Genomic DNA, 68,952 nt, shown 5'->3' with positions numbered 1-68,952 from the left:
GGATCTCTGGACTGTGAACCCAGCAGACATCTGTGAATACTGCAGAGCCCTGGGTGCAGGGCAGGACATTTCTCCACAGCAGGACCACGTAGTGGGCCTGAAACCCTTTCAACACTATGAAAATGGTAACACCCTTGGCATCCAGAGAGAAGGCAGCAAGCTGTTCCACAGGCAGAGGCTTTGGAGAGCCTCGGGGAGGAGCTGGCAGGGATGAGGTCCAGATGTGGCACACAGCCCACACTGCCTGCTCCCCACCACACCGTGTGCTCTGGGGGCCCCACGAGCTGAGATCACACAGCCTCTGTTGCAAGGGCTACCCCTTCCTTGCAAGTGCCCCCTTCCCTGCACAGCTGACGCAGGGGGGCAGGGAGTCTTGGCTTCTGCCCCCATTCTCTTCCCATGTGTGTTCTTCCATATTCCTCATTCTCAGTGGGTAGGTCTTTCAGACGAAAAGCTTTTTCCAGGATTAACCAAGGATAGATTGTCTTTTCTCCCCCTTTCTATATCAGTGGTTGGATTAAGGCCTTAGTTCATGTAAACAGAGGGCAGAGCAGAGGCAAGCCCTCGTCATGGCCAGAGCCCGAAACACATAATCAAAGAATTAAATCTCTGTGAAGTGGGGGAAGGAAGTACTGTCCTAGAGCAAAATATTTAGATTCTCTGGAATATTGTCCAATTACAATATTTTTCTTCAAATAAAACATTTATAAGAACACTGAAATAAATATTTGAGAACACTATATACCAAAGCCCTGAGTCATTCCTTATGCAAAACCGTTCCCTCATTTTTCAGGCAGCTTCCCCATGTACGGTTTGGAGCTGGGATGACTTCTGGCGGCACTGAAGTGCACTGACAGGTCTGGTGGCACATGTCCCTGCTGCCTAGAATAGAGCAGGGTCACCTTCTGGTCCTGGCAACATCACCTCCCAGTTTGAACCAAATGCCCGGGTGTGTTGGAGTGTGAGATGTGTTGCCTTGATTTCAAAGACTCTGCAAGAAGCAGCCTGGAGAAGGGCCTGTGGGCAGCTCTTCCTGGGAGGAGGGAGGGGGCACTTTGTGACATTCCTCCTTCTTTTAGCCCTTCTGTGTGGAGGACTGCAGAGGGATGTGGACACAAATGAGATTCCTTAGAAGGCCTTTTCTGAGATTCTGATGAACTGAGATGCTAATTTAAGGCACACTCACTGCTATCATGTCAGAGGACTTGTTCTGTGGTGCCGGGGGCCGCATCCCACCACCCTGGCTGCAGAAGCAAGGCATATCCACTCATATGGCCACAACAGACTTGATGTCCTACTCCTGACTGCACCCAAGTTGATGCCCACCCTGGCCCCAAACAGCCCCAATCCCATGCTTTGCCCTCTATTTTGTTGCCATTTCCCCTACCATACGAACAACCTACCCCAGTTATTTCCCTCTCAGGCTCGAGTTTTGTGGATTTGGCATCCTTGTTCAGTGATTACAGCCTTGGTGAGTGATTCCAGTCAGACAGCACTGCCGACACTACCTCTCACCCTTTTGTCTGACTGTTTCTTGCTGTTTGCTCAGCCCTGGGTCAGGGCTAGCCCTGCTTTGGCCTGGCAGTCATCCCCCCATTTAACCTCAGCCCTGGGCCAGACACCTGCCTGCAATTTTGCACTATTGTCATTAATGCTAGTATTTCCTACATTTCAGCCACTGACGCGGCTGCTGCAACATCGAAACTGACTTTCAGCACAAGCTGGAGTCTCTCTTCACTGGCTTTCACATACCCACGATCCCACATGCCTGTAGGAAACGTGTCACCACCACATCCCTTGTGAGCCTATGAATACTTTGCTCTTCCTTAAGTCAGGTTAGGTGGGGAGGGGGCGGAGAAATAGTTTGGGAGAGGCACACAGGCAAAGCCACCTTTACAGAACAAAGCTCTTTGTCTTCTTAAAATATTTAGGCTCATGTGAGAAAAGAACATGTATTACGTGGATCACCAGTGCAAGACAAAGAAGGGGAGGTCAGGATGTATTGAGCAAGCATGATGACATCTCCACACATCCTCCAAACTGGACACTGATGGGATTACAGAATTTATGAGGACTGATCAAACCACAAGATGATCCAACTGTGCTGATAAAACCTTTTCTGATTTTGTTTCTCTTAATGAAAATAACCACGTTTGGATTAAAGATCTGAATGATGAGAAGAAATAACTTGAGGGTGAAGTTGCTGAAAAAAATGCCACTGCCCCACATATGCATTTTCTTTGGCCTTCGAAGAACCTCCAGGCTTCCTGACACACTCAGCTCAGGCTAGGTACAGTCTCTGGAGCTGTGTACTGACAGAGTGTTGACAGCTTTTTGCTATGGTACTTTTGCTCCTCACACCACCTGCTTACTACTAGCCTGACCAGCTTCCTGCAAACCACCACATGCCAGGGAAGATGTTATGCATCTGTGAAGTTCCCCTCATTCTCCCTCATCAAGGCAGTTAAGCCTTTGCATTACCAGCTTCCTGTAAGGCAGAAGGGCAGTCCAGGGTTCTGGTGCACCTTGTACCTGCCTAGTGCTAAAGACAGAGGAGATGAACACCTTCGGAGATGACAAAAGACATTTGACACATGGTGGCATTTCCAGCACATGATGGAGGAGCAGTTACCTATTGTCAGTCACCGCTGTTGATGTTTCGATGGGAAGGACCTGCAGAGCCTTGCTCCCACCCTACCACTCGCCAAGCGTGCTCTGCACCAGACGTGGTGATACAGCTGTTCATTCTCTTCATTCGTACCACAGATCAATCGACTTGGATGCTGCTTCCCTGAGGCACCCAGGAGGTTTCCGTAAGTTTTTCACTACAGGAGCATGTTTTTGGTTGCTTGCAAGTTGCTAGACTGAAATTACTGTTATCAGGCACATCCATCAGGCTGGGTTAAACAGACAGTCTGAACTGGACCAAACCCACAGGTAACACAGTCCACACATTTAAAATAATGAGACAGGGAAAATTATTTATTAATGAAAAGAATTAATTGTACTAGTTAGTCACCTTATTAAGAAGCCTGCACACCTTCTTATGTTGGTCGAAGCCACTAAAAATGTCATGCAGTCACAGTTCAGAGCAAGAAGCTTCTGGGCTTGGGTCCTTTTCAGCATCCCCATGGAAAACCATCCAACCTAGACCAAACTGTCAATCTCTGACAAATGATGAGTTCGTGCCATCCATAACTCTTTCAAGTTTGTCAGTTAAATTCTTGCAAGACACCACCATCGCTCCTTTTCTACCATCTTCTCATGCGTTCTTCTGCCCGTCATTCTTGCAAAGGATAGAGTGTTTTCTGCAGTAGGCCTGAGGTGGTGACTTAATGCTATAACATCTGCGACATTTTTTTCCTGTTGTTAATTCATTAATCGAACTTGGACTCAGGACAGCGGGAGCCCAACTGGCAGCAGAGGATTCTCCCCTTTCACCTTTCCACTGAAAATTTCCTGGTTCTCACTGTCTCCCTGCTCTCATGTACTCTTACACTTTCCACTCTTCTGCAAACTCATTTACAAAGTAATTTCTGACATCAAGTGTCTCATTGAGAATGGTACCTAGACTGAAACAGTGAATTTAAATCCATGGTGTGACTTTCCCTGAAGATAAAGCAGCAAGAGGCCGAGACTTGGCACTACAGAAAAGGCCTCCGAACTGTTATGCCAGTACCTACCACACGTCTTGCCTTTGAACACCTTGGTCTGCATGTCTTGTGAGGACTGACACACCAACTGCTCATTCAATTACTGTTCCAGAGAAGAAGAATGGCAGGATTTAGATCTCCCAACATAGAAAAAAAGACACTTCCATGCAGAGAGGTCTAACTTCATGACTCTACTACATTTATTCGGCAAACTGCTCTGCTACTTGACATGAATGATGGAGAGGCTGGGCAGACATGCTACGTGGCTATGAACACAAGAAACAGGGCTGTCCCAGGTCACATAGGGAATAACTTCTTACTAAGAGAAGCCAGGAGAAAAACACTTCCTTCTAAATCCTTGACTTCAGGGTTGTGTTCCTGCATTGTATTGAGTTGACAGAGAGATGCAACTCATGCCCAAAAAAAGGCAGAATGCTTTGATGAATAACGCAGGTTCTTCTCTGTGAGTGAGACCACCATGCTCCATTTAAAGAACACTTCATGCTGTTTGAAGGCAGTGATGTATTTCATGGAGTAAGTTCCCATCCTGTACAGGTAGATAATTAGGACTCATCATACAGCAGAGCCGGCATGAAGGAACGAACCGAAAAGCTGCAAGGCAACGTGATGATTCACAGCCCGTTAAAGGAAGGTGCTTTGAAATTCTTCTATAAACTCAGGGCAATGGAAAAACTCAGTTACTGGGGCCTGTGATTGCATCCAAACTTCTCAAGAGAGGTACCAAGGTGAACGCTCAGTAGAGCAGCACCGACCTAGAACTTCAGCAGCTTCTGTCATGACACATACAGAGGACCTTGCACCCAAAGGCAGTGCCATTTTTTCCTTCCAGAAAAATGAAGGATAAAGGAAGGACCAGTAAGCCCCTGAGGATTACTCGTGATCTCTCAGATTTATTTTTCACTGCCTGCAGATTATTTCACTCTGACAGTGAAAACCTCATTTCTACAATGCAAAGGTTTACATTTCTTCATGTGCATAAACACAGAATAATGCCACAAATGGTTAATTTGGGAGACCTCATGAGAGTGTGGAAAAGATACTTTGCTGCACTCACGGCACTTGTCTGGTGCAGAATCTAGTACTCGCCATAGCGACTCATGCATTAAATACTGGCTTGGAAATCTGGTTTCTTAAAATATAGGGGAGACAAAGAACAATCGTTAACTCAAGGCTCACACAGGTGTAGAAGCAGTTACCTTCAACTTGCAGAACAATGGCCACATAAACAAACTATTCAACAATCTCAGGCTATGGCCTGGACTTAGTGGAAAGAGGCTTAGCAAAATGCCATGCCAGGGTAAGGACCCAGCAAACACCACATGGGACTGCACAGGAACTCTCACACCACAGTCTAGAAACACAGACTTTGACCAGTGTGGAATCAAGACTAGTTTTACAAGGGGATTTGGGGATTATTTCAGAGTAAGAAACTCAGCCTTAAGGTTAAAGAAGAGCAGTACAGTTTGCCCTAAGCTCAACATGTACAGGCTGGACAAACAACCAACCCGCAGGTCATTTATCATGAAAGTTATGTGCACCAGAGCAAACTGCTGCTTTCTACTGCATTGAGAGCCTTCAAGGGTGGGGGGGGTACTGCCTATGACACCTGAGCAGCCAGACTTGTTTTGCCCATTATTGTAAGAGATTTTGCAAAGATATTGCTAATACAATATATATATACACGTAAGAGATATTGCAGAGATCCTGGTGCTGAACAGAAAGTCACGGAAATGGTTCCGGTAGCAGAAGGAAAAACAAAAAGGAAGTTGCCTGTCATAACCAGTATATCTGAAAGATCTACAACTATTTAAACAAAGTTTGGGGAGAGAGTTTCCAACATAAAAGTGCTGCCCCAAAAGAGGATAAATGTGAATTTGCAGTAGGAAGACTTCCATCTCCAAAATACTGAGGAATTCAGCAGTTTGCAGCAGCAGCAGCACATAGGCCAAACAAGCCTATTATCTCTCCATCCCCAGACAGAGAGGTTCCTACCAAAGCATAGCTCTGCCATGGCCAAGGCAGAGCTTTGGTGTGATCCAAATGCTGCTTTGCAAAATGTAAATTCATTTCACTACATCGTGGAACAAAATCTGGCAGCTCAGAGAGCCAGGTAACAAAGATACAATCCTTTCCAGACTTGGGCAAAAGAGATCAAAGAGCAGAAGTCAGTAGCATGCCTGAAACCTACTGCAGAACAGCTATGGAAAGTGTAAGAATTTAATTTTCATTTCACTTTTGTCAAGAAAATAAAAAAGACGTGGAATTCACCACCACCAAACGGCGGAATGAAAATGAGCAATTTCCTGCCTGGGACTGGCAAAATGAAATGGAACTGCCAAGTACTGGTCTTCTCCCAAGGGACAGATGAAAAGGACTGGCATCCAGCCAGCCCTCCCTTGGAACAGGTCAGATCTCACAGGAGCAGCAAGAAGGTGCCCAACTGCTCTGTTCCACAGCACTGCAGTACCAGGACGATGTCGTCAACCTCTCCAGTGTCAGGAAAGGAACACTAGTTCCTCCCTGAAGGTAAGATGATGCTAGGAACAGAGATGCTTAGAGCACCTAAGAGGACAAGGCTGATGAGATGCATAAGTTCAGGTTCATGTTCCTCAGGAACATGTATCTAGGTAACTACTTTGCCCTTACACTGATGGGATTTACATTGCTTTTGAACATCTGCTGCTTATATTGACTGCAATGTGACAGAATAAAAGCTGAGCACAACAGATGATGCTACTACAATCCTTAAAAGACTCATGTCATAAACCTAATGACACGTAAGTACAGTTCTTGCCAGTAATTTTCCCAATTCTTTCATGCAGCTTTGATGTCCTGCTGCGTGCAGCTTTCCAGAGATAAGGCCTAAAAGAGCCACTGCATGCACGTACGCAGTGATTTTTTTGATGCTTACACAAGAACATACAGAGAAATTCCTGTCAGCAGGAAGGACATAACTTCCTGGCCTGAAGGAATCTTTAGATGTGAATGGGCTAAACTGAGAATGAACAGAACTAAATGCTGCACTGAGAAGTGAAGTTCTCAGGCCAAAGCTGCAGACTTGGCAGCGCAGGCTCACACTCCACTGGGGATGAGGGGCAAAAACCTCAAATATGAAACTCAGGTTTTAGTCATTCACCAATCATGATTAACAGATTTAAATTTGACTTTTCACCAGATAGCTCGGATACCACAGAATCATGGACTGGGTTGGAAGGGACCTTAAAACTCATCTCATTCCACCCCCCTGCCCTGGGCAGGGACACCTTCCACTAGACCAGGTTGCTCCAAGCCTCATCCAACATGGCCTTGGACACTTCCGGGGATGGGGCAGCCACAGCTTCTCTGGGCGACCTGTGCCAGAGCCTCACCACCCTCACAGGGGACTATGTCTTCCTAATATTTAATCTAACCTACCCTCCTCCAGTTTAAAGCCATTCCCCTTGTCCAAAGTCCCTCTCCAGCTCCATTGGTGTCCCTGCAAATACTGAAAGGCTGAACTAATGTCATCTCATATCCTTCTCTTCCCCAGGTTGAATAATCCCAACACCCATATTTTTTTTCTTTCCTAATGGATTAGATTTTATTGCTGGAAAATCCCCAGATAAAATTAAAGTGCTTTTTTCTTTTATGAAACCTTTACCTTTCCCCTGCGATGTCCTACAAATAATCAAATAATGTTTATTCTTTTAAAACCTGCAATCTTACATGTTTCATTCTTGCTGGACGTTCTTCAAGAAGGAATACGCCACATCAGTTTCTGCACAGACTGCATTCCTTCAGATTTTGTATCTTTAGTTCAGATTCCTATTATCCAAGACACGGGAGATGCAGCCATCCTGTTTCAGTGTCCATTTCAGAAGGAAAGTGGGGTGTGTTATTCCATGGCACAACTCAAGTGTTCAGCAAAGTACTCCTGGCCTTCAGGGCTTCTGGGTTTGGGCTGTGGTTTGGGGGCACAAGGTGTGTGCAGGGCACAGGGAAGACAGCTCTTGAGCTCAATCCCTTGGCGTTTCAAGATGAACGAAAGACACAGGATTGAAGCAAGAATGATTTTATATAGCGTCTATATTAATGTTTTTCCTAAGTACGGGCACGTTCAGGCGCTTCTCCTCGGTGACTTCTCGGAGCCTTCACCAACACCGCAGGGTCGGCACCCGCCGAGCTCCGTGCGGAGACTCCGGAGGAGTTCAGCGGCGGGATCCTCCCGTCCAGCTGCGTTCCGGAGCCGCTCCCACCGTCTGGGGCCGAGGGGCCTACCCCGCTCCGCTGCGGCACTCTACAGTCACCGTCAGCTGGTGCACCCCCCTCTCCTCGTCGGCCCCGCGGCGCTGGGGCCGCCCCGCTCCGGCGCGTTCGCCCAGGGCCGGACGTGATTCACGCTACCGGGCGGCCACTCCGCGCGGCCTCCGGCCTGGCCGTCCTGGGGAAGCCGCAGCGGCCGCTCCCGCGGCGCTGAGGCGCTCGGCGGCTGCCGTCGGGGCGGAGCCTGGGGAAGGAGTCCCCCTGGGGTCCCGGGGGGATGTTACGGGGCGGGGGGGAGCTCCACGGGGGTCCCGAGGCGGCCGCGCTCACCGTTCGCTCACCGCGCGCTCACCGCGCACTCACCGCGCACTCACCACCGCCGCCGCTCCCTCCCGGCCGCGCGCGCCCGTCACGCGGCGGCGCAGAGCCCGCATTGGCCGCGCTGGGACCCTCCCGTCACGTGCCGCGGCCCGGCCAATGGGTAGCCGCCGCGTGGCCCCGCCCCCGCGGGGGCCGTTGCGGCAGCGCCGGGTGCGATCGCGGCGCGGCGGAGACAAAGCGGGGCCGGCCCGGGGCCGGGGGCGCGCGGGAGCAGCGGCGGGGGCAGCGCGGGGCGGCACAACGCGGCACAGCGCAGCGCCAGCCGCCCTGCGGGGGCTGTGACCGGCAGGGGGCGGGGAGGCCTCGAGGCGCGCGCGGCCGCCGGCGCACGCGGCGCGGGCCCGAGCCTGGCCCCGGTGACGGCCGCCGTCATGTCCCTGGGCAATTACAGCAGCCTGAACCGAGCCCAGCTCACCTTCGAGTACCTGCACACCAACTCGTGAGTAGCGGCTGCGGCGGGGCGGGCCCACGACACCTGGCCTGCTTGGGGCGACGGGTCAGCGCGGGGCGCCCGGCCGAAGCCACGCGGGCCGACGGGGAGAGTGGTCTCCCTGCCCCAGGCCTGGCTGTCGCACCGCAGGCGGGTCCGTGGGTCATGGAGAGCCGGTGTGTGGGGACGGTAGGCTCGGGGGGAACGGAGGGGGCACTCGGACCCCCGTGGCCGCGCCTCTGCAGAGCAGCGCGTGCGCCGCTGTGCTGCCCGCCATTCTGCTTTGGCGTCTGGCTTCGTGCGTGCCCACTTGTGTTGTGCAGGTTTATTTTCAACAGGAATATGACAGTCTTCTTCCAATCAGATTTTTGCATGTCATCAGTGAATCCCTCAAAAATAACACATCCTGAGAAGAGGCAAAGCCCTTGTTTAAAATGAGGTTCTTCTGAGTACCTGCCTAGAAAATGGGAAGCATCACCAGCAAACAGTGCTTAGTGGGGTCAGGCACCTGTTGAAACCTGCCTGCCCCTCCTAAGCCTTGCAGTTGCCACGTACAGAAGAGATGAAAGAAAATGCTTGTTCTTCCTGAACTGGCCCGGAAGAACAGTGTCGAACCATATTTGGCATTACTTCATTTTGATTAGTTGGTCACCGGCCTAAGATTGTCCGCTGATGTTCTGCAGAAGAGCTGACTCTTAGTGTTATCCATCGATAGAAGAAGTGGAGCGCAAGTTTATCTTTTTGCTTCCCTTTTCAATGCGTGAAGGACCACAGCAGTTTGCAGCAGTCTAAAGATGGCACGGAGACACAAGCGACTTGATTTCAAAGTAGATCTCTCTGGTTCTGTTGGTAAACAAGATACATCTGCAAGAGCAGCCAAGACTAATCTCCCTTATGTATGCCAAGAGCATATGATCCATTTCTTTTCATAATCAGAAAAGCAAAGGGCTGTTGCACAGGAGAATAAACCTAGTAACAGCTCCATGTCACCCTTGACTCTGTGTCCTGTGGCCTTGCTCTCTGGCCCAGCTGGTGGAGAGTGAACACTTTGGTGCCTGAAGGTGGACAATACTGAGTCATGCTCTAGTGCTGTTGTTGATTTGTGAAATTCTGGTGCCCAGCTGCAGAAGACAGTCTTTTTTATGGATTAGAAGACCGCATGGCAGAACTCAGTCAGCAGTTTGTTTGCCTTCAGAACTCCGGAACTATGTCTTTTTAAGAAGATAACATCTGTGCTGCAGAAAAGACTGAGGTGTTGATGCTGTCCTCAAGTATATTAAAGCTACTTCATGTTGCCACCGTGCTTATGCTGCCTGGTCTGCTTGCGGTGTGCTGCATGTCTACAGTGATACCCGCATGACCAAATTGTTGGGAGGAGCTGGGAGCTGAGTCTTGGATAAGACAAAGCTGGGGCTTCTTGTCCATCATGAGCAAAGAGCCTTCTGAGATTATGGGAATCAGTGCATAAACCAAATGCTTCCCTAAGAATGGGAATGGAAACAATGGAAGTAATTTAAAACCAAAACTCCAAACCAAGCCATGGCAAACAACCTTTGTGCTCTTCCAATAAAACAATGACCAAAAAAAAAAAAACAGTCATACCTCAAAACAGCCCAAAACCAGCATAGGACTTTTCATAGAAGAGACTGGTCTTTTGGACTGTTCTCTCTTGCCAAGGAAGACCATCCCATCTCATATAAATTCTCAGTGCTAAAAGTGTTCTAATAGTCAAGGAGACAGAAGTTCTTTAAATTGGAGTTAAAGACCAGCTGTCTAGCTGCTAGGGTGCAGAGGGAAACCATGACTTTTTTTTTTTCTCCATTTGTAAGACCTTTAGGAAAGGTTTTGTTAAGTCTAACCCAGAACACTCAGTCTGAAGTGCTTTATAGGAGACTGTTGATCTGGTCTCTGAGCTTGAGGACTTGCAGCAGATCTTTCCAATAGCTGTTTAATGCTTCCATGTCTGATGGCAAGGTTCACAGCATGTATATGAATCACTTCAGTTGCCTTTTTTTTTTTTAAATAGAAGCACCACTATGGTTTTCCAGGTGCTTTATTTGATGAATAGGTGAATGGGGACAGACTTTTTAGAAGGTCCTGTAGCAACAGGACAGAGGGTAGCAGTTTTAAACTAGAAGAGTGTAGATTTAGACTAGATACCAGGAAGAAGTTCTTCCCTGTGATGATGGTGAGGCCCTGGCACGGATTGGCCGGATAAGCTGTGGCTGCCCCATCCCTGGAAGCGTCCAAGGCCAGGTTTGATGGGGCTTGGAGCAACCTGGTCTAGTGGAAGGTGTCTCTGCTTATGGCAGGGATGTTGGACTGGATGACCTTTAAAGGTCTTTTCCAACCCTTATGATTCTGTGTGAAAGTCCTTTTGGATCCTAGAAAGAAAACTACTGTACATAAGCACGTGAAAATTACCCATGCGTTATGTTTACGACTTCCCAGAGCCATCTGCTCGCCTTCACATTGGTTTTCCTTAAGAATTAAATGCTTTTACTTTAAGATCCATCCAAAGTAATTCATTGAGATGATCCCAAAACCACACCTGAGCCCAAACAACTTATGTCTGTATAGTTTGAATATTTGTTATAAACATTTGAAGGTGTTCGTTAAAAGTCAAACATTGAAATTGTCTTCTAGCAGTAGGTAGCCTTTAGCTTGTGATGGAACTTAGTGGTTTCCTGTAACTAGACTTGTCCCATTGAGTACAAATAGACAGACTTCAAGATGACTGAATGGTGGACTTGAAGAAAACTGGTAATAATAGACTACAAACATTTCCCCACCCTCCAAACTCTATTTCTTCTTGTGCTTGTTTTCCGTTCTGGCCTGAAAAGGAGTGCAGAGTACTAAGAGGATAGCTCTTTTTCCCAACACACATGCCAAAACCCCCCCACGTTTTCCCAGATGTGACCACCTTTAGAACAAAATTGAAGTCTTACGTCTGTCATTAGTAATTAGGTACTTGTCTGATTATGCAGGGTCCGGAGTCGAACTGGGTTCAAAAAGGGATGATCCTGTAGGAACCGCTCACAAAACAAGCTTAGATTCCCTCGGCACGTTACTCCAAATGATTGTTTGTAGAGATGTTCAAAGCTGGTCATGTTCTAGAACAGTCTGACTTGACCTTTTGTAACCTATGTTTCAGTAAATCAGCAGCGTTGGACTACCTGTTTGTTCCTTGTCAAGCCTGTGCTCCTGAGTGAAACTGACTCAAACAGAAGTTTTGGGAAAGTCCGAGCCAGTCTGCCTGCCAAAGATGAGCTGTTGCTGAGACTCTGGATTTTGATAACACTTCCCTCTCTTCCATGTGTTGTTTCATCTGTTGTATGACCAGTAATAGTTGTATTTCAAATGCTCTGATGCTGGTTGCTGTTGCCTCTGATGATGCATGTCTACTTATGCTCAGATATTTCCAAGTTACTTGATAAGACTTCATTTTGCCAACAGCTTGCCTTGTGTTTTTTAAACTTGTGTCGCAAGCTAAGCAATCCCAAAGTTTTTCTGGGAGGTGGGAGAAATTATCATTAGTCGATCATGCTGGGTATGAAGTATTTGAGGCACTCTTGACTATAAGACAAGACCATGGGGTTTGTTAAAGATTAGTTGATTGAACCAGGCCAAAGCACTTCATGTGACTTTAGTTAGATACTGACAAGTGTGTTGAGATTCACAAGCTGAACAGAATATTTTTATACTATATATTCATTTTTATTAGTGATAAATAACTGGAGTGAATTTCACTTGCTTGTAGCATTGTTTCCCTTCGTCAGCAGGAGAGGTTGCAGTTTTGGAAGATTTTCAAGTTCAGTACGGTGTCAGGCTACATGGAGATGTTTTCTTGCCTCTCTTACCACCTACAGCTGTGTTCCGCTGTTTTGTTCCAGCATCTTTCTTTGGAAATCCTTACTTGTATCTTATTTGCATCTGAGACTGGATGTGGCACTTAGTGCCATGGTCTAGTAACCACGGCGGTAGTGGACCAAGGGTTAGACTTGATGATCTCAGAAGTCCCTTCCAACCCAGCTGATTCTATGGTTCTATGATTTACTTACTTTGAAGTATTCTTTAAGTTGTGGACTAGAGGCTGCTAATGAAGCGTAGTTACTAATGCTAAAGCATCCGCTTGCTTATGGGTTACTTCCTAAATAAACTTCTGGGATGTTGATTTGTGGAGCTGAATAGGTGCTTGTAAACTCGAGAGTGCTTGAAATCTGTGATTGTCCCACACACCTTCTCTTTCACCACCCCAGTGGAACGGGGAGGTGAATTAGAAAAAGGTTAAAACCCATGAGCTAACCTAAGAACAGTTCAAAAATTGAAGTAAAGTAAGATATGGTAATAATAAGAAAGAGGAATAAAGTTCAAGAAGGTCAAGTGATGCCCAATACAATTGCTCAGCCTCCACTGACCTGTGCCCAGCCTGTCTCCCAGCAGTGATTGGCCTCTCCTGGCCAACTTCCCCCGGTTTATACACTGAACAGGACATTCTGTGGTATGGAATATTCCTCTGTCTGTTTTGGGTCAGCTTGCACAGCTGACTAGCAGAGCTTGGGACACTGAAAAGTCTTTGACTTACGGTACTCATGGCTTGGCACCGGTCAAAACATCAGTATGTTATTCTCGCGCTACATCCAAAACACAGCACTGTAACAGCTACTGAGAAGAAAATTAACTCTACCCTGCTGAAACCAGGACAGCAGGAAATCTTGCTCAAAGGAAAAAACAGCAGGATTGCATTTCTGTAGAAGCTTTCTGATTGGATAGATAGTCTTCTAAACACTATTCCCATCTGTCTTGTCTCTGCATGGGCAAGTGGGAGCTTGCAAAGATGGAAATCTCCATTCCCATGGTCCTAGTGATAACTTTGAAGGCTGATATGTTTTACCTCTGACTGGAGCTTGAGTTGGTAGGTTTGGTGTCATGACACTGAAGATGGATACGAAAGCTTCTTTTGTGGTTATTAGCAGTGTGGACTGCTATATATATATTTTATATGTGGGAAGTACCTATCTGTCTGTTCTTGGAAAGCTGAAAATAGGAATAGGTGTCTTCTGTTTAGTCACCTGTTGGCCTTTTTGGGTAGTGGTGAGAACAGGTTGTGAGGGTTTTGTGCAAACTGAAACACATTGATAAAACCAGTTTCTGAGGCCTTGATCTCTCCATCAAACATCTTAGAGGAGCAACAAATCCCAGCAGCTGTTTTTCCAGGTCTTACAGCTGCTGTTAATATTGTGGTCAATAAGGCTCATCTACATTTGAAATAATGTTGGATTTTGAAGCCAAGTTGCCAGTTTGGGCACTAAGTGGAGATACAGCATTTATGTTGGCAGACAATATATTGTAATGATTTTTATTAGCTCCTTAAGGTTTCTCACCATGTATCTTCCTTCAGTGTTGAGGCACATAACTAATGGCTTCCAAATAGGTGCTGCTTCTAAGAGATGGCAGTTAAGAGGCTGGAAACTAAACATGGCTCTTGAGATTGTGCTGAAGTGGTAGCTGGGTTCGTGATTTTAGCATGGAGTTGGGAAGGCGTTGTGGTACAGTGGTGTTAGAAGACTCCTTGTCTGGATTAGCAGCAGTTGCAGCTATTGAAAGTCTCCCAGGATCCCGAAGCTTTTTCCTGTCAGAAATAACTTTTACGATGAGACTGTGTACATGGGGGAGACCGACCTTGTGCATAATGTTGTCCATGTCTTGTTGCCCAGAGCAGCTGTGGCTACCCCATACCTGAAAGTGTTCAAGGCAAGGCTGGATGGGGCTTGGAGCAATCTGATCTAATGGAAAGTGTGCATGCCCATGGCAGGGGGATTGGAATGAGATGAGCCTTCAGGTCCCTTCCAACCCAAACCATTCTGTGATTGTGTGATAACCCTCACTTGTCTGTGTTTACATATAGGCAGTGTTTAGTTGCTCTAAAAAGACCTGTCGATGTGAGTAAGGATTGCCATGAATTATTGTCAGTGTCATAGGCTGGTTCATTGGGTCCATCATTTTCTCTGCTGTGTCTGCGTACCTGCCGTATATTTTAGACCATATTGAGCTGCAGTTTGGGGCAGCCTGGCTTCTGCCTGGCTGCCTCTGGGAGGCACTAAATTGCTCATTCCTAGCCTGCTGTCAGCCAGACCACAGTGTGGTAGACATTTGATTGGATTTGTTTAAAATGTGGTTGAGATTCTTGTTTATTTAAAGGTCTCTCTTTTTAAGTGTTGCTGTAACCCTGCTGATTTCTGTGTTTTGTTCCAGAACTACCCATGAGTTCTTGTTTGGTGCCCTTGCTGAACTTGTAGATAATGCCAGGTACGTACCTGAGACTATGTAATTCCCAAAGGTAACTTTGGTTGAGATTTAATTCACCTGTCTATTAGTTGATCTTGAGGAATTTTCACTTCTAATAGACTTTATAAAAAATACAAAATATGACTTCTGTTAAAAAGCCAGTGATACTCCCTGTCACCAGATCTGGTTGTGTGCCAGCAATGTCTTGTGCTGGCGTTTGAGTTCAAGTAGGCAAAAAGTAGGAAAATATGTCTTTTAATTTTCTATCAGTGCTGGCTGTGGGGCCTCTGCAGACTTTGATGTGTGCAGCCAGCTATTTTGGAAATGATTACATGTGCCTGGATTTTGGTTTAGTTTCTCTTTGACATTTGAATAACAGTTGTGTTTTTATTGCTTTGTAGAGATGCAGATGCCACGAGAATAGACATTTATACTGGTAAGTCACTCCTACTGCTTCCTTGCATGTCAGCAATTAAGTCAGTAGTTAACTTGGATTTAGGCTGCAAATGTGTGCTGTCCTTGATAGAATAAGAGTGAGGGTGTTTATGCCCCAATCCTGGGGTCAGTTTTGGGCCCCTCACGACAAGAAAGGCATTGAGGGGCTGAAGCATGTCCAGGGAACATGACCCTGGGGAAGGGTCTGGAGCACAAGTCTGGTGAGGAGGAGCTGAGGGAGCTGGAGAAGCTCAGCCGGGAGAAAAGGAGTTTCAGGGGGGACCTTCTGGCTGTCTACAACTCCCTGACAGGAGGGTGGAAGCAGGTGGGTGTTGTGCTCTTTTTCTAGGTAACAAGTGATAGGAACAAGAGGAAATAGCCTCGAGTTGTGCCAGGGGATGTTTAGATTGGATACTAGGGAAAATTTCTTCACTGACGGGATGGTCACTGACAGGCTGCCCAGGGTAGTGGTGGAGTCACCGTCTGACCATGTTAGGTTTTTGGTTGGACTTGATGATCTCCAGGATCTTTTCCAATGTAAATGATTCTAGTTTTCTACCATTTCTCCTGTGCCCCGGTGCCTGTTGTCTTTCAAAACGGAGTACTTTTACAAATACCTCGGGGAAGCACTTTAGGTCAGCCTTCACCTGAGGTCAGGTGAAGTGAGTTGCAGTTTTTACTGAGTGCTTAAGAAATCAGCTATCACAGTACGCTCTTGTAGCACATAGTTACATACGGTATAAAGTGCAGAAGTTCTTTAGTCATTCTGTAACAAAAATCTGGTGCTCTTTCTTACAGCTTAGCCATATTGGTGTTGTAAAAGTCCTATTTGTTGTGTTACTTTTGTTGTTAACACCAATCCCATTTTATGGAACTTTAGCTTGTGGGAGCAGTGAATGACCTTTCTCTTGCAGAGCAACGAGAGGACCTACGAGGTGGATTCATGCTATGTTTTTTGGATGATGGAACAGGAATGGATTCAAGTAAGTGACAGGAAATTACACTTGCATTTGCAAGCTGAGGTTTCATGTTCTGTCTTAGGCTGAATTAACATCTTAGTTCTGTTGAAAAGAGCGTGTTTCATGCCTGTATGTGTGTTCCTGCCTCTGCACTGATTCTTTTGTACCATGTTATATATAAAACTGTTCACCTCTTCAGTTGCAGAAAACTAATCTGGTCAAAAGAAAATTGTTTTGCTGCATTATAGAGTTGGGTCAGCCTGGCCTGTAGTTTTCCAGCACACTGAAATTGGCCTTAGGGCTGAAGGGAGAATAGTGTAGCCAGATGGGGAACAAGCACAAGCTTTGATGGGCATAAGCCTTTTCCTCATCCATGGCTGCCAGGTGGTCAGTGTATCTCAGTTCTAGTCAGGTGTGTCACGGCGGAAATTGAAGACTCAGCTTTGAAAGCACTTTGCCGTTGTTTCATCATTAGCATTGTGACGGAGATCAATACTGGACAATATAAAATCTTAGGAATATAAGAAGAATATAACATGTACTTCTGTCTTGTTATAAGGATTTATATAAATCTGTATTATATCTAGCAGGAGAAACCTAAAAGCTCTCCTGCTTTGCTTGGGCATCAATAAGCTTACTGTCAACCCACACCACCTTCTTTCAGTCTTGGGGACTGGTAAATCGTCCTGTGAGGAGTTCTCCACGGGACAGAAAAGCTGGGTGAAATTGGGAGGTTTTGAAGAAGGCAAGGGAGGTGGGTGAATAAGCAGCAACTAGCATTTTTGTTCCGATCCCTCAGTACTTTAAGTTCCTCTTGTGATATTGTTATAGTTTAACCCCAGCTGGCAACTCAGCCCCAAACAGCTCACTCCTCCTCCTGTGGGGTGATGGAGAGAGTCGGAAGGGTAAAAAGTGAGGAAACTCGTGGGTTGAGATAAAGACAGTTTAGTAGGGAAAGCAAAAGCTGTGCACACAAGCAAAGCAAACCAAGGAATTCATTCCCCACTTCCCATGGGCAGACAGGTGTTTGCCATCCCCAGGAGAGCAGGGCTCCATCATGCGTAACGGTGCCTTGGGAAGGAGAGTGCCATAACACCAAACATGCTCCCTTCCTCTTCCCCAGCTTTATCTGCTGAACATTGCACCCCGTTTCATGAGGCCTGGAGCAACCTGGTCTAGTGGAAGGTGTCCCTGCCTATGACAGGGTGGTTGAAACGAGATGGTCTTTAAAGGTCACTTCTAATCCAAACCATTCTGGGATTCTGTGATATGGTCTGGAATATCCCTTGGGTCAGGTGGGGTCAGCTATCCCTGCTTTGTCCCCTCCCAACAACTTGTGCACCCCAGCCTACTTGCTCGTGGGGCGGTGTGAGGAGCAGGAGAGGCTTTGATGTTGTGTAAGCTCTGCTCAGCACTAATGAAAACACTGCTGTATTAGCAACACTCTTTTAAGCACAAATCCAAAACCATAGCCCCATGCAGGCTAGTATGGAGAGACTGAACTCTTAGCACAGATACAAGACGTTTCATTCCATTTGTTAGTGCACACAAGATGCATACACATTTGTTAGTGCATACACAGATTTGTGACCTCCATGAAAGAATTTGTTTGAACTCTTAGGTACCTTCTGTATATTCTTAGAAATACAATTAGGAATGCTAGACAGGTCTTCTGAGAGTACTTTTCCACCACCCGTGGAACTGAAGGAAGCAATAAAACCTCATCTATAAAAAAGGCTCCGAGACTGAACTATGGCCTTCCTGCAAGCCCTTGTATCAGGGAGAGGAAATACAAATTTTTTCTGCCTGTCTTGAAAACTACCTGTTTGTCTCTGGAAGGTGGCAGATGTCTGTTCTAGTGCCACCAAGTTTCATGACAGCTTTTACACTGTCGTTGCTTTCGTATTGCTGGTTTTGTGACAAAGTGGGATTTAAGTATTGGCTATGTGTTAAGTTGCTTCTTTTGACTGATCTTTCAGCTAAATGTTGAAGGATTTTATCCTGACTGTTAATCTGAGATACTCAGTAAAGCAGATTGGCAGCTACTATGGGTTGTAGTGGTATTTCACAGCACTATGCATCAGATACAGCAAATACCATGTAATTCATGTCCTTTGACTGTCTTGATGCTTGCATCAAATTTGGGTTCATTCCGTGTCTGAAAAAAAAATACTATATTTGTTTTTTTTAGATACTATTTTTTTTAATTTTACCTAGGCTGTAAAGTTACCTTTGCCCCTTTCCAGGACATCACTTTTCAGAATGTAAAATCAGTATGCAGTGTCATTTAGAGCTTTCAAGAAAGCCTTTCTTAATTTTCTGTAGTCTCAGATATATTGTTTGATGCACAGTCTAACTCTGATCACATCTTCACGGCTTCAGCACTGGGCATTCACCTTAAGGCTTGATGAGCATTTGAAAGTCACTTGACTAAGGGCAGCTGGGTGGAAGCTCCATGTGCTGCACAGACAGCGTGGACAGTCTGTCAGCATGAACAGAAGCAGCTGAGGAGAGTCTTTAATCCAAGCTCCCTTTGGTTCCTGACTCTCTTTGGTTCCATCCCTGACTGTAGGGATCTGAACTTCAGTTTCTCATAATGCAGACCTGCCAGTTTTAATGGCATCCTGAAGATCTCCTTGATCCATCTCAGATGACTTTAGGAGATGTCAGCAGAAGACCTTTTATTGGGCTTTTCTCCTTTCATACAGACCTTCCTTCAACAGAAATCATAGAACTTGGGAGTGTTTTATTTTTGTGCATGATACCTTTAATTAAGAATTATTTTTATCCTAGGTAAAGCTGACATGCTAAAAAGAATAACTCTGTGACTTGCCATTGTGTGTGTTGGAACCCATGGGATCTTCCCAAGTACGCTGAGAGGACAGCTTGGAAGGCTTGATGAGGCACCATCTGGGGAGGATGAGTGCCTCTGGGCCCTTCTACACAGAGGGAAAAGCTGAAGGCTCTGAACATTCCATTAACACGTTCTCTGTATTACTCTATTGCTGTTCTCATTGGTCTTGTTCTGTGTTGGACATTTCTAGATTTCTTTGGCAAGCTCTGAAAACAGAGTGAGGCAGTTGGCCAGATTTGAGTGCTCTGTCTGATGGCTCCTGATTAGCAAGCCAAATGACAGCTTCTCATTTCTAAAAACGAGGAGTGTTTGTCAAGTGATTCAAGTTGCATTGAGTACTTGCTGCATTGGCTCTCTTAATGATCACTCTGGGTTGTGTGGTCTGAAGATCAAAATACATTTGTACTCAAGCTGCAGACATCTCATACTGTAGAGTCATGAGTTATCAAAAGGTCTGAAGATTCAGTGATGCCACAGGACAGCTCTTTTCAAAAGAACCATCATGTCCCACAGGGAGATATCAGAATTATAGAATATCCCAGGTTGGAAGGAACCCACAGGAATCATCAAGGCCAGCTCCTGGCCCTGCACAGGACAACCCCAAAATCCCATCATGTGTCTGGGAGTGTTATCCAAATGCTCTTTGAGCTCTCTTAGGCTTGGTGCTGTGACCACTGCCCTGGGAAGCCTGTTCATTGCCCAGTCACCATCTAGGGGAATAACTTTTTCCTAATATCCAGTGTAAACACCCCCCGGCCCTGACAGAGAGGGTAATAGTACTAGCCCAGAAGTTTGGCTTTTTCATAAGGGACTAGATAGGAGTCCATTAGAAATCTGAACAACAGTTCTCATGCAACCCGTCTGAGGTCAGCATTTCCCAGATTTTCAGTGGAATCACTACTGAGGATACTTGGGCTTGAGAATTTTACCTGCTGCCTGGCTCTGAAGGTGCTTCATGAATTCAGTGAATCAAAATACAGGTTGAATGATTCAGTGAGTCAACTTGTAGGTTGAAAAAGTGTAACAACTAATTTAGGAAGTGATCTGTAATGTTCTTAAGCGATTGAAGAAAAAGAAGTCTACAACTTGCATTTTAGAATCATGGAACAACTCAGGTTGAAAAGGACCTCAAAGATCATCTGCTCCCTTTCATGGGAAAGGGAGGAGATGATTTAGCACCCTGTCCCTCCAGCGATGGAGACTTTACCACATCACTGGGGAGTTGTTCCAGGGGTTGATTGATTGATGTCTAAAAAATTCCTTATTTACATTAAGAAGAAACCTCTCGCAGTGCAACTTGTACTGTTGCATTTTGTTTTTTCCATGTGGCTCCTAGGGAAGAGGGAGCCTCCATCCCCTTTGTAGATACCCTTCAAGTACTGGAATACTATGATGAGATTCCCCCTGGGCCCTCTCTTCTCCAGGAAGGAGATCTAGCTTTCCTCATAAGGCAGGCTCTCCAACCCTCTGATCACCTTCTCCTTCACACTTTGTCCAGTCTATCTGCGTCCTTCCTGAACTAAGGAGACAGAACTGGGCACAGTACTGCCAGAGGGGCCTGACAAGCAAGGAGTTGAGTGGGATGATCATATCTCCATCTTTGTGGCAGTGTCCCTGTGGATACTGTCCCTGTTTGCCTGTTTTGCTGTCATGGGACGCTGGTCAATCATGCTCAGCTTGTTGTCCAGCAGGACCTCTTAGGCCCTTCCAGCATGGCAGCTCCCCACACCCTGCAGATCCCAGTCTGTGCTGGGCTCTTGGGTTACTTCATCTCAGGTGCAGGACCTTATGCTTCCCTTGAACTTCAGACAAGTCTTGCTTGCCCGCTATTCCAGCCTGTCCAGGTCTCTAAGAAAGCTTTCCCTATGTGCCCAGTTCACCCCCATCAGCAAAGCTGATATGGGTGCCTTTGATCCCATCATCCAGATCCTGTATGGAGATGTTGAGCAGCATGGGCCACAGCTTCAATCCCCAGGGGTCTCCACTTGTGACAGGCTGCCAGCCAGAATGAAAACCACTGATGATCACCTCTGAGCACAATCTGTGAGCGAGTTCCCTTCTTGTCTTGCATATGACCTGTCTGGTCTGTGTCTCCCCAGTTTGTCCAGGAGTAGGCTGTGGAAATCTGTGTCGACCATTTGGCTGAAGTCCAGCCAAACAATACACACTGCTCTCCACATAAACAGAAAGGGCTGCCTTGCAGAAGGCAATCAGATCAGTCACCATCAGTGACTTGCCTGGGTAAATCTTTGCGGACTTATCCCAGTCACCTGTCTCAGCTGGCTTGTAATACTTTTTTAAGAGGACTCGTTCCATTGTTTTTTGAGAGATTGAAGTAAATGTGTCAGTTCTTGCTCTTTTAAACTGTATATTTGAAGTTTGGAAGCTCAGAACAGTTTTTGTTTTCCTGGAAGCAGTTAAATAAGTACTAGTGTCTTGGTTACTTTATTAGATCTTGTATTTTAAAAATACTATTTATCCAAGGCTCACAATGGTGAGGAACACTGTTTAAATGTAAATGGGATTTCATTTTAGAGTGTGTACACACTTGTGTGTGTGGGCAGAGACTCTTGGAGACCATTTTCAGGGGAGCGGTCTACACATTTCTCAGGGGAAAATGTCTGTTTAACCTTAAGGTTAAACCGTAATCTTTAACACTGACATTTCCTCTCAAGTTAACAGATTTTTGAAATAAATTGCAGAAACATGTATCAAAGTGATTTGTTAATCACTGGTGGTTTCCAACCATCACCCAATGGGGCTGGTGTCTTGTGTTGTGGTTACAAAGAACCTTGGAGCTTCTCCCTTTTTTCCCCTGTTCCAAGGAAAGCTCAACTTTGCTTTAGGCTGATTTCCCCTACGTCGTGAATTAGATTCTTTGGCTCTGAGATATCTTTTGAGGATGCTGTTGAGTCCTCTGCAAGTACTCTACCTAATATGAATATAGCAGATGAATTTGTGGAGAAGGTAGGAAGGATAATTTTCTCTGCTCAGGTCAGGACCTTCTTTGGTATATTCTCAGCTGGAGAACTTTGAGATATGAGAGGACTTTCCTCAAAGGGTGAAGCCAGGTCTGACTTCAGGAATGCTCCAGAACTAGACAACTCCATCTACCAATTTCTTCATCTCTGAGGTCTGATGTTCCTTATTAAGAATCGTTTTATATGTGCTGTCATGGTTTGAGAGTTCCAAAATCTAGTTCCCTAGTCCAAGCCCCCCTCCCACATCTCAACCCAGTGTGAGATGGGTTTTCCAGACACCACACGAGACTCAAAATGGGGGGAAAGGGTTATATATTACAATGACTGTACAAAATAAATCCTACAATACATTATATACAATCTTAACTATCTCTACCATGACATAACAGTATTTACAATGGATCAGATCTCTTCTCCCTTCCAAATAAAAGTCCAGGAGAGAAGAAGGAAAAGATCCTTTCCACTCTCAGAGCAGCGTTCTCTTCAGAGTAGCAGTCTATCTCTCTCTCTTCCATGCAGCAGCTGTAGCTGGATCTCTGCCAGTACACATGAGGGGGTATCCAAGCCCTCTCGGCCACTCGTCTTCAAGCGAGGGTCTTCTCATCCGTGGTTCACCCGGACAACGGTCGTGTCACCACAGTCATATCAACGAAGCTCAGGGGTCTTTGTGACGGTCCGTATCTTCAGGGGATTCGAGTCCCCTTTGCAGAGCTCTGTGCTCTGTCTCAAGCAGCGGGGGGGCCAAGGTCACCCCCTCCGCATTCCTTCTCTGAGCTTTTCAGCGCCTTCCTGCAGTGCTGTAGCACTCCAAGACTAAAAGTCCATCATCCTCCTCTCTCTAGGAGGTCTCAGAGGGGTTTGGGGTCTTTTGGTTCAGTTCTTACCCCAAAACTCTGTCTCTGTCTGTAGAGCTTAGTCCTGCTCTCTCTGCTGCTGGCTCTCTTTCTCTTCAGTCAACTCTGTGTCTCTCATCCTTGGCTGCAATGCCTGTTTGCTGCTCGTTCTTATCTCTTCTGGCTCTCTGCCACTTTCTCCGTCCGCTGCTGTCTCTGCTGCTGCTCCGTCTGCCCACTCACGGTGGAGGAAACTTCTTTAGCTTTCTAGCTACAGGTACTTAGCCCAGCCTTGTGCTGTTCCAAGTCCCTGTAGCCCCCCAGGGGGCTCCTGCCCTTTCTCCTCATGGCTTTACAACATGGCCACTTCAACAACAACAACTACAACAACAACAACAACATCACCTGCTCTTCCAGTCTGCTTGTGATATGTTTATATTTTGCAGAAGCGCTCATTGGCTCAAACCCCAAGGGTCTCCACCCCCTGGGGGTTTACCATTTTATAACTTCAGGGGGAAAACTGTTTTCCCCCACCACAACTCTACTTCCACCCCCCGCTTCTGGGAAAAATCATATATCACAACAATTCCAATACTCTTCAACTAACATATAACCTAAAATGAAATACAACTCCTTCTACTATACATTAGCACAACATTACTATGAACTTAACTCCATATCAAGCACTTACATTCTAACTAAAGCTCTACCTTATCAGCCCTGGTACAGTTTGTTATGTCTGAAAGCTTCTCTTCGTTATGTCAACAAGTCTCATGTTTTCTACCCACAGCCAGTCAGATTATCCGAGTCACGGCACCAAAAATTGTGGCAGTTTGAGCCACATTAGAAATCCCAAATCCAATTTTCCAGGCTCCCCCCACCCCTTCCCAACAAATTTATCATAACACCGGAGAGAACCTTTCAGGCTAGAGGCTTCTGTAGGGGAAGGGGGAAGTATATGCATTTATTTACACAAATAAATACTATACAAACTAAAGGCAACTATATATATATTACATTTCTATCAGTCAGTCCTTTCAAGCCCCTTCTTTAACTTTAGTCCAGGAGCAGCTTTTCAAGGCTGATACGTAACACAGTCTTTTGCTGTGGGAGTGTTCTGGGCTCCTGAACACTCCCCCCTCACCAAGTTCCAGTTGTTTGTTGCAGTCTCTCCTCCTCATGAAGTCTAAGAAGATAGCTTTGAGTCCTTGCTCTTCTGCTGCTGTGTGATTTCTCTCTCTCATACCTCGGTTGTAGGCTGCTGCAGTGTAGTTTAGCTTATCAAGTGTCCACGTCCTGGAATGTCGATTTCTCCTTGGGTTTTCGACTGTCCTGCATTTTAGATCACGGCAGAGACATCCTCCAGGCCCCTCTCTCTCTCTCTGGGGGTCCGTCTCTAATTCTTGCCTGGGATTTTCTCCCTAGCAATCGAGCCTCCTCCGGCCCGTCCACTTGGCTCTGCTCCCATGCTGAGCCTCACATCCACTCTCACTAAACAGCGAGAGGCAGAAAACAGCCCTCCTCCGCAACTTGGCTGCAAAGGTGGGGGGGAAAGAAGAAGAGGGCCTGGCCGCAGGGCCTGCCTCTCTCTCTCCCACTTACCAGTTGTTTGTGAGTCGCATCCCTCACAAACATGCACTCATTCCAGTGCTGTCTCTAACTCTGGCCTAGGCAGAGTTAGGGGGGCCGCAGGGCTCCCCTCTTCCCCCCGGAGGGGGAGAGAGGGAGCCCAGCCGCCCCCTGACCTTGTCCACCTACCCGCAGCAGACACCGCCAGCAAAACAACCAAGATAGAACTGCCAACAGCTTCCGGTGCTGTGATATATGATTTTGAGCAGAAGCGAACAACATGGACAGTGATAGGCTCTCTAGGGAACACTGCCCTGGCACCCAAACACCTCTGAGCCCCCCCAGCCTCTCAGAGGGGCCAGTTTCAACCTATGACAATGTGCCCTTGATTTCTTGGGCTCTGAAGATCAAATCTGCCATATTGAGTGAATTTCTTCAACTTGTTTTTCTCTCGTCTGTTTGGCATAGATCCCCCCCTCTCCTCCTTTTTCTTGCCAGGGAGTTTGCCTTTTTTTAATCTAGTAGCTCTGAAACACGACAGAACAGAACCACTGTGACTAAAATAGCCTTAAGTGAAACTCCCTCCAGAGCCTTAACTCAAAAGAGCTGGAAAAAAATTCATTTGTATCTTGATTCTTTAGAGGATGTAAAGATTAAATCTCTCCCAGAGACAGTCAGTCTGGAGCAGAGAGGTGCTCCCTCACAGTCCCCTCTGCTCAGCACTGCCTTCATCTCTCTGCCCTGAAAGAAGAGTCGTTATAGAGTAGTTTCAGACACCCAGCATTGAGTGATGAACCATATGGTCACCTTTTCTAAAAGAGGAAATGCTTTGGATAATTACTCTTTAACTTTTTTAGCTTCCTGAAGGTTTCTTAAAATTAGTTATTGAAAAATGTTTATACAACAAAAAGGTTCCAGTAGTCCTTCTCTTCTTAGAATATTCCCTATCCCCTTTCATGACCAGGCTTTAAAAATAACACAGTCATAGTAGTTAGAGTAGGAGTAGGAGTAGGAGTAGGAGTAGGAGTAGGAGGAGTAGTAGTAGTAGTAGTAGTAATATTCCCTATCCCCTTTCATGACCAGGCTTTAAAAATAACACAGTCATAGTAGTTAGAGGAGGAGGAGTAGTAGTAGTAGTAGGAGGAGTAGTAGTAGTAGTAGTAATAGTAGTAGTAGTAGTAATAATAATAATAATAATAATAATAATAATAATAATAATAATAATAATAATGTCATCATGGACATCTTTACCCAGATCTCACATACAAGATATTCCAATGTTTTCTTTGGCTAGAAAATACTACAGTAGGCTGAAGGGAAGGCAGAGGTACCCTCATCCAGTCCAAAGTTGGTTTTGGAATAGCTACGGAGCTCCATTATGAACACCCGCAGTTGAGACAGTGAGGGGTTTGCACAGTTGCTCTCCTGTATTTGCGGCTTTAAATCTGAATATGATTTCAACTGAAAATGGCATTCTGACACCAGCTCAGTGATACCATGTCAGACCAATGCTGTTAATACTGAATATCTTACTGTAAAACTGGCTGTCATGGCTGGTGAACCTGAGTGAGTCTCCTGGGTGCTGAAATCTAGCCAGTCCATGGGCTCAGCCTCCCTCAGCGTGGTGGGGTGAGTGATGTCCCGTGCTCCCTCACAGCTTGTGTATGCATTTGAGAGCTGTAATTGTTGTTAGCCTTCCTGTTAAGGTACTTTGTGTTCCTTGTCTCTGGAATTGCACTTCATTTCTCCCAGTAAACCCTCTGGTGGAATGATTGCTATCTCTTGGGGGAAGGGAAAGGAATCATTCTGTCCTAGAGATGATGTTAAAATTTTGGCTTTATCCCTTGAAAGTAGAAAGGCTGGAACTAAAAATGACAAACCCTCTCAGCTGTAAAGCCATCATGTCCTTTCATTTTGTCCTGTGCTAATGAAATACTCCACTAATTGCTGTGGGACCTGCTCATGCTGCCTTTCCTCCCAGCTGTCCTGCTGCTAGGGGTCCAGCAATCTGCTGCCAAAGTTAGCTTGTGTCTTACTAGTGCTTTAATTAACCAAAGTGTTCAATTCAGCACTGTGAAGAAATAGTAGTGTTTATTCTGGATCCTGACCTTTTTTATAGTCCTGACTTATGCTCTAGTACCAGTGCTCTCAAGTGTGTGGTGTCAGTGGGACATGGGATGCAGCAGAGCTGCCACTTCCCAAGGTTTTGGTTTATGAGTATTGATAACTGTGGTGGACATAAACAGACCATTTTTGTGGATTTTTTTTTTTTTTCAAAAAGAAATGTCTTCATGTAGTTCAGATGGGACACTGGACTAGGCTGAAACTTAAAAACTCTTTTTGTCAGCATCATGCCACCTGTAGAAAGTTTCTGATAACGTCAGTGCCCTCGAGCAGCACACACCTCACAGGGCTCTGTGGTTCAGCTTCAGGATGGAACTTCAGCTTGGGCTTTTGTCCTCTTTCATGTCTTTCTGTGCTGTTTCCAGTTGGTGAAGTGGTTATCTTCCTTCTTTATCTAAAAGATGTGTGTGTGTGTGTCTGTACATTAAAATAAGCTCTTTTTGTTCCCTGTCTTTTGTTGCAGATGAAGCTGCCAGTGTTATCCAGTTTGGTAAATCAGCCAAGCGATCACCTGAGTCCACTCAAATTGGGCAGTATGGGAATGGCTTGAAATCGTAGGTATAACAAAAGCCAGCCTTCTGAGGTTGGGGAGGTCAGAAGCCAGGTAGTTGGTTAATGTATTTTTTGCTTGAAGGCGTATATCTTTTTTTCCAGAAAAAAAAAGCAGATGAACTCTGGTTTGGTAAGGCAGGAGCTCTGTCAACATCTGCTGTGGTTCTCCCGTGGCCAAGAAGGCTGTCCACAGCTGATGACAGTATTTTGGCACTGTGTTTGCGTGAGACAGAAGGTGCAGGTCAGAACCAGTGAAAAATAATGAAAGAGCTGGAAACCAAACCGTAATCTGAAAAACCTGCCTGCAACAGCCAAGTAATAAAATTAGAATAGTGTTGCAGCCTCTCAGTAGGAAAGTTGTCTGGTGCAAGGCAGATGGACTTTAGCTGTTTCTTTTTGTTCTTAAACCAAACAAAAGCATGAAAAGGGGGAATGATGGAAGGAATGAGAGGAGGAATGGGATTAAGTGCAGAGGAACAGAGGTGGGGAGGAAATCTTGCTGGAGGGGATTTGCTAGGAAAGAGGAAGATGCTTGCTGTGTCTTTGGAAAAGTTAGAGAGCTTTATGGCTTACTCTGTTCTACTTTGTCCTGGCATGTGTGGCTTGATTATATGCATTCTACTGGGAAATTGGCGGGACTCTATAATCTGGGGGGAAAAAACCCAGGATTTAGGGGATCTTGAGACAGTATTGATTCAGCTGCAGCATAGGACACATCCCATATTCTGACCTGTGCACTTCCAGGACAGATCTGTGTCCCTTCTTAACCTTGAATAAGAGTTGTACTGTATTACAGCTGAGAAATGCTGCCTGAAGCCCCAGCATGTGAAGGGTGAGCTGCGGTATTGCTGTGGTATGGCCTTAAGCCAATCTCAAGACAAATGCACTGATGTAAGACTGATACCTCTTTCAATGCAATGTTAATTGTTATCTGTTAAGGTTTTTTGGATGAGTTTGGTAACAGGGTAACAGAGAAGATGCAAAGACACTATTTTGGATAGGAGACTGAGGAGGAAGATGGGACTGTCCCTTTTTGTGACAATGAGCTGCTAAGCTGCCTTGCCTGAAGTGTCAGTGAGGCTTTAGTTAGATATTAGGAAATTAATTTTCTGTCTCCAGACTGCTGCTATTCATTCCAGATACAGAGAAATGAGAGGTGTGCTTGCTTTGTCACTGACATTTCTGCTCAGAGGTTTGAAGGTTACTGTCACATCTCACCCTAGTTGTCTTTTTAAATTTTTTTTCTTTTTATTTAAACTGTCTACATAGTAGGAGTCTGGAACGCTGTGCTGTACTTCTGCACGTTTTAACTGTGACTGGTGTTAAATGTTTTGAAACACTGTGAAAATGTCTAGATTGAGATGTCTTCTGAAAGGAATGAGATGTTTAGAGAGAAATGGTAGTTGCTGTTTCTGCCCTTCTGCCTAACCTGGTTTTGGCATCTTATAATTGAACATAATGGGAAGAAAGCTCAGTAAAGTGGTCTGTGTTTTGAACAGTGTGGTACATCAGGTGTAACACGCAGCCCGATCTCTGTCTACAGGGGTTCTATGCGGATTGGGAAGGATTTTATCCTCTTCACGAAGAAAGACAACACCATGACTTGTCTCCTCTTGTCACGGACATTCCATGAGGAAGAAGGCATCGATGAGGTTTGCATGTGCTTGTTGTAATGAAGTAATTTAGTGAATGCTGCCTTGTCTGAACTTGCCCAGCTCTCACAGGAGAATGGTCTGTGTCAGGGCTGGTTGCCACTCTTGTAGGATCAAGCATATGGTTTTCTTTTAGTGATATGCTTGTAGGGCTTCTGCAAAGTCAACAAAGATTTCTTCTTTTTGGTTTTAATTCTCTTTGAGAAGTCTCTCTACAGCAAGTTTGAAGGGCTTGTTTCAGTCACTTAAAGGTGCTTTTGCTGAGTTCAGAAAATGCTCAGACTTCTTGCATTTTCCTTTTCCCACAAAATTTGAGTTTGAGATGTATTTAAATTTATTACTCTAACTTGATTTTCTGTAGAGAATAAAAGGTGTTGTTGAAGTTGCTACCCACGGGTCATAAACTCCAGGCATGTCTCTTCTTTCAGGTATTCTTCTTTTTAATAAAAAGTCAGTGTGGTTCAACCTATGAAAAACTTGTATATCTTCATAGAGAACTCAGGCAATGTTGCTCCAGGCAAGGCCGATAATGAAAAGTTTTAAATTTGCATTGGGATGGTATCTCAGGAAACATCTTCTGTCCTGAGGGAGGGAGTGAGTGTAGGGAACTGTGCAGAGAACCTGGGGAGGGGCAGTGCATGCTGGCTGCCAGCCCATGACTGAAATCCTTTGTGCAGCTGCAGTTTATAATTCTATCTGTGTTTTTGCTCTAAATAATAGAAACCACCAGTAACCTTGCTAGAACCCCATAAAAGTAATAAAGAGTGAGATCAGGATAAATATGAGTGAAGGATATTTGAGTTCATGAGAGAAATTAAGCCAGAGGTTTACATTTTTAAAAAAGGCAAGTTTGAGTGGTTTTTTAGTGTTATGAAAGTTGCTACAAGGGGAGGGGGAAAAAAGCTATTGAGTGTGTGAGTAGCTGGTACCATATGGGTGACTCAGAGGTGGTTCAGTCTGAGACTGGTGTTGTAGGAAAGCAACTCAGAGGCTGGCAAAGAGGGTCTTCAAGCATTTGACAGACGTGCAAACCACTGAAAAGCTGGAAAGGACTCATGGTGAATTAGGGGGCTGTCAGGAGGGGTAAATTACTGGGCTGTGACCCACAGGAGGGGCTGACTGGAGTGGGAGAGCTGGAGTCACTCTCAGTACAATGGGATTTGCAGGTCATTGTTCCCCTGCCCACCTGGAATGCACGGAGCCATGAACCTTTGACGGACAACATGGAGAAGTTTGCTATTGAGACGGAGCTCATTTACAAGTATTCCCCTTTCAAATCAGAACGGGAAGTGATGGAGCAGTTCAGTAAGATACGTGGTGAGAAAGGTACATGTGGATGGTGCAGGTCATGGGCGAGGTATTTGGGGTTTGGCTGGGATTTGCCTGATCGTCTTGTTACTTGCTCAGGCACTCTGGTGATCATCTTTAACCTCAAACTAATGGATAATGGAGAGCCAGAGCTGGATGTGACTTCTGACCCACAAGACATTCAGATGGCAGAAACACCCCCTGAGGGAACGTAAGTGTGACCAGTATTACAGGCCCTGATCAAACTGGGTGTGGGGTTTGGCTATATAGTGTGTGCATGGGGTTTTCTAAAGCATCTCTTTCTGTACTGAACTGGAGAATGTAGAAGATCTGTAGTTTATTCTGTAGTAGTTTGGGATTCATGTGTGTGTTAGCCCACGGGTGTTGTGGCTGTGTTTTGGGTGAACACCTGTGCTAGCTGGTCTCAGCTTAGCCAAAGCAGCAGACTCAATGCCCTTTAGACACCTTAAAACAAGGAGCCCTAAGCTATAGGTTTAATTTTCTACACTCATCAAAGATGTTTTCATCATCAGTCTGTGCTGCTTCTAAACTTCTGTTCAATTTTGTGATTAAATGGTAAAACATGAGGCGCTGTTCAGGTCAGCCTCCATGGGTGGATGGTGCAGGGGAGCAGGTGGGGTGTATAATCACATCTGTCTGGGAGCAGGGGCCGTTCCTGGACTTTCCTGCATAGGGAGAAGAAGGATGTACTCTGAGGGCAGCTGGAGGAGCAGAGGGCCCTGTTCAGAGAGAGCTGAGCGTTTGCTGGGTTGATTATGTGTAGCCTGAAAAGGAAAGACTGAGCTGAAATGAGCCAAATGTTTGATCCCAGAGCTCTGTGGGGACACTTAGCAAGCTTTACCTTTCTAATGAGATTACATGCTTCTTCCCTGAAGTGCTTGAATTTTCCATGGGAAGTTTCAGACCCTGTAAAGCAGCTCTGTCTCTATGTATTAAGAGTGACGTTATTGAGTGCACAGTGCAGCAAACTCCCTTGATCCCTCCAGGGATTTTACGTGCTTCTCAGCCTCTTTAATGCGAGCTCTCAAGGCATCACTGCTTCTTCCTCCTAATGTTGTGGTACCATGTCTGTGTGTGAGCAGTGCAGGTTCTGTGGCAGCACACTGTTGACTCACCGAAGGGTAAGAAAGCTCTGGCAGATGGGCACGCAGTGTTAAATGGTCCCTTTTATAGCTTTGACGTTTATTATGCAGATGTATTCAAACTCCCTCTTGAAACTGCAGTAGCGTATTATCAGTATTTGGTAGAAGTAGTTACAATGTACAGTTCAATAGAGAGTCTCTGGAGAAGACACAGATAGAAAAAAACTTTAAAGAAAAGCCTCACTTAATGTAGCTACCTGGTAGTTAAAATAGAAAAGCCTTTTCTTTCACCTGGCTGTCTTGCTGAGGGCATTGTTCTGAAGTAAATGGCTCTCTTGCAGCAAGCCGGAGCGCCGCTCCTTCCGTGCTTATGCTGCTGTGCTATACATCGATCCCAGGATGAGGATCTTCATCAACGGACACAAAGTGCAAACCAAACGACTCTCGTGCTGCCTCTACAAGCCAAGGTAAGTGTTGGACCCAAAATCTGCAGATGTGTGGGACCTTTTGGCATTAGAGAAAAGGTTTAGCATTTTGCTCTCCAGCAAACATTCTGCATAATTCCATGTTAAAGCCACAGAAACAGACCATAAGAAAATGGCATGTGGTGCTGATGTCATGGAAAAAGAGGTACATTTTGGAAAATCTAATGTTTTTAAAAATTGCATGAGTCAATGGTGCAATTTGGCTCCCTTTCAGAACAAACTAAGAAATGAAGATCCTTGTTCAAAATACTATATTCACCCAAAACTGTTGGGTAACTGTGTTGTTTTTTTGACCAGGACAAGGAAATACATATAGTTGGCGTTGGGATTATTACTGAAACGAAACTAGACTGAGCAGTTTGAAACAGCTGCTTTTATACATAGCTAATCTAGGTTTGAATAGAGATTGAGAAATAGCTTTCTCTCTAGTCTTTTAAATTCCCTTAAACAAAAAATGTGACAGTGAGCTGAGGTGTGCTTCCAGTTGGCTGAACAGAGACTGGAAAAGGTTACCAGCGTGGGAGGGTAAAGGGAAACATGTATTTAAGTCTGCTTGAGGCAGTAGTGTTCTTCTGTCCCTGGGAGCACACAGTCTGCATTCTAGATACTTTAGCATGATTTGGTTTAATAAAATCGTAGTAATTTTGCAGAGTATTAGCTGATTGTTTTAGTATAGCATTTTGGCTTGCAGTGGTATTTCAGTAGTATAGGCCCACTCTCAGCCCACTAAGGCGCTGTTACCTACCCCAGGCCAGTTACCTACCTTCAGTGCCCAGTGGTGCCTGAAGAGTCTGGCTGGTTTCTAACTCAGGGCATGGTCTGTCTGTCAAGCTCGTACTTCCTCAGCTCCTTTATGTGAGAACGTGTGAGATGTTATTAGAAACCTGAGCAAAGTCAAGGAATGTTACACCCGCTACTCCCTGTGCTGGCCAGGTCAGTTGTTTCCCTGCAGATGGCAGGAAACTTGCTACTGTAAATCCTGATTTGCCGGATAGAAAATTTCTGGATTTCTGACTCTGTTTTACCTACATGGGCTCCTTTGGGGTCAGCTGATGCAGCATCAGTGCTCAGCTCTTTAGCATGGCTGTGTTTCTAGCCCAGTAGCCTGGACCAGGTAAGTGTTGAACTTTCCTGGTCCAGCAAAGGGATGGAACAGGCAGCAGAGGTGCTGCTGCGTTACACCGTGCGTAGCTGTTGTGGGACATCCTGAGGGGCTCTTTCCCTTAAGTGGCGGCTCCCTCCTGCAGTAGGACTGTCAGTCAGATTGCCTTCATCTCTGAAGGAAAAGCCTGTACAGTGGCTTGTCTGCAGGTTCCAGTGTTGGTGTTAGAGAACAAAGAATGGAAATCCACCGTGGATTTAGGGTATGCAAATGAATGTCATGAGGCTGGAGATGGCTCACGGTGCCATCATCTGGGACACCTTACAGTTGCTCACAGTGCTCCCTGCTGTCCCTATAGTCCCCTCAGGAGCTGCCCTGCCTCTGAGCTGGGCATGGGGGGATAATTCAGCTTCACCTTGCTTCTCTCTTTTTTTTTTCCCTCAGAAAAATCAGTTGGATATGGATGAGGTAATGTGGTTATGCCAGCATGTTGAGAGCAGCCTGGCTTTCAGTGTGCTCTCTCTCTTGCCCCTAGGTAGCTTTCATCAATCTTACGTAAGTTAGAGGTGATACTGCCAAAATCCTGTCTCTACAACTCCTGTCACAGTGACTTCACCCAACTGGGTGATTTCTGGAAGTGTTAGCACCTGCCTGCTTTTTTGTCACTGAGGAAATCCTTATGAATAGCAGAAAATGAGTTTAGCAAAATGTATTTCAGGGAACTGTGCTTGTGGTGTGAATTTTCTAGATTTGGGAGCAAGGGATTCCTGTTGGAGAGACTATTTCTGACCTCAGTACCAACATCCATATGTGCTCACCCACAGAAATAAACCCAAACAAAACTTTTCATCTGTACAGTGTGGTTTCTCATGAGTCCTGACAGTTTATCTGCCATTTGGAGGTAATCTTGGGATCTAAATGTGATTCCAATCAATTGGTCAGTCAAGCCTTATGTCCCTATGCAAAAAGCATTTCTAGTGGCTTTTGCTTTGGCTAAATGCTGGAAAGGTTTATTTCCCATAAAGAGTTATTTGGAGTAGGATTTTCCTCTTGATACATCTAAAACCTTGTGTCTTAAGATGATCTGAGTTCCTGCAGGCTTTGCTTGTCCTTGGTGTCGTCTTCCCTAATTACGTGCCTCTGCTCAGAGGCACTCATAAGCTTTGGCCTCACACACGCCCGTCTCTCACTCTGCAGCAGTCTGTGGATTGGGATCTGCATTGGGCATTTAAAGATATAGGAAAGGTGAAACAAGCCGCCGCAGCTCCAGCACAATTTACAGGGTTGTAAGTCAGATGTGGAGCACACAGAAATGTCCTGAAACTTAAAGCTGTGATCAGATTGTTTTTCTGCTTTGAGCTAGCTAGCCCTGTGTGAGATGGACCTGTCAGATGGTACCTGTGGACAGCTGTTTGCAGGAAAAAGGAAAGATTATTTAGCTGTAGTGGGAGGATTTTGAGAAGCTTTCCATATATATTCATTCTTCCTTTCCACTTCTGAAGAAGAAATTATTTCTCTAAGTCTTGCGATTTCCTCAGAGTAGGGGTATATTTTGCCCCCAGTGGCTAGTGCAGAAAAAGACAGGGCATTGTGGTTGCAACTTCTACTAAAACATCTCTGACTTAAAGAGATTTTTACCTAGGTTCAACCAAAATGTCCAGTTCCTGATATGTAAACCTCTTCCATTTATTGAGTCTGTTGGGAGGAGTATACAGTAGCTACTCGTAGGGACTTTTTTCTCTCATGCAGTGATGAAATCTTGGTTTGACCTTACTGCTGAGTTTGCTGATTAATAAATTTTGATCCTCCCAGGATGTACAAATATACTTCAAACCGTTTCAAGACCCGTGCAGAGCAAGAGGTGAAGAAAGCAGAGCACATGGCAAGGATAGGTGAGTCCTCAGGGTATGCATATGCCCTCATTCAGCTGTTGCGAAGGGAAGGTCTGAACACTTGCTGGATATGACTTGGATTGCTTGCCTCTGGGATCATTGGAATTGCTCAGGAACTGAGTTATTACAGTGACTACAGACGACCCAGACTTGCTTCCATGCAATGGAAGGAATGTACATTGTTCTCTGAGATCATTTCATCTGGGTAACAGCTGTACAGGATACTCCTTGGAGCCCCAGCTGTCTGCCCTCACTCCAGCCAAAGCCTGGTTGAACCCTGTCACCCCACAGTTCTGCTCTCACCTTTAGCATATCATGAGCTCTTGGTTGTGTTCTCCTTTTGCCCTTTTCTGTTGAGGCAGCTCAAAAAGTAGATTTTTGTTCCGTCACTTGATGTAAAGGGATTGGTCCACTTAGAAGTGGAGCTCTAGTGTCTGACTCTGAAAAATGCTGCCATTGGTGTTCCAGTGCTGAGAACAGGTCTCATTGGCATGGAAACGTTACTCATTTCCATCACCAAACCTGCCTGGTGCCTCTGGCTGTGCAGGGAACCAGTACTGTGCCCAGGTGGCCAAGAAGGCCAATGGCATCCTGGCCTGTTTTAGAAATAGTGTGGCCAACAGGACTAGAGAAATGATTCTTCCCCATCTGTACTTGGCACTGGTGAGGCCACACCTTGAGTACTGTGTCCAGTTCTGGGTCTCTCACTTCAAGAAGGACATTGAGGTGTTGGAGCAAGTCCATAGAAGGGCAGCAAAGGTGGTGAAGGGTCTGGAGCGCATGTCCTGTGAGGAGCGGCTGAGGGAGCTGGGGTTGCTTGGCCTGGGGAAGAGGAGGCTCAGAGGAGACCTTATTAGTCTACAACTCCCTGAGAGGAGGTTTTAGCCGGGTGGGGCTTGGTCTCTTCTCCCAGGCATCTAGTCACAGGACCAGAGGACATAGTCTCAAGCTGTGCCAGGGGAGGTTTTAGGTTGGACATTAGGAAGAATATCATCACAGAAGGGGTCATTTAGACATTGGAATGCCCAGGGAGCTAATGGAGTTACCATCCCTGGAGGTGTTTAAGGGAGAACTGGATGTGGCACTTAGTGCCATGATCTATTTGACGTAGTAGTGTTAGGTCATAGGTTGGACTCGATGATCTTGGAGGTCTTTTCCAACCTGAATGATTCTGTAATTCTGTGAACCGGCCCGGTGCCTCCAGGGGTGCAGGGACCACTGAACTGTCCCAGTGCCCCCTGGGGGAGAGGGGGTGCTGAGCAAAGTGCTTAGGATGTGGTGGCGAAAACTCCCAGCTGACCTCAAACTGTTACTGCAAGATTGGGTCACATGGAACCTCTAGGACTAAAACATACTCATAGCATTATCCTCAGCCTCAGCAGCACACATCTCATTGCTTTGCTTGTAGGAAAATGGATTTAATCTGTAACAACCAAGCTCTCTTGTTCTGTTGTTGGTAGAAAAGATTAATTTCTTTCTCCAGCTCTCCAGAGGGATTCTCACCCAGGAATGATTTGCAGTGTGCTCTTTCAAACCCCAGGAGTGCATTGTGAGAAATGGTGGGTCTCAGCTGAGCAAACAGCAGTTCCAGCCTGCCAGAGCTGCCTGCCAGGGATGTGTTGGAATCCATCAGACTGCGAGAGTGCTGATTCTCTGGAAGTAGCTTATGAGCTTGTGGAATGAAAACTTAGGATAACCAGAAAATAGCTGGAGGAGGAGGAGGATGTATGGCCAGCTGAGACTATTGGTGACATGGCTTTGGCATACTGTAGGAAGAGCCATGTCTAAGAAGTAAAGACATACATATGTTTAAGGTGAGGAAAAGCCATTTTTTCATTCCATGGGAACTGACTTCCTGCTTCATGTGATAGGCTGTAGTATCCAGATCCCTAAGTGAGTGGGTGGACCTAGGAAAAAAGTACCATTCCTGGGCAAGGTGGCTGTGAAAGACCATCAGCTGCTTTCTGTGTCCTTCAGAACCAAGACTGAGTACTGCACTGAGGCACCTTGGTGTTGCCATTGCCTGGCTTCTGGAAATCCCCTTCCAAAGTTTGGAAAGCAAACAAACAGGAGAGGTGAGGAATCACGCAGGTGTCCAGTACTGGAAATCGTTAACAGCTCTGTGCTGCACTGAGTATTATTTTGGAGTATTTTGGTGTGTCCAGTGCCTTGCTTGGCAGTGCCATGGGTATGCTGTGCCTTTTGTCCTCTGGGAGGATGTGGATGCAGGTACCAGATGCTGTCTGCTCGCTGTCCTGCGTAGGACACACATTTTACCCACTGGGGCCTCAGCCCTGTCAACTGTCTCAGTTGTCACTGCATTAGTGGAGCAGGTTTGACCTTCTGGGTTACTGCTGTGTTCTTTCCACTAGCCACAGATATTTTTAGCCCACCAGCAACTTCCCTACAAGCTCTGATTGAAGTGGACCGAGTGCTTTAAACAGCCTCCAGATTCCTGTGGGTTTGATTTAGCCAGGCTGTCTCTTGATGATGGTTGCTCACACAGCACAGTCCTGCTGTGACCTGCTTGGTGGGCAGCTGTGAACTCAGAGAGCGCTGCTGTGGGAATGAGGGGAACACAACTCCAATGAGATGCTGCATAGGAAGGAAAAGGGATTGTTATTGTAGTGGTATAAGTGAGCTGACTGACTACAGACTTTTGTTTCCTTCTGTCTGGCAACTGAGTGCTGCTTTTCAGAGAGATGCTGGTAATCCCTAGGAGCCAGTTGCTACCCTGTCATCTTTCTGCTTGCCCCGTCCTCTGTAAATCTTAGACAAGGTTGTTCCTCAATTGTTGTGTTTCTTGTTTTGAGAGTCTCACAGCTGCAGTTTGTCTCTGTGTGAGGAGAGCAGGGAGGGAGGGCTTTTGGGTGTGCTGTAACTGTGCTGCTGCCCCCCTGTTGCGAGGGCGTGGGCCTTCTGCTCACCTTGGTGTGAGCCACACCGTCCCTCAGCATGCACCCATTGTATTTCCAAATCACAGAATCACAGAATGGTTTGGATCGGAAGGGACCTTAAAGCTCTACTCATTCCATGCCCTTCCACTAGGCAGGGCAACTTGCACTAGACCTGGATGCTTCAAACCCTGTCAAACCTGGCCTTGAACACTTCCAGAGATGGGGCAGCCACAGTTTATTTGGGCAACCTGTACCAGTGCCTCACCACCTTCACATGGAAGAATTTCTTCCCAACAGTCCCTCTAGCCCTATTCTCTGTCAGTCAGAAGCCATTCTCCCTTGTCCTGTCATTCCAGGCCCTTGTCCAAAGTTCCTCTTCAGCTCTCTCGGAGCCCCTTTAGGCACTGGAAGGCACTCTAAGGTCTCCCTGGAGCCTTCTCTTCTCCAGGCGGAACACTCCAAGTTCTCCCAACCTGTCTCCAGAGCAGAGCTGCTCCAGCTCTTGGAGCATCTCTGTGACCTCCTCTGGACTTGCTCCAGCAGCTCCATGTCCTTCTGATGTTGAGGCCCCAGAGCTGGAGGCAGCTCTACAGGTGGGCAGCGTCTCAACGGAGCGAAGCAAAGGGGCAGATTTCTCCCCTCCCCTGCTGCCCACGCTGTGGGATGAGCCCAGCACACGGGGGGTTTCAGGGTGCCAGTGCACACAGGTGGGGTATGTCCAGCCTCTCACCCACCAGCACTCCCCCAAGTCCTTTTCAGGGCTGCTCTCAATCCATTCTCCTTGCTGAAAATGAGGTTTATTGAATGAATCTTAAGCGATATAAGGGTTGTGTGCACCTATCGCCAACATTCCTCTTGCTCTAGGAGAGAAGTGAAAAGGGGAGTATCTTTTATGTATTAAGTTTCTTGCATGCAAGGCTCAGGTACAGGGTAGGTTTTCAGAACGCTGGGTCCTATTTCGTGGATAGCACAGATTTCTCTTTTTCCAGGCAAAATTTAGCTATTATCAGAGACAAAAGCATTTCTGAGAGTAGTCTTTTCCCTTCATCTCTGCAAGAAAATGATCTCTTTGAGATTCCTTTTCAAGCCTCTTTTTGTGAGAGTCTTTCTGTGAATCATTGCCAGGCAGATCGGGCAGGGCCACTAGTATCCTTATGCTTTCCAGTTCTTTGTTGACTTCCTCTAGGATCCTTCCTTTAAACGTGCTTTTGCAGAGTTTATCCCTGCAATTGTGACAGTGTTGACTGTGACCTCTGAGCACGTTTGAGATGCTGTGTTGGTGGGGCCCTCTCCTGTAAGGTTTGATTTTTGTACCTTTTTGTGTTTCTTTGTACCCTTGTAACACATCTGTGCAGCAAAGGCTCTCTGGAATCGCTCTCCTGTACTGACTGGCTGACATCATCCTTGTCCCTGTGTGTTTCAGCAGAGGAGAAGGCTCGTGAGGCAGAGAGCAAAGCTCGTGTCCTTGAGCAGCGCCTTGGAGGGGATCTCACGCGGGAGTCCAGGGTGAGCCTTAGCAGCGTGCTTTAGCAGCGTGGTTTGTTTTGGGCACTGAGGGACAGTTCAGAGCACTGGCAGTGGAGCAGTGCTGGCTGAGCAGCACCTGTGGCAGCCCCCCCATGGCAGCATCCTGTGTGCTGGTTAAGCAGGTGGTGACTCCAGTTGATGGTGAGCTGCCAGCAGCGTTCAGGCAGCTCCATAATCTCCTTACCACTGTATGTGCTTCACGTTCTGCACTTGATGTCCAGCCCAACTGGGACGCACGCTGGCATTCCCTTGCCCACGCCCCCCATATATTCTGGGTGGGAAGGCGACCTCCAAGCCCCAGATGCTGTTTGCTGTCAGACTCTGTGGAAGAGGCCTGGGGAACAGGAGGTGTTGGAACAGGAGTAGAACTGGGAACTTTTTGGCTGTTCCCCCCTGCCTGTGCAGCTGTCTCTAAGGCATTTGGGCAGGGGCTTTTGGAGAGGGGTTCTTTGCTTTCTCCCAGTGGGACTGTGGCTTTGAGAGGGGCAAGGCTGACCCCAGTGCTGCAGGGGGGGAGGAGGGCTCGCAGGGGTACCGGGAAGGTCAGCAAGTGACACCAGCTTAAAATCAATGGGCTTCCTATTGGCATCAGGTGGAAACAACAGTATCCAAGTGCCCTGGCTGTTTCCCTGTGCTCAGTTGCCTCTAGTTTCAGTTTCCTGGGACCTTTAATTACATTTAGACATTTTTTTCCAAGCAACTGTGTAGCTGCTTAAACTACAGAGGGTAAGTGCTGCCCTACATGTGGAGTCATGTTGGTTGTCACCTGCCACCCGTCATGAATTCTTTTACATTTAGAACGATTTCTCAGATTTTTTTTGAAAGGGGAAAAAAATCATAATTTGAGTGAATTTTATGAATTTCCCAGTAGCAGCTTTACTGTGCAATGCCTTTTTGCAGGCGACGCTGCGTCAGGTCCAGAACTCAGCCATCACCATGCGGCGGGAGGCTGATGTCAAGAAAAGGATTAAGGATGCAAAGCAGCGGTGAGTGCAGGGGCTTCCAGGCTCTAGAGTTCCCAGTGGTTAGTGCAGGGGCTTCCAAATTCTGGAGTTCCGTGGCTGTTTGCTCCCAGGTGCTCAGATGTCTCTTGTGCTTTGTGCGTGTGGTGGAGGAGGAGGAATTCAGCTCAAAGCTTAAATATCCATGGGCATCCAGTATGCCCAGGCTATTAAACCAAGCAGCTAGGTCACTATTCCGGTTACCTCTGCTGCTCCCCTCTTATCTGCTGAAAGACATGTGGGTGCGTGGGTTAAGTTGTTTGCTGTAGATGTTTACTTGGTTTTCACATCAGCTGTTTTCACTCTTTTACTTTTCCACCTGCAGGTAAGATTCAGGCTGGTGAACCAATGTTCACAAGTTACAATGAAAACAGCTTTAGGAATTGTAGGGATGTTTTCTGAAAACATGCTGAATTTTGTTGTAGTCAGTGCTGTGAAATTTGAAGATATGCTTCTAGTTTAGGTCTGATTGCAATTAACTTTGGCTTTTGATGTACTCACAGGAATATTTCACTCTTTATATACATTTTTTTGCATTTCTCAAATTAAGCGGTAACCAGAAACAAACGCTCTTAAAACAAATGCTGAGTCTGAGGAAGTTGGGGATTTGCGTACAGCATGTCTCTCTTCCCACCTGGTTGTTTGCATGCTAGTTTACATGGCTGCCTAGGTCAGAACTATCCCAGACTTGTTGCCAGAGATAGATCTAATGCATCTTAAAATGCTAAAAGGAAAGAAATAAATACAGCTTTAATTTAAAAGTGCTAGGGCTGAGATCTGAAGGATGTAGAAACTCATGGGAGAAACTATTTTGTTCAGCTTCCACGTACTTTTCCATGTACAGTTTGTCCTTTAATTCTTGAGTTTGGTGACGTTAGTGCGCCAAGGAAAATTTTGTGAGTGGTCTCCTGCCCCTTGTGCCCATGGGCAAAATACTTTTTCCTATTAATAAGCTGACCCTCAAAAAAAGCTCTGGGCAGGCACATGGTTTTCCCTGTGTCCCTGCATTCATCACGGGTGATCGGAGACAGTTCAGAAGGTCAGGCTTTTCCACAACCTTTTACTTCATCCAGAAAACAGAAGAAATTCCTGAAAAATGTGTATAATAGGAAACCTTCTGTATGAACCTTTTGGAAAACTCCTGAGTTACAGAGGATGTCCTAGGACAGTTTTCTGCTGTTTCTCTGGTGCTGAGTGCATCAATGAAAGAAGTGCTTTCTGTTTTCCAAAGCCTGCATAAGATCAGGTTATAAGTCCAAATGATAGGACAGGTACTAAATTCTTAGTAATGAAATCCCTGGCTTTTGAACCACCACTTAATTTTCTATGGTTTGGATAATAATTTGACTTCCCGTCCTCTGTGATAAAAATGAGGAGATGCCCTTCCTATTTTGTGGGGGAGTGCATGGTATTACTTGAAATGTAAGGCTCTGCATCCTTTTCCAGAAGTTATAAAAAGAAAATGAATCCCTGGGATGGGTGTTTTGCCACACCTCCTCCTGCTCTTGAATCACAGTTGTCCACCTTGATGAGCTGGGACCAAAGGGTCACATTCCAGCCCAGCAGTTGGCAGTGTTGAAAACCCCTATTGGCAAAAGTTTAGATTTAAAAGTACTGAAAATTGCTATTACAGATGTTTTCCTAGAAAAGTATTATAGTCACCTGTTTTAAAGGAAGGTGTAACACAGGGTGCTGTTACATCTGTGTGGGGGAGGATGGCCTTAAACAAAAAATGAATATGAATTCAGTCTATTTTGGGGATTTGTTCTGAGGTGTTTCACCATTAAGACAGACTTACATCTCATATATGCAGGTGATCACAGAGCAGGGCTCGAGCATGCACAGCTCAGGTCCTCCTAATATCTGATATTAGTAGACAGCAGAACATTTTAAAGAATTCCGCTATCTTCAACTAACCACTGAAGCAGAAGTCAAATTTCTGAGTGGGATAAAGCACATAAGTGCTAAGGACTTTATGAGAGTGGAAGGGGGGATATAAGTGAGGTCAAAATTGAGAGAGGTGGGCAGGACTGTGGTATAGGCTCTGCCTTGAAGTAATTACAGGTTTGGACCTTGCATTTGAGGATACCTTCAGCCTGAAGCTGAGGATCCTCCTTATGAAAAATCCTCTGCGTGGATTTCAGGGAAACTGTGGAACCTGATTAATTTAATCTGGTAAAGAGCAGTAGTTCTGTTTGTGAGACACAGGGATTTTGTTTGATTTATAGCACAAAGAGATCAATCTCAAGGCTTTCTGCCTCGCTGGAGACAGAACTTCCGGTAACCAAAGTTCAGATTCGGAAATCCCTATGAGCTCACAAACATATTTGAGGCCAACTTTTGTTGGAGTCATCCACTGCATAGATAAAGGAGAAATCATGCAAATTGATATCCTGGCATGAAAGAAAAAAAAGGTCTGTTTGGACTGTGCGTTGTATCCTCCAGCTTTCCAGCTTAAGGAACAGCCTTTCAAAACTTGGAATTAGGCGAACTTTCCAGAATTTGAAAATCAAGACTACAGTTTTGTATCAAAATCTGAATTTTCATGGTTTATCTAGACAGGGATCTGCATCTGGAAAATACAAACCAAAATAGCATTGGTAAGGACCAGTCTGTACCAAACAACACTCTCATGAAACTAGTTCACTGTCGTTTTTTGAACAAGCACATCTGAAGTAAAATCCAGAATCTGTTCTGAAGGAGAAAACAAGCAAATGAATAATTATCTGTCCATCCTAAAATAGTGTCTGTATTGCAAAGTTTTTGTATTTTGTTCATGTTCAGTTGTAATGCCCATTCAACAACTGCTTTGTATTTTTCAGAAATAGGAGATTACAGGATTAATTTAATGCTCAAGGATGCCAGATTTCCATACCCTCTCTCTAACACCAGTATATAATATGCTTTATTTTCAGCATCTCTGAGGCTCTGTTTCGTTCCCTTCCAGGGCACTGAAGGAACCCAAAGAGCTGAATTTTATCTTTGGGGTGAACATTGAGCAGCGTGAGCTGGACGGCATGTTCATTTATAACTGTAGTCGGCTGATCAAGATGTATGAGAAGGTGGGCCCGCAGCTGGAGGGCGGCATGTGAGTCTTGCAGATTTTTCTGCAGTCTTTTTACTTAAGCCTGGCACATTTCTACATCTAACTTAGGTTGTGCAATAACCTAAGTTATGCGTTAATCATTCTTCACAAGCATGAGGCCTGCTCATTTTGTCAGCCTTCAGTTTGCATTCTGACAAATAAATTATGTTTAATACTGCTTAATATTTCCCCGGTTTCTTGGTATTGAGTTCTCTACATGGATTTTGGTCATCCCTGCAGCAGTATGAGGTGCTTGGGCTCAATGCTGGCGTGTGGCACTGATGAGTGCTGATACCAATAGTGCCTCATTCTAGGGGCAGGGAAAATAGGTCTTGACAGCAAATACAAATATTTGAGCCCACCTTACTTTTTGTATGATGGCTCAGGTTGCAAACCTGGCAGTTTAATGTTTGTGACTGTGTGTTCCTCTTCTAGGGCATGTGGAGGAGTGGTAGGTGTGGTCGATGTGCCCTATTTGGTTCTGGAGCCAACCCATAATAAACAAGATTTCGCTGATGCCAAAGAGTATCGACACTTGCTGAAGGCCATGGGAGAGCATTTGGCTCAGTATTGGAAGGATGTTGCTATAGGTAATGAAGCTTCATGATTACCAGGGGGTGGAAGGAGAAACTTGGGTGTCTGGAGGGCAGCCCAGAGTGCAGGTGGTGATTTTGTGATAATGGCTCCGTACTGAGCAGGATGTGGTTTGTTTTCCAGCCCAGAGAGGTATCATCAAGTTCTGGGATGAATTTGGTTATTTATCAGCAAACTGGAACCAGCCTCCGTCTAGTGAACTACGCTACAAGCGCCGGAGAGCCATGGAGATCCCCACCACGATTCAGTGCGGTGCGTCTGATCTGGCTGCTCCTCCCTGGGGAAGGAGGGGCACTCCTGGCTGCAGCTGGGGAGCAGCTAAATGCGTAGGACATTTGAGATGAGCTTCATTATCGTTATCCCCTCTTAGGGCTTGTCTTCTCTGTGAGTTGCCTCTGTCTGCACACGATGGTACACTGTAACATCCTGGCATAAGGCTCCTTTCCTGCACAGTTCACAAACTGTGATGTTCTTCAGATCCCCTGACAGAGTGGGGCAGGTGTGGCCAGTAGCAGTGTTGAGAGTGGGCTCAGAAATCTCGTATGAACTGGAACTGACCAAAGCCACCCATCCCAGCAGCAGAGTAAAATCTGAAACTTCCCCACAGGCAATGGGAAATGGCCAAGTAATTTGCACCCTAATGCACTAACCTGCTGATCAGTACTGGGTGTGAGCACAAAGGGAACATTTTACAGTTTCCTTGGAATTTAATGCAAGCTCTCTTCTTTGCACCTCTAAACAGCTCTGGGTAAGCCCTTGCCAGGGTTAGGGAGAGCTCAACACTATCACTTTGTCTCCTGGTAGAGGGACACCAAACTCCCTTATTTTCTCCCCAGGACTTGGGGATGAGGATGTAAGAAAAGAATGGGAGGCCATTCTTGTGGAATTATTTTGTTAGGTTCTTCTACTTCGATGATTTTCTCAGGCCTTTCAAAGTTCCTACCAAAGAGGAGGGGCTTTACTCTCATTCTTCTTGTCCTCCCGTGTTGACATCCTTGCAGAGCCTGATTTAAGGACATTTGGATTTTCCTGGCAAAACTTGATTTTGTGAAGCTGTTGGTTTCCTGGTAGGCCAGCAATAGTCTCAAAGTGTTCCTGGTTCATCAAAACTGTAATAATTATTATAATTTTTTTTTTTCTTTTAGTGGATAAATCTCTGACTTTTGTTGTGTTGGTATCGGTAGGAGACAGCCTGATTGCTGGGCTGAGCCATCATGTCAGGATTGGCTGTTCTGACTGATTTGTACATGCCATTGTTGCAGCAGGAGTGTGAGGTCCTCTGGTATCAGTTGATGCCAGGCTTCATTGCATTCTTGTTAGGGATGTCTTTGAGGGTTTCATCCAAGCATTTTGTGAGCATGAAGCAAGAATTGACTCTGTATCCTGCGACTGTCTCACTTTTTTTGGCCACTAATCTTATTGTTGCATACACTTTGGTGTTGTACTTGGGCTTTGAATGGGCTGGGGGAAAAAATGAGGTTGTATATCAGACTGTGTATTTCTAATTTGCAAAGTGTCTGTGTGACAGATGTATGTCTGAAGTGGCGGACTCTCCCGTTCCAGCTAAGCTCTGTGGAGAAGAACTACCCTGATAGCTGGGTGTGCTCCATGAACCCTGATCCTGAACAAGACAGGTAAGGATCAGTTAATATTAAGACTTTTCTGCAGTGTGTCTTGCCTGTACATTTGGAGCTTTTTTCTGGTCATCTGGTCTTTGACAATAGTTGGAGGGATTGGCAGTAATTCGGTACCTTTAAACTGTGCTCACAGCCTGTGAAAAGGCAGTGATGATGTGTAGAGCTGAATGTTGGTGGACATTTGTGTGATGTGCAAATTGCAGAGGGCACCCTCGGCAAGTGACAGATGACATCAAACTGGGAGGAGCAGCTCACAAATCAGGAGGTCACGAATTCATCCAGAGGGACCTGCACAGGCTGGAGAAATGGGCCAACAGGAACCTCCTGAGGTTCAACCGGGAGAATGCGAAGTCCTGTCCCTGAGGAGGAACAACCCCGGCAGCAGTGTGCACTGTCCATCCTGGAGCCGATCAGGCTCAGGGAGCTCTCATCAATGTATACCAACACCTGAAGGCAGGTTGCAAAGAGGACAGAGCCTGGCTCTTCCACTAGTGCCCAGTGGCAGGACCAGTGGCCATGGGCACAAAACGGAACACAGGAGACTCCCTCTGCATGTCAGAAACACTTTTTTCCCCTGTGAAGGTGACCAAGCCCTGGCCCAGGTTGCCCAGGAAAAGTGTGCGCTCTCCATCCTTGGAGATATTCTGAGACATGGTCCTGGGCCCCTGGCTCTGGGTGGCCCTGCCTGAGCAGGGGGTGGGATCAGAGGGACCCCAGAGCTGCCTCCAGCCTCAGCCAGTGATTTGGTGAAATTTGGATCCTTTGTGGCTTTTCTGCACTGGCACTGGAAATACTACTGTAGCCTTAGATCATGTTAATTTTGCCATAGGCAGCATAGATGGCAGTCGGAGAATTGTCATGGTGAAGGCGGGGAGTGACACATCTTCAGGGGGGCTTTGCAGTTGTCTTTATTGCTCCTACAGCTCCCACCCATCAGACACCAAACTGCAGCAACTGCACTGGGTTGAGGTGAGCCCAGGGGGGACATTTTACATGCTTGAGGGAGCAGCACTTCCCAGCGATGACTTTTACAGTTATAAAACATAGATAGAATCTCATAATTTGAGTGAGGAAAATGATTGCTCCAGGCTGCTTCTCTGTGGAGAGCAACACTGCTGGAAGCCCATTCTTGTCTGTGTTAAGGAGGGAAGCTGCTCTTCTGAAATTCAGATGCCTTGGCTCAGGGCTTAATGATAAAGGGGATGAATCCAGGTGGTAGCTTTTAATTGGAATAAAAATTTTAACATCTGTGGCTGAAAAGGCTACAGAGTATTGATGTTTCTATTTAACAGTACTGATTTCCTGGCTTCTTCCTTTTGGCGCCTGCCATTGGAAGAATACATATTCTGACTTCCCTGTTGCTCCATGTGTGTGTGTCCTGCTGTGGAGCTCTGAGGAGTGTGGCTGTGCCAAGGTTGTTTCTGGCCAAACTACTGGGGCAGGGCTGAGCCTGGAGCCTGAGGAGGGGCTGCCACATATCCAGCCTTTCAGGTGGAAGCAGTAGCAAAGCTGGGAAGGTGTTGCTGGTACACACACATGCAAACATAGACAGACCATGTATGTACACAGACATGTACATCCAGCCCCGCAGATCAGCACAGGTGGGCGCTCTCAGCACTCACACAGACTGCACCAGCAGCCTCATCCTTTTCCCTCTTGGTTGGTCATGATGAAGGACCACTAGTGGAAATACTCATGTCCATATCTGGCCTCTGTCTCTCTGATAATTTGCACTGGCATAGATGGGCCCTGCAGCCTGCAGTTCCAGGGAGCGAGGGGTACAGATCTCCTGTGGTTACACGTAACATACACACTACAAACCTCCCAGTGTCTCACCTTGAGCGTCCTTCCATCCTGATCAGATGGAGATCCTTGCTCTTCCCACAAGCTTCTTGCCTAGAGACACCCACAGCTCTGCCTACGGCCCCATACCCATCTCTATCAGGCAGGACTCCCTGGTCCCTCCGGTAGTCGGCTCCTGCAGGTCACCCTTAGACACCCCCTCCCCCTGCTCCCAGGTCACCTCCTGGCTGGCTCCTCTGGCCCAGCGTTTGCTGTGACTCATGTTTGTGCACATGCCAGTAGTCACTGCAGCTGGTGGCACTCGCACCACTCTACACAGGTGCATACGTGGAATGGAGCCCCTCACCCAGGAAAAGAGGAGACATAAGGTTACAGAGGTGTCCTGACCAGCTGATGGTTTATTTACAACTGGTCGGTTTTAGTCTATTATTTCTTTGTTTTCCCATGTTTGTTCTTCCCCAAATCATCTCAGTCCCTTTCTTTCCCTGCTTTTGGTTCCTCCCATTGGTCCAGAAGATGTTTCAGAGGACTGCTCCCACTGATTGGACACTGGAGCTGAGGCTGCCCTGGGACAGCCCGGGCAGTAGCCCAAATGGAGTATCTGTTCTGCTGAACAGATTTGCATTCCCCAATTCCCAGAAAACCCAATTTGCATCCCCTAGACTGCCTTGGGCCTCTGGGCTTGTGGAAATGGACCCTAGATGGGCTGGTGGCTCCTGGAATGGCCTGGGAGTAGCCATGGAAGGGTGTTATTCAGATCCCCCCACCTGCCTTTGTGCTCTTCCCTCTGTGTGCAGACAGGGTTTTTATCATGTCACCTACCAGGAACTTGATTTACTCATGAAAGTGTTTAAATTTTGTGTTTACAATACCATGAAAATTCAGTGGGTGGGGGGTTTGGCTGCATTTCATGTGAGATGGATGTTGGGATGTTTTTTGGAGTGAGCCTGAGTGTCTGCAGTGCATGTTGTACCATCCCATATCCTCCATGCAGGGAGCTGGGAAAGGACAGATGAGGCACTTGACACAGGTGATCCAAACTTCTGGTCATTTCAGCTTCAGAAGGGATCTCAGGAGTCTTACTCTTGGAGAATAAATAACTCCAGAACATTTTTGGATTGAGTAGGCTCTTGTGTACTTTCCAGCAACAAGTGCAGTTGTGTCCTTTACACGAGGCAGAAGATTTTCAGCAGAAGTTGCTCCAGCACTCATCTGGCTTTTAGCTGGGACCAGTTCCAAGTGCTGCACTGCCTGATTTTTCCTGCCATGTCCTTTTGCAGAGAGTTTGAACACCTTCACCTCTGCGTTCTGACTACTTCTGGTATTTGTAGTGTCTGAAGGATAACAGGATTTGAGAAGCACAGCCACCATGGGTGAGGTCCTCAAGCTTGTGTGCCATGAGGGTCTGTGCAGAGTGTCATTCAGCCAAATCAAAAATGAAGCAGTGTCAGAGCTGGTGTTGAGACTCTCCTGGCATCAGAGACCACATGGTGGTTTTTGCTGCTTTGGCACAGTGGCTGCTGTTGGCACTGAGCTGTTCCCCAGCCTTCTGATTTGTCCACCTACACCTCAGTGGCTGCTGGTGGTATGTTATCCCAGATCATGGGGGCTGAATGCCCTTCCTCGGTCTCTGTCATGTGAAGCAATCACCCCTGCCCGTGCCACAGTCTGTGCTGGGGTCAGCACTAGGTGCCACCATTGTTCACTTTGTCACAGGAAAGGCAGCGTGCCTGTTCACACTGCAGTGCCAGGCTTGCTTGCCTCTCTTCTCCTAGCTGACATCCACTTGGGTCCTAAATGGTATTTTGAACTGGTGGCTGAAGCACCAGCTGAAGATGACTCTGTGTCTCAGAGCTCCTTGAGCACCACCAGAGTCTGGGTCCTGAGTTCCTGGCCATTCTGACTACCAAGATAATTCCTTTGTTCTGACTTGCTGCCTCCAGTGATATAATCTGTGGGTTTGAATGCTGTGAGTTGTCTGAATTTTTCCCGTCCAAGAACTAATGGTGCTTTCATTCTTTTGTGTGCTGTAAGAAACAACTTGGCAATGCTTCCAGCCTCAGGCAATGCCACAGGCTGGGAGATGCATTTCTCCACTGGGAAACCTGTGTACGGTGCCACTTGTTCAGCTTTATCTTTGGAAACTGCAGCTCTGGTGTCAGACAGTCATTTTTCAGTGATGACACATGAAAACTACTCCATGGAAAATGCCCCAGCAGTGCTTCAGAGGCTGATGGAGAAACTGCTGCTTGTGTTCCAAAGCTGATCCCAGTGTGTATCTGGCAGACTGGGAGATATCGCATCAGTTGGCAGGTTCAGGATCAGAGATCTTGATGAAATCATCTCTCCTCATCATCTTGGAGCTCTGAGTGATCTACAGTGAGAGCACTGTCCTCCTTTTACCTGTAAGGTTCACACCTGCAGGTTGGCAACTTGGCTCAGACTCAGTGTGGGATCTGCTGGATCTCTTGTGTTGTACAGGGGCCGTCTCGGTGCTGCCGCTTTCCTGGCTCGCACGATCCCTGCGTGACCTTGCCCCACCCGGGCTGATCCTGGTGTGTCTGTCCATGACTCCATTTGATGACAGGAGATGACCTGGGCACTGCTCAGTCCCCTCCTTCTCCTCTGGCAGTGCTCCTGAGGGACAGCTGCTCAGCCAGCACTTTAAAGGTGATGCCAGTCCACTTGAGAGAGTATTTCCTACCTGTGTTTTCCTCCTCTCGCAAGGACTCTTCCAGGATTCTGCACCTGAGAGGACCTGGGGGAGTAGGATACTCACCGCTGTTTTGTAGGCCATGGGCTGAACAGGATGGGAAAAGCAAATAGCTACAGGATATTGCAAAGGAAACGGTGTGGCCTAGGGTGGCAAGCCAGAGGGCATCTGCTGCTGGAAGACTTGTGGGAATGATGTCTTAGTCATGGGTTACTAGTACTGTGCTTTCCTTTCTGAAGGGAAAGGAAGTCTGTAAAAAGAGGAACTGATATGAATACATAATAAGCTGATAGGAAGGAAAATTGCTGGAAAAGTCTGGAGTACAGATGCAGTACAGAAACAGTCACAGCTGTTCCTGGGCTCTGAATTGGTGATTCCCAGCATAAATGCATTTTATTAACAACTATGCCTTTGCTCCTTAAATCATATCTGTTTCCCAAGAAGAAAACCACTGCTTTTGCGATTGTGGCTACTGCAGAAAGGAAAGTGGTTTTCCTGCTGCATTTGGGATGGGATGTTGGGGCAATCCTGTGTGAGAATGGCACAGGTTCTGCCATCCTTGCTGATCTCGTCTGGCCTTCCCTCCATGCTAGATGTGAGGCTGCAGAGCAGAAACAGAAGGTACCACTGGGAACTCTGAAAAAAGACTCAAAATCACATGAGGAAAAGCAGAAACAACTGACAGAGAAAATCCGCCAGCAGCAGGAAAAACTGGAAGCTCTGCAGGTGAGTCTGGAGGTCTCCAGCTAAGCAGAGCGGGTTTGAGGGACCTCCTAGTGCAAAGAGATGCTCCTGAGTCTGATGCCATCTGTGTTCCTTCATGGGGCACGGTTTGTTTTAATAACAGAAAACGAGCATCTAAGCTTGCATTTCATTTTCTGATGGGAAAACGGGAGTGACATCTGTCTCTTGAAGGACACAGAACACACTTTCTTATAATCGTTGGTTTTAACCTGGAAGACTGTTGGGCTGGGTTCAGGCACTGCCTGGCAGCTTGTAAAGATGACCTTTCTGATTTATTTTTTTAAAATAGAAAACCACTCCAATTCGATCTCAAGCTGACTTGAAGAAACTGCCTCTGGAAGTGACTGCACGACCTTTAGGAGAGGTAAATGGCATACTGCTTTTACTCTTTCGTGCTTCCTTAGCTGCTCTGAACAGCAGTTCCTCACTCTGCCACCCTTCCTCTCTCTGTACCCACATTTATTCCAGCACACCCGACCTCAGCGCCCCCGATCTCCTCCTTTGCCTGATGTAATCAAGAACGCTCCCAGCAGACCACCAGGATCTTCACCTCCTCCCAAGTCCAGCAGTCAGCTGAAAAAGAGCTCTTCAGATTGTCCAAATACCAGCTCTTCCAAGCTGGCCAGCACGCTCTTCACAGAGGAGGCCAGCACTTCCAGGACACACCAGAACACTGTGATATCTGGGAAGTCTAACAGCACTTTAAAAACTCTTACCAAACCAGGTACAACCACAAAGTCCCTCTCTGCTGGCCTGCAGAGCCCTAAAAGCCCACGTGAGACACCCAGTCCAAAAGCTGCCAAGGTGCCAGCAGTAAAGAAATCTGCCTCTGGCAAATGCTCACAGGTGAGAATCAACAGGATAAAACCCCTCAGTTCCTCACCCACTGTCCTGCTCAGCCTGTCTGCTCTGTCCCATGAGATGTGCACTGTGGGCCCTGCGCAAGACAAGATAACTTTTACTTTACTCTGGGGTTAGGGTGCCATTTACACCCCTCAAGAAGACTTGTTTCATCTCTCTCCTGTTAGGCCAGATTGTTTCTTTAGAAAAAAAAGAATGTGAAGTGGTGGGGTGAGCATTTGCACGATCACGTAGCACCTCTAAAACCTTTCAGAAAAGCTGATCAACTTCCAAATTAAATACTGGATGTTGGGTGTTTTTTCTTTTTTTTTTTTTAACTTGACTGAAAGAAGGTTTTTGGTTAATAGCAGGGTGGAATTAACAGCTAGAGCTTGTTTGCTTCCTAAAGGCCTCCAGCACTCGGAAGAGGACCTTGAACATCCCAGAGGATGGGTCTGAGGAGGAGGGGGAGCACAAAAAGGAGAGGACAAAACGAGGAAAATTTGCGGCAGTGAAAGAAGAGAAGGATTCCAATGAGGTGGTAGTGGAGGTGAGAGTGTGCTGCTTTCCCCAGTAGAAGGTATTTGTCAGGTGTTTATAATCTTGATGGGAGGCAGCTAATGTGAGCTCTCTCTCTGCTCCCAGCTCACAGACAGTGCTGGAGAGGAAGAGCTGGTGGAACTGAAGAAAGCTCAGAAAGGTGAGAAATGAGCCATTGGGCTGCTGCTGGTATCTGACATAGAAAAGAACTTGCAGAACTAGACTCGTCAGTTAAACGTGTGATTTCAGTAATGAGCTTTTTGAATAAGAAATAGTGTAAATTTGAATCCCAGACCCTGAGATGACTCTAACTTGCATGAAACATTTTGGCTGGGAACCCTTTGATTAGACCAGAGGCAATTGTGGCATGGGAGGCTCTGTGGTCAAGGGCTGCATCATGCTGACAGGTGTGGGACTGGGCTGTGGGGTATAACTGATGACATGTTCACCCTTCCTGAGTGGATCATGGAGCCGTACCAGCTGGCAAGTGCTCAGGACTGTATCCAGACCTGCTGCACTGCTGTGAGAGAAGAGGGGCTGGGACACCCCAAAAAAGGTGATAGCCAGTGTGGTACTGCACCTTCTGCCAGAGAAGGGCATCTCTTCAGCATGCTTCCAAGGAGCTGTCTGGAAACTAGGGACATGGGGCAAATTGTCCTAGAGGCCTTCACGAGCCTGGAAAGCCCATGTCAAACAACCTGGAGTACAGGAGAAACCTTCTGTCTGGAAAGCCAGGTCATTTTCATGCATCTTAATGTTTCTCAGCAAGAGCTGAGCTGTGTGCCTTTTGTGTTTTGATGGTGTCTGTACTATTTGAGGGCATTGTCACAGGTTCAGGTGTGCTCCCCACTGAGGTGCCTGAATCTCAAGAGCTCCTACAGAATGTGCTTTCCAGCAACCGAAGGTTTGCGAACACCTTTGCTTCCTCCTCACAGATAAGGGGCTGCATGTGGAGGTGCGTGTGAACAAGGAGTGGTTCACAGGCCGTGTCACAGCTGTGGAAAGGGGCAGACATGCGATCCGGTGGAAGGTGAAGTTTGATTATGTCCCTACAGACACCACACCACGGGATCGCTGGTAACTATCTCGAGCTACTGGATTTTGGAGGCTTGTTTTGCTTTTGGGAAGAAGGGCCTGCTTTACTGCTGTAGATGCTGAAGACAAATATGTTGCTGTCATGTCAGGGAGCATGTGAGCTCAGGACAGTGCAGTGGCTTCATAACGAATGGGCGTGACAGACTCCATCAGTTATGCCATGGAGGCAGCTGCTGTTTGTCTAGAGGTCTGAGTGACACTTGGGTACAGGTTCTGATTAGGCTATTAATGGTGTTTTAGATGTGTCCAATGTAGAAGATTCCTGACATTCCCTTAATACTTTTTCTCAGGGTAGAGAAAGGCAGTGAGGATGTGAGGCTGATGAAGCCTCCCTCTCCTGAGTACCAGGCTCCAGACACACAGCAGGAAGAGGAGGTGGTTGTGGCTGAACCTTCTACCTCAGACTGCATCAGAATCGAGCCCGACACCACTGGTCCCAGCAGCAGCCAAGAAACAGTTGACCTTCTAGTCCAGATCCTTCGGTGGGTTCACTGCAGACCCTTGGGAGCTCTGCAGTCTGATTGCTTCAGCCTGGTTAACTCCCAGTTCTGGCTTTGTTTTTCTTTCCTGCACAGGAATTGTTTGCGGTACTTCTTGCCTCCAAATTTTCCAGTCTCCAAGAATGAGCTGAGTTCCATGAGCTCGGAAGGGTTGTTGTCATTTCCCTTGGTAAGTCCGCTACTTCTAGGAACATAAGTTTGGGGGTTTCCCATATGTATTCCATTCTTATGGCAAATGTGCATACTGTTGATGCAAGAGCACACTTGAAAAGGTGACTTGGATCCTCGGCAAACTGACATAGCTGAGGAAAAGAATGAGAGCTCTGAGAGATGCCCTGAGTCTTGTGACAGTTGTCTGAGGATATTTCTAGTTACCGTACATCTATGTGGAAATGCTGTTGGCTACTACTATCCCAAATTCTTATCTATCACTGTTAAACTTTTTAAAAAAGAGAGGCCAGGTTAGAGGTTTGTAGAAGCAGGATGCAGACATATCTGTAGTTTTTGCTCCCAGCCTTATAACTTAGGGGGAGGCAATCTTAAAAATGGAAGAGAACATGGCCTCCATTTATCTGGGTGCAGAACAGGTGGGGCTGAGCTTCCACCAGTGTCTGTGAGCTGGTACTGGGAGATCCAGTGCTGGCTGGAATGCAGAGCAAGGGAACTGGCCTCTCTGACTTCTCCCTTCTCTGACATACCAACAAGGGAGACCTTTCCAAGAGGCACCTGTACATGACAAAAACCACCTGCAGATGACCAAAGCCAGTTCTGTTTGGTACTCCCATGCCCGCAGTGTGTGTATTGGCAGTTTGTCTCGTCTCCTCCTCTTCTCTCTGTTAACTCAGGCATCTGCTGGAGTTACCACTCCCACTGCTTCCACAGTATACCTAGGTCATGTCTGGGGTATTTGGCGAGTGCAGGTGTTCCTACCTCACAGTGACAGGCTGTGTTGTCTGGGTGATCTGTACCAAGGACACTCAGAGTATACAGGGGCTGTCAAGTCTTGCTGCAGCATACCTGTGAGTTCAGGCTTTTTAAAAGACGTTGCACCCTTAATCTAAATTCAGGCACCTTTGGGGGCAGTCCTGATACTGGAAGAATGTGAAAACCCCTTAGAGTTTCGTGCTGGCTGCAGTAGGCAAATCAGATACAAATGTGGGCGTGGGCAGGGCATGCAGAGGCATGCTGTGGGGAAGATTTGGTCACAGGGGCCGGGAGTTTGGTTCTTCTACAAGCCTGTGAGTGCTGCTGGTTTTGCGATGCTCGGTGCTTTCTCTTAACGTGTCATCTGTTGTGTTTTGTCTGCTGCAGAAAGAATATTTCAAGCAATATGAGGCGGGTCTGCAGAACCTGTGCAATTCATATCAGACACGTGCTGATGCCCGGGCCAAAGCCTGTGAGGAAAACCTCCGGAACTCGGAGAGGAAGCTGAGGGAAACAGAGGAGAAACTACAGAAACTGAGGACTAACATCATGGCCCTTCTGCAGAAAGTGCAGGAGGTGGGTGAGGAAGAGAGGCAAACCCTGAGCTGCCCCAGAGTAGCCACCCGGCCCAACCCCTTCTGGGCATTCCAGGTGTTTCAATCCAACATCTTACTGGGCTCCAGCTCTTCCTCAGCTGGGAGCAACGTGGACTCAGCCCATCAATAGCAGACAAGTGCACAGCTGCTGTCCCTGCCCACTCTTGGGATCCAGGCCCTTGGGGTCCCATTGAGTATTAATTCTCACAGGATGATTTGTCATGGCATGTACATACTGCACAAGTTCTGTTTGTTCTCTGCATTCTACTGCAGAATTTCCCCAGGCACAGGCAGTGCTTGGCAGGGAATTTTTGCCCCATTCTTGGGCAGATCCTGAACCCCTTACAGAAATGCAAACTTTTAAGCAAATAATACAAAAAAATCTTATGGTGAAACCGATTTATTAATTATGCTATTAAATATTTAATTAAAATAGCAAAAATATATTTAAGTAAAACCCTTAAATAATTAAACTTTAAGTTAAAAAACTACTTAAATAAAATTAGGATCAACCAATGGAGAAGCTACTGAAAACAGCTGGAAGCAGTTGTTCCCTGTTAGGAAAATGTGTTAAAGCTAAAAAATCCCAACCAAACCTAACTTGACCCAGATCCGCACAGTAAATCCATCACTTTTGAGTGCATTGTTTGAGCCTCAGGTGCTGATGGGTTTCCAGATGTTGTCTGTCAGGTGCTGACAGGGAAAGCTGGGGGTGCTCTCACCACAGCTGTCAGCAGCTGATGGGTGCTGGAGGTTGCAGCATAGAGACTGAGCAGACCACACATTGAAGAGGATGCTGAGCTGCTCTGGGTTCTTCATTCTTGCACTCTTCTTCAAGATTCACTTCTCACTGATATTTCTTGTTTCAGGACATTGATATTAATACAGATGATGAACTGGATGCATATATCGAGGACTTGATCATGAAAGGAGACTGAGCAGCCCTAGTACGAGTCCTGGAGAAGTGCAGAGGAGCTGGCTGCTGCAGTGGGAGATGTGGCTTCCTGCAGGGTTGACCTGGGGCAGCTGATGACAGAAGAGGGTTTTTAAACAGTGCTCCTGTTGGTGTGCAACTTGTTCCTGTGACTGTACATGAAAAGCATTTGTGCTGTTGACAGGAAAATTTTCAACATTGTAGTTCTCTTCTTTTGTTTATAAATATTTATTTTTAAAAGAAATAGGAACTGTGCCTGATACGATGGGTGGGTTGCTGCAGTTTTTTAGTGATGTAAAAGTGTGAGTACCCTTCTTGCATTTAAACCTGGGAGCCCAGAGCATCCTGCCTAGCAGGTTGTCTGCAGTAAGAACCTGGCAGCAAACTAAAAAATAAACCTTGAGTTCTGGCAGAGAAGGTCAGGACTTAGATGTGGAAGATACTCAACTTGGGCTACAGAAAGCCAAGCCATGAATTTGAGCTGTTGAAAGGAAATGTCCCTGTATGAACATGAGTGGAGGGGATGGAACCTCAGTAGATCGGGGGGATTGGCGCTGGCACATTCCTGAACAGGAGGTCACCATAAGCAAGTGGAACTGCCACCATGCTGACAGCCAAGAGGCTGAGGATCCTGGGCCTCCTGGGCCATCATGGTGGGCTGTGAGCATCAAAGGGAGAACACTGGAGTTCAGGTTCTCTGCTTGCAGTCACCTATTTCTTTGAGACATAATTGCAACATCGCATCAGAAGAACTCGACCACCTGACAATAAAGTGACCCCTGTTCTGTTGTCACCTCCTCAGGTGTGTGTTGCTTTGATCAACTTACACTTCTGGGTAATTATTAAAGTGCTGGAATTTGGAGCCTTCAGAGCCCTACACCATTGAATGGCATCTGGCCCAGTGCCAGCAGCAAGGAAAACACCTGTCCTTTGCCCTCTGGCTGCAGCCAGCTCCTAGCAGGCCACTTGTGGCCAAGGGGACTCGGTCTGAGTTTGCCAGCTGGTCAGCAGCTTCTCAGGCCTGCTAGGACAAGGTGGCTATGGACTCTCACTCAGAAACGAGTCCCCCTGCCAGCCAGGTGGTTGGAGGTACATGGCGTGAGCAAGAGCTGCCCACCATCAGGGGGGTCAGGTGGAATGGACCTTTGGGGTTCACTTGGCATCTGGATGTATAACAGATGTTTTGCAAAAAACTCTTTCAAATTAAATGTCTGTTGCACAGAAAATCATTAGCACTAATTGTTTTTAGTTCTGAAGATGTCCCAAGTTCTACACACCGCAGGAGAGGGAAGGCTTTTGCGCATTATCTGAATTCCAGGTGCTTGGTCACAGCACAGTGAAACTGACTACTGCTTCCATCTGGAATCTGGGACCAACATCCTACAGTATATGAAGGTAAGGAACATCCCCCTGTCCCTGTACACCCTTCATCACAGAGAGGCAGTGTTCCTTAGCCGGAGAAGCAGGCTCTGCTGGTCTCCACTTCCTCATGCATACTGGAGGTTTGTTAGTTGTAGTGGCAGACTGGTGCTTCTGATGAAAATAATCTCTCTGGAGCTTATATGCAGGCTTTAATCTCTGACACCCAGGGGGCACCCATATGGGACTAACAGCTCTTACACAGTTCTTGAGCTTCCGGCACAGTTTGATTCCCTACTTCTACTCCTGGTAGGCAAGTGCTACTCTGGGTTTTTCCCTCTGTTCTGAATAACTTCTCATTTCCAGCGTTAACTCTTGTTTTTATTGCATTTCATTTATTTTGGACCTTGTTCCAAGGTTTTTTGCTAGGAAAAGCAAGCCAAGAATTTTTAAGTGCCAATAAAAAAGGTTTTTCATTCTCAAACTCTTCCTGGCAATCCTTCTCCGCAATCCTCCTCCTCCTCTTTATCGCAGTTTTGTTTTTGTAACCTTGTGTGTAACATCAGTTCTTAGTAACACCTTTAAAACCCATAGGATCAGAATGCCTTCAGCAGGGAATCAAACTGCCATCTCCAAGCTGGATGCATTCCAAAGCTGTTACCAGGTTGTTCAGGGCCTTTTCTTGTAGAGCTCTTAGGAGTGGAGGTTGTCTCACAGCTCTGCACCACACACTTCTGCAGGTGTTCTTCCATGGCATAACACAGGGGTGTCCCTGTCACATTTCAAAGGCTGTTCCAGCTGCCATTGAGAACCTATCACCTCTCTGCCACCCTGCCATGACACTTCTGTGCTGTGGTTAAGCCTGTCAATACCTCAGCTCTTCTTTCAGTCTTCCTCTTCACTTTCAGCTGTTTCTTACAGCAGAAATACTAAGGGGGACATTGTTATAGTTAATAAAGAGACCTTTTTTTAACATGAACTTGAGGGACTTGTGACTATTTTTTCAAGCCAACTTTGCCTCAGTGTCTTGCCTGCTGTAGCATACAGCCCTGGGGGGCTCCTGACAGCAGAACCATAGTTGTCCATGCTGCTTCCCTTGCTGAAGTGCCGCCCTGGAATTCAAGGGCTCTATCAGCGATCCTCCACCTGACATGGATTCACCCAGTTTCTCTTGCAGAATGACACAAGGACCCTGAGCTCATGGCAGTTGATCCCTCTCCCAGTGTGTGGGATGTGGTCCTGCCTGCACATCTTTATAGGACTGTGTATTGCCGCTGTTCCTTAAGTGGAGGCTTGAAATTCCATGTCACCAGTATCAGATCTGGGATTTGATTTTATGGCAACGGGATCAATTTTTTTTTTTTTTTTTTTTTGCAAGTAATTCCTGCAGTCCATAGCAGAGACCAGCTGGGCTTTGGGTGCTGCTGCCTTTCAGCCATCTAACAGGGTTGTGGGGAACACTCAAGCCTCCTCTCCTGCCACTGCCTTGCCCAAAAGGCGTAGCAACCTTCCCTGCCAGAAAGTCTTTCTGGTCTTCAAGACCCAGGGAGTCTTGATCTACTTGTACCTTCAAATCCTGAAATCCCTCTTAGCAGCATCTGCATGTGTTCATGATCTCAGAGTTCTGGACATTCATGACATAAAATGACTGTGCCCCCTGTGTGGGGTGGTGTTGGATCTTTATATAATAAAGAAATGGAGCCTGCTCCCAGCTGAGGTAGTGGCCAACGAGAAATTTATTCAAACCTGGTGCTCTTTTTATCCCTTAAAACCATGTGACCTTATAACCAATGAGAATATAGATTCTGGCGCATGTCCCCTGAGCTCCCTCGCCCTGGGTGCTTCCCCCGCACCCCTGGACACCCCTCCTACATCTCCCCCTTCTCCATTATTTAAGATGGTGTCGAAAACAGTGCAAAAAACAACAGTGCAAACAACAGAACAACACATTATAAACTACCATAGCTTCGCACTGACCCAGCACATTGCTCGCTTTGGCTTCTTAACAACTTATACATCTATTGTAAATCTTCTAAAACCGTCTAATATTTCTAAGGGGTAGTGCAACTTGGAAAAATAACTTTATTAACCTAGGGGCCTTAGCCCAACCGTGTGTTACCTATAGATTTATAACCTTTATTAATCTGAGGGTTTAAATAACTGGGAAATTCACCTTTATTTCAAAAACAGGGTAAACACAGCAATCTAAATTCTCCTAAAGTGACCATGTGGCTGAGGTAGTGTTATTCCTGTGAGGTGTTTGGTGTTTAAGGTGCTCGTCCAGTCAAACAGCTCTTTTATTCATTCACACACACATTCACTGACGGCCATCATTCCATTCATCATACACACACTCATGGGTTTTGTATAAGCTCTTCGTCCGTATTCACTTTTGGCCCTTGGACTGCAGAATGCTGTGCGGCGTGGCTCTCTTCCACGCAAACGACTGCCCTTCCAGACAGGAATGAAAGCCCTGACCCTCCGTCTCTCCCCTGCCGTTGGTGCAGCACTCTCGGCACTACGTGCACAGCAAGAGCTTACTGGGCGGGCACCTTTGGTCTGGGAGGAATCTTCGTCCGTATTCACTTTTGGCCCTCGGACAGCCCGTTTAGGAACCGGGCTTCTACCCGCCAATGACTGCCCTTCTAGCCACGAATAAAAGCCCTGACCCTCTGTCTCTCACCTGCCATTGTTGCAGCACTCTCGACACTACGTGCACAGCAAGAGCTTTCTGGGCGGGCACCTTTGGTCTGGGAGGAGTCTTCGTCCATATTGAATTTTGGCGCTCACATGGCCGATATAGGAACGGCGCTCCTGCCCATGAACCGCTGCCTTTCCAGCCAGGAAAAAAAGCCCTGACCCTCCATCTCTCACCTGTCGTCGGTGCAGCACTGTAACAGTTCCTTTGGATACGTCTGGAATAAAAACAAGTGCCAGAAACATTCAAACACACAATATATCTTTAATTACTGTGAGAATAATAATGATAATAAACTTTGCAAAAGAATTAAAAACTAAGAAATGATACAAAATAACTACCTTATCGGATGGCATTAAAACAAATACTGCAAATAGCATTTAATACATTATTAACTAGTGAAAAGGGGGTTAAAGGGATACCAAAAAAGGGATGTTAATATTATGGATAACTATTAACACGATATTGGTTAGTAAAAAGGGAAATTAAAGGGAAATACTATGAACAACTTATTTATGTAACAATATTCAACAATAAAAGGGGAATAAAAGGAACACTAAAAGGATATTAAAAAGTTTGCTTTCTCGGTTGCTTCCTATCAATAAACTTTGCTTACCCACACAGATGGGCCAGGGCTGCCAGGATCTGCAGCAACTGGTCGGTGCCCGTGCTTAGCGGGCGTCCCCGCGGAGCAACACAGGCTCGGTGGTAGGATGAGTATCGCTCGACTCAGCAGCTCTGACACCCCATTTTTATCAGCTCCACATTACACCACATAGGGCCAGTACGTAGTATAAGGTGATGCCTGAACGGCAGCCAAACACCGCCTAATTGTTACCTAATGGCAACAGCCTGCGCATGCCCTACTTGTAGGGCAAGGGGCGAGCGACCCCTGCCCGCATAATCTTCCTCCCATCGTCATCTTTCTCACTCCTGTGTATGACCTCTACCATTGTGTTTCAAGGGTAGATGTATCTATCTTGCAACGCATAGCAAAACCGAGGAAGAACTCAGCTCTGATAATAGGAGATATCAAGCTGACTTGCTAAAAACACAATGGACCTTACAATTAGCTTGTGCCATGAAGTTACATTGTACCATACTCTAGCTGGTTTCACATCCTAATATGATTTCTTTTTCACGCCTCTATGCTCCATTGATCATCTAATTCAAAAGTACCCCCCTTACAACTAATTTCTCTTAAAGCGACCATGTGGCTGAGGTAGTGTTATTCCTGTGAGGTGTTTGGTGTTTAAGGTGCTTTGTCCAGTCATACAGCTCTTTTATTCATTCACACACACATTCACTGACGACCGTCCATTCCATTCATCATACACACACTCATGGGTTTTGTACAAGCTCTGCATTTTGCCACATTGGTCATCCTCAAATGTAAACCTGAAACGTAAACATTATTGCTGAAACATAACTGGTTTTATAACTTCTGTGTTACTCTGGTTCTTGCTGCTGTGGTTGTGTACCTAGGTAGGGTCTAACACACCTGGAAGGAATCCATTTCAGCTCCTTTCCTGTAGCTGCACATGCGTAGTCCCGCCCCCAAGTCACAAGATCCACCGGTCCTGTCCACTGCCCTGAAATCAGATCCCTTATCATGGTTGGTGGTTTGGGGGAGGCGAAAGCTTGAGGTCTGTGCTGCTTTTCGTGCCTGCTTTTTTCAGCACTATCACAATTTAAAAAATGTATGACATATGTGGCTTTCCACAGACACTCTTGCAGACTACAGACGGTTCCCCTCCTTTTCTGTTTTGTTAACATATCTTTTAGGGTGCAATGTGCCCTTTCCACAATTGCTTGTCCAGTGGGTGAGTGTGGAATACCTGTGGTGTGAGACATTCCCCAATTTGACAGGAAGTTTCTTAGCTTTTCTGAAATGAAAGCTGGTCCATTGTCAGTCTTTTTCTGTTTTGGGACACCAAGGGTCGCAAAACAACTGAGCCAGTGTCTTATTACATCCTTGGCCTTTTCCCCAGTGTGTGCAGTGGCAGTTATGTATTGTGAGTGGCTGTCAACTGTGACGTGTACGTATTTTAATGTACAAAATTCAGCTATGTGTGTGATGTCTGTCTGCCATATCTCATTTGCCGGTAACCCTCTGGGGTTAACACCTTCCTGAGACGGCATGGGTGTTATTTGCTGACAGCCTGGGCATGACATGATTGTGTCTCGAGCCTGATGGAGTGTTATTTGAAACTGTCTCTTCAGTGAACGTGCGTTCCGGTGGAAAAATGAACGAGACAATTTCGCTTGCTCTAAGACTCTAGGTATGGTGTTAAACGTACCCGCCCTGTCAGCCTCCCGGTTCCCTTCAGCTATTGGTCCTGGCATTTCTGTGTGTGATCTTGTGTGCATGATGTAAAAATCAAACTTTCTGTGATTGACAAGAAACCATACAGAACGCATTTCAAACAACAGGTGAGGGTTAGCAACATCTTGAAGAAATGAACGTTCGAGACGGGATACTAACCCTGCAGCATAACGGGAATCTGTAACAATATTAACAGGTTGTTCTGAAAACTTTCCCAAGGCAATACGTATGGCCGCCAGTTCCAGAACCTTTACGGAACCCTGGTTCATGGTCTGTACCTCTCGTTCCCATTGTCCTGTATCAGGGTTTACCCATGTCACTGCAGCTTTTTGGGTCCGCCCAGATGCATCTGTAAAGACCGTGAGGCCTCTCACTGGTTCATGTTTGCATCTGGTTGTGGCTTTTAGGGGTAAATTACCGATTTCTGCCCACAGTCTGTGTTTGGGAAAATGAATGGAAATGTCACCGTCGAAGCTTGCCAAGGCAGCCTGGAATCCTGCATCCTCGACTAGCATCCAGTCAAGGTTGTCCTTTGTAGCCGGGATGTAGATGGTTGCAGGATCTCTCCCATCCAGCTCCTGTAGCCGTCCTCTGCCTTTAAGGACAAGCTTGGCAAACATTTCATGAGTAGTCCACACAGTTTTAGGTGGTGTGTGGGGCAGAAACAGCCACTCTAGGATTTTCAGTGGATCTTTTTCAGTCTGATCCCACTGAAACAAAACTGTGAATGGCTGCTACCTGCTGGGTACGAGGGAAAGGCAGATTTGCAGTTCAGGATTTCTCCTTCTGCCTTGCCTGGCTTCTATTGCCTTGGCACAGGTGTCTAACGCCTGCTTTGCCTCTGCAGTCAGAGACCTGCTAGACGTTAGGTCTGAGTCCCCCTTAAGCAGCTCAAATAGAAGGTGTAGCTCCTCTGTGGCTATGCCCAAAATAGGCCTTAGCCAATTGATGGCTCCCAGAAGTTTTTGCAGCTCGTGTAAAGTTAAATTGTCTTTTACCTCGAGCTGCAGTGTCTGTGGAGAAATTTCCTGCTGCGTGATTTTCCATCCAAGGTAAGTCCAGGATTGCGATCGCTGGATTTTCTCTGGAGCAACCTGTAACCCTGCATCTTGGGCAGCATTGGTTAGAGCAGTAACAACAATTTGCAGTTCATTTTCTGTTGCTGTGATAATTAATATGTCATCCATAAAGTTGTATATGATGGCTGAGGGAAAACGCCTTCTGATGGGATGAATAGCGTTTGCCACTGCCGTCTGACATATTGTCGGGCTATTTTTCATCCCTTGAGGAAGGGCAACCCAGTGATACCTCTGCATGGGCTGTGCATTGTTCAAGGCCGGGATGGAAAAGGCAAACCTTGGTGCATCCTCAGGGTGTAGGAAAATGGTAAAAAAGCATTCTTTTAAGTCAATTACCGTTAGCGGCCACCCCACTGGAAGCATAGCAGGTGAGGGAAGTCCAGGCTGCAATGCTCCCATAGGCTCTATGACTGCATTAACCGCTCGTAAGTCCTGCAGCATTCTCCACCGACCACTTTTCTTGGGGATGCAAAACACAGGAGTATTCCAGGGACTAGTTGTTGGCACAATATGACCTGCTTCAAGCTGCTCCCTTGCAAGCTCTCTTAGGCGTACAAGCCGTTCCTTTTTCATGGACCACTGATCTACCCAAACTGGCTGTTCGCTTTTCCAGACCAGTTTAAATGGTCCTTGGGACAGCTGGTCAATGGCCCCTATTGGAAAACCTGGCTGCTTGCAGGAGCAATTTGCATTACTGTGCTGAACTGTCCGAGAACATCCCGCCCCCACAATGTACATGCAATGGGAGCAACAAAGGGAACTATTCCGGCTATTTGACCTTCTGGCCTCAAGACCGTGCGTATTTGAGCGCTCTGTCTGGGCCTCTGTGTGCCTCCCACCCCTTGAATGGTTGCAGCTGGGCAAACAGCGGGCCAGTTAAGTGGCCAGTCGGAGTCCTTTATGATGGTAACATCGACTCCTGTGTCCACTAAGCCTGTAATTCAGTGCCCATCAATCTGGCACGTCATGCACGGCTGTGTGGATGTGATGGCTGTTGCCCAGTAAATTTGTGGCTGGCCTGTGCTCCCAAAGGCCCCTGAACCCCGCACCCCCTCCCCCGGAGGAGACGTGCTGTAGAAGGGGATTAGTTGGGCAATTTTTTGTCCCTTAGGGATGAAACAAGGGGGTGAAGGGGTCCAGACCATTATTTGAATTTCATTACGAGAGTCAGAGTCTATTACTCCAGGTAGCACAAATAAACCCATTCTGCTGGTTGAAGATCTCCCAATTAGTAGTGCATGCACCCCTGGGCTAAAGGAACCCCAAAGCCCCATAGGGATTAGTACTACATCTGTGGAAGTTATGATGACTGACTCTCGGTTGGATAAATCCAACCCAGCGCTGGCTGAGGTGGAGGAGCACAAATCATAAGCCTGTTCTCGTGAGTCGCATTTATTTGCTGTACTGGGGTGCACGACAGTGCCCCTCATTCCCAGTTTCCCCGCTGCGAGGAGGTTTTGGGCCCCCTCCTCCCATTTGAGTACTTGTGGGATGCTGCTGCAGAGGGTCTCCTTGGGCAATCTTTTTGAAAGTGGTCAGGGGCACCACACCTAAATCAACCACTTTTGGGTCTGGCTCCTTCCTGTACTCTTAGCTGGGCGCTTAGGGCTGTAGCTAAGGAGGCAGACTGGTGTTCCATGGAGCCAACCCCTTGGCAGGCTTGAACCAACTCAGCAATGATACAGCTCTCCCTTTTAGGAAAGGCCTGCAAAGCTCTTTTACAGTCGGGGTTCGCATTCTCAAAAGCCAGTTGCCTACAAAGCATCTCTCTGGTTTCATCATGCTCAACCTGCCTGTTTAAAGCAGATTGCAGCCGATCTAGGAATTGTGAGTATGGTTCAGTAGAACCTTGTAATACCTTAGTGAATGACAGGTTGCTATCCCGGTCTGTAGTGGGTAATTTCCTCATGGCTCTCAGGGCTTGTTTGGCTATTACTTCATATATTTCTCTGGGGTAACTGGACTGGGCATCTACTGTGCTGTAATTCCCCTCCCCGGTTAGTTGGTGTGTTGTTATGCCTGCTTGCGGGTTGTTAGCGTACACAGTGATATTCTCCCAATAATCTGTTTACCAGATGCTGTACTGAATGTTAGTAAAAACTACTTTCAGTGAGGTCTTCCAATCATGAGGTGTAAAAACATAGGTGGAACTCAGTGTCTTCAAATATGCAAAAGTATTGCTTGAGGACACATCAGTTTCCCTTACCAATTGCCTCAATTCCTTTGTCACCTCATATGGCAGAGGCTGGAATTGAGGGGGCTGACATTGGCAACAAACAACTGGGCATGCATGTATAACCTGCAAGTCTCCTATCCGAGACACCTCCTCCCAACACTGTTCCTACCTGTCAACCGATTTTCCCCCACTTGCCCCCTCGCTCCCTCCTGGTAGAAGCATCCCTGGTCCCTCCTCCTCATCCTCCCATGCCTCCCCCCCCGTGGCCCCAGTAAACCCGGCTCCCTGTGGGGGTTGGTGGTGGATGATGGACGTGGCGTGGGGGAGAGGCCCTCCCCTCCCCCCCCCCATGCCTACGGCTGGAGTGGGGCAGGGCTGGGGCCAGAAGAGACGGGTCGACTTCCGGTCCGTTTGGCGCGCAAGATAGTGGTGCCCATGCCAGTGCACGTGGTCGCTGTTCATCTACAGCAAGAGGTGGCAAATAAGCTGGGTTTCCCCCCTCAACACTGCAACGGGGCCCCCTACGCTGACCCCATCAGCTGGGATCCCGTGTTAAAGGCTCTGTTCCCTTTCCGCGACCCGTGTTCCCATGGCTACAGGTGCCTGACCTATAACTTAACTCGCGAGTGTTTCCCTCCCCTCACGGTAAACCCCATGCATTTGTGTATCTACGTGTGGGATTTGGGCTGCGACCAGCAGCGTGGGTGGGGGTTTGTGTGTTAGTGGGGGATGATTGTACCGTTCACTCGTGGGCTCTGTGCAAGGCGGACATGATTTGCCAGGCTGGAATGGCATTATTAGCTCAGGAGTCTCCTGCCTGAGCTTTCAGTCTCATGAGGTTTCTGATTTTGTCCCATATTTCTAAGTGTAGGGCTTCTACAACAGCAGCTCTGGCACTACCGTTTTAATAAATTGTACAAACTCTGTTAATTCAGCCCTTGTGGTTTGTATGTGATAAGGTCTCAGTAGGATAGCCAAGGCATCTGGGATTTGGCGGCCTGGGGGGGAAAAGGGGGTCAGGAGGGGAGAGACCTCCCCCAACTCACCCAGGGAGCTCCCAGTCCCACCTGGGACCCCCTAAACACACCCAAAACCCGCCAGAACCCCCCATTAACAGTCCGAGGAACCCACCCAGAACTCCCAAAAACCGCCTAAAAATCCTCCTGAAAAAAAACCACAGAAGTATGCCTGGCCTTAAACTTTTAATTTGTTTTTCTAACAAATGGACATGGCCTAGAACTTGTCCATCATCCACTGTCTCTTTCACCGATTCAATCTCCTGCCAATAATTTCTCCCCACTGCTGCGTGGGCTCCTTTGTCAAGCAATAGAACTTGTTGGGTAACAGGCCCAGTCCTGATTCATATTTTTCATGGGGATCTGCAGGAGGGCATTGAGTCTTCCATGAGCAAATTGGGAGATGACAGCATGTTAGCTTGCAATGTAGATGTGCTGGAGGGTAAGAAGGTTGTGCAGAGGGACCTGGATAGGCTGGATCTCTGGGCAGAGACCACGGGCATGAGGTTCAAGAGTGCCTTTGGTGCCTCTGGCCACAATAACCCCCTGCAGCTCCAGGCCGGGGACAGAGTAGCTGCAAAAGGTCTCTGTGGGAAAGGCCCTGAGGGTGCTGGTCGACAGAGGCTGAACCTGAGCCAGCGGGTGCCCAGGTGGGCAAGAAGGTTAACGGCATGCTGGTCTGTATCAGAAATAGCATGACCAGCAGGAGCAGGACAGTGATTCTTCTGCTGGACTGGGCACTGGTGAGGTCACACCTGGAGTGCCGTGTCCAGTTCTGGGCCCCTCAATTCAGGAAGAACATTGAGGGGCTGGAGTGGGTGGAGAGCAGGGCAATGGAGCTGGGCAAGGGTCTGGAGTGCATGTCCTGTGAGGAGCAGCTGAGGGAGCTGGGGTTCTCCAACCTGGAGAAGAGGAGGCTCAGGGCTGACCTTCTCCCTGTCCACAACTTCCTGACAGGAGGGTGGAGCCAGGTGGGGGGTCAACCTCTTCTCCCAGGCAACAGGCAATAGGACAAGAGGACATGAGGACCTGCCTGTCAGGGGATGTTTGTCACGGAGACTTTTTGGGCAGAAACAGGGACTAGGTATTGAAATGGGCTGCCCAGGGAGGTGGTGGAGTCACTGTCCCCAGAGGTGTTTAAGGAAAGACTGGACATGGCACTAAGTGCCTTGGTCTGCTTGACGTGCTGGGGATGGGTCTTAGGCTGGACGCCAGTTGATCTCCGAAGTCTCTGCCAACCTCACGGACTCTGGGCTTCTGTGCCATCCCAGCCTTTGGGGACAGCGTGCTCAGAGGTTCTGTCCTTGCCTTGCCCTGCCCATCTCCTGACTGCCAGGCAAGGGCCTTGTGACATCACAGCCTTTGTGGAACAGCGCGGTAGCTGAAAACTGTTAGCACTCTGTCCCTGTGCACAGAGCCTGGGCAGAAGTCAGCTGGCAGGGATGACCAGAGACTGTGCAGAGGTCCCGCAGCTCCTCAGGCTCTCTGTGTTCCTGCTCTTGCCTGGCACACTCGACCCTTGCAGCTGTGCCACAGATGCCATTACTGAAAACTGGGGTTTTCCTTGGATGGCACCTTGCCATAAGAGGCAGGAGAGGCTGGAGATAGGGGAAGGAGGGGGGTCAGGCCGGTGGGATGGTGCCGGCAGGTCGTGAGCCCGGAGCCAGCAAGGCCTTGGGCCAACACGGTGTCAGGCGAGGACTGAGAGCCCCCAGGGAGGAGGAAAGCTGGGCAGGCCCAAAGGCTCCTGGGCCTCTTCCTTGCCAGCCCTTTGGCCAAGGCCCCGAGGCAGAGGTGGGGCTCAGCCCCTGCGCAGCAATCGGGCACAGGCTGAGCCCCAGGGACACCAGACCCAGGCGACCTGAGCTCTTCTTCCTGCAGCGTCTGCCTGGGGCAGCCCAGCCAAGACTGAGTCTCTCCAGGAGAGGCCAAGCCCAGCCAGAGAGGGCTCAGCCCTCTGAGGCTGCACTCACCCCGAAGGGAACAAAGGGCTCTGAGCCAGAG

The 68,952-nt window shown here is 47.0% G+C and overlaps 1 protein-coding gene across 3 annotated transcripts; it reads left to right on the top strand.

Annotated features, from left to right (window-relative positions):
* The first annotated feature begins 8,594 nt into the window (after positions 1-8,594).
* MORC2 (MORC family CW-type zinc finger 2) lies at positions 8,595-57,520 on the top strand. 3 transcript variants are annotated; one of them, XM_027730226.2, is made up of 26 exons: positions 8,595-8,736; positions 14,983-15,036; positions 15,417-15,451; positions 16,365-16,433; positions 27,234-27,324; positions 28,866-28,974; positions 30,141-30,300; positions 30,382-30,493; positions 31,727-31,852; positions 34,785-34,864; positions 39,185-39,267; positions 40,189-40,274; positions 43,237-43,377; positions 43,810-43,964; positions 44,092-44,220; positions 45,497-45,602; positions 50,715-50,847; positions 51,155-51,229; positions 51,334-51,711; positions 52,115-52,255; positions 52,351-52,405; positions 53,181-53,322; positions 53,631-53,822; positions 53,916-54,009; positions 55,152-55,340; positions 56,230-57,520. In XM_027730226.2, the coding sequence occupies exons 1-26, from the start codon at positions 8,669-8,671 to the stop codon at positions 56,296-56,298; spliced, it is 3,072 nt and encodes a 1,023-aa protein (XP_027586027.1). In that variant the 5' UTR covers positions 8,595-8,668; the 3' UTR covers positions 56,299-57,520. The 3 variants fall into 3 exon arrangements, with proteins under 3 accessions (XP_027586027.1, XP_027586029.1, XP_027586028.1); XM_027730228.2 differs by having other exon boundaries at positions 30,141-30,291; positions 56,230-57,095; XM_027730227.2 differs by having other exon boundaries at positions 39,188-39,267; positions 56,230-57,095.
* The last annotated feature ends 11,432 nt before the right edge of the window (positions 57,521-68,952 follow it).

This window comes from Pipra filicauda, unplaced genomic scaffold (genome assembly GCF_003945595.2).
Source record: "Pipra filicauda isolate LSUMZ 115617 unplaced genomic scaffold, ASM394559v2 scaffold272_size1030459_pilon, whole genome shotgun sequence".
Taxonomy (NCBI): Eukaryota; Metazoa; Chordata; class Aves; order Passeriformes; family Pipridae; genus Pipra; species Pipra filicauda.
The sequence above is the reverse complement of the archived record's forward strand: the minus strand, read 5'-3'. Positions and strand labels throughout refer to the sequence as shown.

Bases quoted from the DNA above. Each gene is read 5' to 3' on its own strand.
- MORC2 (XM_027730226.2), top strand. From the start codon at position 8,669: ATGTCCCTGGGCAATTACAGCAGCCTGAACCGAGCCCAGCTCACCTTC. The intron at 50,848-51,154 runs GTGAGTCTGGAG...TTTTTAAAATAG, and splicing joins AAAAACTGGAAGCTCTGCAG to AAAACCACTCCAATTCGATC. The intron at 53,323-53,630 runs GTAACTATCTCG...ACTTTTTCTCAG, and splicing joins ACCACACCACGGGATCGCTG to GGTAGAGAAAGGCAGTGAGG.